The following is a 72,089-nucleotide window of genomic DNA, read 5'->3' as shown; positions in this document are numbered from 1 at the left end:
ATGGGTAAAAAAGATTGGATAATTTTTCTCATTTTAGCTACGTGAAAATTGGTAACAAATCTATTCCAACCATAACTTAATCAACTTGTATTGTATATTATGTAATCTTGAGATACCATAGACACGTATACAATGTTTCGACCTATCATGTCGACACATCTATATATATTTCGGAACAACCATAGACACTCTATATGTGAATGTTGGAGTTAGCTATACAGGGTTGAGGATGATTCCAAAATATATATAGTTTGAGTTGTGATCAATACTGAGATACGTATACACTGGGTCGTGGATTGATTCAAGATAATATTTATCGATTTATTTCTGTACATCTAACTGTGGACAACTAGTTGTAGGTTACTAACGAGGACAGCTGACTTAATAAACTTAAAACATCAAAATATATTAAAAGTGTTGTAAATATATTTTGAACATACTTTGATATATATGTATATATTGTTATAGGTTCGTGAATCAATCAGTGGCCAAGTCTTACTTCCCGACGAAGTAAAAATCTGTGAAAGTGAGTTATAGTCCCACTTTTAAAATCTAATATTTTTGGGATGAGAATACATGCAGGTTTTATAAATGATTTACAAAATAGACACAAGTACCTGAAACTACATTCTATGGTTGAATTATCGAAATCAAATATGCATCTTTTTATTAAGTCTGGTAATCTAAGAATTAGGGAACAGACACCCTAATTGACACGAATCCTAAAGATAGATCTATTGGGCCTAACAAACCCCATCCAAAGTACCGGATGCTTTAGTACTTCGAAATTTATATCATATCCGAAGGGTGTCCCGGAATGATGGGGATATTCTTATATATGCATCTTATTAATGTCGGTTACCAGGTGTTCACCATATGAATGATTTTTATCTCTATGTATGGGATGTGTATTGAAATATGAAATCTTGTGGTCTATTGTTACAATTTGATATATATAGGTTAAACCTATAACTCACCAACATTTTTGTTGATGTTTAAAGCATGTTTATTCTCAGGTGAATACTAAGAGCTTCCGCTGTTGCATACTAAAATAAGGACAAGATTTAGAGTCCATGTTTGTATGATATTGTGTAAAAACTGCATTCAAGAAACTGATTTCGATGTAACATATTTGTATTGTAAACCATTATGTAATGGTCGTGTGTAAACAGGATATTTTAGATTATCATTATTTGATAATCTACGTAAAGCTTTTTAAACCTTTATTTATGAAATAAAGGTTATGTTTTGTTTTAAAAATGAATGCAGTCTTTGAAAAACGTCTCATATAGAGGTCAAAACCTCGCAACAAAATCAATTAATATGGAACGTTTTTAATCAATAAGAACGGGACATTTCAATTTACGCCAGCCCATATTAAATTACGCCAAGCTTTGAATGAGATCGGGAAAAAAGTGCACTTCGTGGAGTAAATATACGCCATCTTTTACGCCAGCAGCGTAAATTACGCCAGGCATATTTCAGCTTTCGGATTTTGTGAGTTTTTGGCTTTAGGAACAAGTTATTCATTCCCTATATAAGGGAAACCCTTAGCCATGAATTGGGAACCTTTTTCCTCAGTTTTTAGAGCCCTAATCACACACAAAAATATCATAAAACATCATAAGTCAAGGATTCAATTCAAGATCAAGGAGGTGTTCTTTATGCAATTTCAAGAAATCATCATGTTCATCATCTTCAACATGAGTTGCTAGTCTCTTTCTCTTAATATCTTCTATGAACAATTAATGCATGTATTTTTCATTCAAGTTTTATGAGGTTTGTAATATTATGAAACTTATGTCTTTTGGATTGTAATGTTATGAACCGATTATCTATTGATTAATGCAAGTCTTATGATTTTGATTATTGCAAGTTGAGTTATAGTGATTTAACATTGTGTTCTTGATCCAACTTAGTGTTAATTAGATTAAGGATAAAGACATAGTGTCTAGGTTGCATAGTTTAATATCAAAATAGTTAGAATTGGTAGACTTAAGAAATCTTGTCTATGAGATTTGATCAATACTTGATGAACACAAGACTTATAAGAATGAATGCATGCTAGATTGGGATTGTGAAGGAATAAAGGCTTTTAATCTTATTGTTTACATTTTAATCTTTTAATTGTGCTCTTAGCTTAAGTATTTAAGTTTCAATTTAGTTGGTTAATCTAAGTTACTCATTAGTTAAACAAACAATCGAATCCTAAAAATTGCTTGCTTTTGACCACAATCTCCCGTGGAACGAATCCTACTTACCTTAGCTAGTCTAGAGTATTTAGTTCACTTTTGGTTAGTACTTCGACACCGATCAAATTTTGTGAGATAAATTAGTGTTAATTTATGTTTTTTTTTTTTTTTGTGAGAATAAAGTTGTATGGAAGGAAACATATGTATGCGTTTAACTTTGGTGGATCGTGTGCACTATTTGGTTACCATGAGAAAGCTAATTTGATCCCCGGGTAATACAGTTTTTTCTCTTCTTCTCTTTGTTTAATTTCCTCACTTTTGCTTAAAAATAATTTTAACATGCATACGAGGGCGTAGCATGACTTAAGTGTGGGGGAGGAAGAAAATTTGCACATTTAGCTTAGCTTGATCGTAACTGAAATTGTTTGTTGCTTAAAATATTTATTTATGCTTAATTGGTATATCTTTAGATCTTTAGAGTAAATGAATTTTAATCGCCTAGGTAGTCAAAATTTTAAATTTTTGAGGCTATAATTGAGATGTTTACAAGAGAGCACCGTAGTAATTAGGAATTAACTTGGAGTTTTTGGACTTGGCCGGTGATTTATGATAGTATTAGGTGATTTATTAGATAATTTTGACCTTATTGACCTTGGCCTATAGATTCAAAGTATATAAATGCTCGAGGAAGATAGATGATGAAAATGGGATCCCATTGTTGTACTTTAGGTAATATGGGTGATAAAGAAACACTTTAGGATTTTTAAACCATTTTTATTTTACATCATTTTTAAGCCAGTCCAACCAAGTTGTTAGTACACAGTTGTGTGCTAGAATCAATTAGTTATCATTAGCAGCCTAAGCCTTTAGAATTAAAACCAAAGAAAAAACCAATTTTCTATTCCTACCCTTATTTTTGGTTATTAATGTCGAATTTAATCTTACTTTATCTTATTTAGATTTAGTAACATTAGGTGAAAACGCAACTCATTTGTGCTGAGACATAATTGGTTTAAATTAGAATTTGCAATCATACATGGCTATCATACCATAGTATGTGTGGCTTTTCGATTAGTTTGACTCGGAGTGCTTTCCTAGGTTCCACATTGGATTCCACGATTTACTTATTAGTATGAAGGTGCATAATAATAATGATTGCCACCAATGCAACACTTGTAGAGTTTACTCTTCCCTAGGCAAAGGTCGAAAGGAGGTCTTTATATCACAAGCTATGACAAAGATATTTATCACACCCAACACCCATCATCTACATCCTATATATCTATATATCATGGTCACCGTGACCACACATTCACCGTTACATCATAAATGTTTCAAATATGTCACACATTTTGCGCTATCATATAAGAAGAGAGGAGGAAGTTGAAGGAGACGAATTCAAGAAAAAAAATTTAAGAACAGAGAGTAGAAGAAGAGTATGCCAAAAATTGTGAAACGAGTGCCTTATAAAGCATGGACCACTGAGGCATAGAATTTGTTCTCATTGAAGTGTAAAGTCAAAAGCAAAGTGAAGACTTCTCATGACCTCACAAATATATCCATACCTTTCATGTGATGCCTTGCATAAATGGTCAATGTAACCAACATCTGTTTCATCCAGCTTGTGGTATAGGGTATTTCTAATTAGACTTAGGGGGTTCATTGGTGTCGTGACTTAAAATATATGCACTCAATACTAATGTAGACAAGGGCATGAGTTTAGCTAGTTGAGAAGTTAAGGACGATAAAAACACAAACATATGTATGATTCTAGTTATGATTGACATTCCAATTTTAAATTTGTAACTATATTATCTTTTATAATATTGTTAATTTATCTCCGTACGAATGAGGGTCACGTTAAAATTTCTAAACCATATAAAGTTTGATTGATTCGACATTCGTAACCATTTTACACAAATTTTTATCCGAGTATTGACCAACCCGATAAACCCAAACGGATGTAATATAAACCATTTTGTGTTTCTTTTGACATGTTACCTAGGTACGTTTGTATTTATTGTTTAATGGTTAAATGTTGATTGTGAAAAAATTTTGTGGAGAATCTTTTCTTAAATCTAGTTTTAAGCGTTGATTCATTTGATGATTGAAAAATGATTCAGGATGATAATTTTATGAATAGTGTTTGGAATTTAAAGTTAAGGAATATGTCTAGGAGGAAAAGCTTTGTACTTTATGTATTGGAAGTAATTGTAATTGCTTGAGGTTTGAGAGATTGACCCGAATTGTCTTTACATCTCAATTGTTTTTTTTTTTTTTTTACAAAACGTTGTTTGAGTTGTTAAAAGAAGATCACTGAGGTGTTGTTATTCTTGTGGTTAAAAATAGATTTGCTTGAGGACAAGCAAAAGCCAAGGGTGGTGGATTTGATCGGTCATTATTTGACACGATCATTTGTGCTTAGAAGCAATAAATTTGTCCTTGTTTAGATGGAAAACAAGTTACTTTGATATAGTTTCGTGTATTTCAGGTTTATGGAGAAAAGAAGATAAAAGATGCTAAAAATGATGAAAAAGTTGTCTCATGCGCGCTGTTACAGTTTGGCCATAACTTGAGCATACGACCTCCGATCGAGGTGATTCGAAATCCCAGAAGTTCGTATTTCAGAGGGCTACAACTTTGATTTTTATGAGTTGGCATAATTTACGCCACCCTTGGCGTAAATTACGCCACAACTTGAACAAGACATGTGAAAAGTGCACTTTGGAGCGTAAAATTACGCCCGAATTTCACATGGTGACGTAATTTATGCTAGATCAGGCATAAATTACGTCAGTGCAATTTTACTGCACCCGGATGTTGAGAGATTTTTGCTTTGGAAACAAGTTTCTCATCCCCTATATAAAAGGAACCTAGAATACGAATGCAACACTTTTTCCATCAGTTTTTGAGCTACAAAACTTAACCCTAACATTAAAATTCATCTCTTTTCTAGAATAAAAGTAGAGTTCTTCATGCTTCATCAACAAATCATCAAGATCATCATCAGCAGCATGTATGGATAAGTCTTTTTACTTTATTCCTTCCATTGAACAATTGTGTATTTATGATTTCATTCAAGTATTATTGTGATTCATAAGTTGTATTGAAAATATCTTTTATTTTATGAATTGTTCAAGTTATCGTTTAATGTAAATTTATTAAATTTCATTATTGTAAGACTTATTATTATGAATTAATAGTTTGTTCTAAACCCATTTAGTGTTAATTTAGTTAAGGATAAAGACAAGCTATATAATTTACATGAATGTACCCAAGATAGTGTTTTTTGATAAATTGAAGAACTTATGTCTATGTAAGTTACATGAAAACTTGATAAAGCTTAATACTTGTTTGAATGAATTGTACCAATTGGGATTTGGAAGGGATATAGCTTTTATTCCATTAATAACAACATTGTGTTTTTGATATCCTGTTCATGCTCTTTGCTTAAACCTCATAAGTTTAAGTCTTTTGCATTTAAAGTCATCTAATTAGTGTTAATTTAGTTCCAATTGCAAAATCAACTCTAAGAATTGCTTGCTTTTGACCACAATCTCCCTTGGAACGAATCTTACTTATCCTGGCTAGTTTAGAATATTTAATTAATTTTTGACTGGTACTTCGACGCCCATCAGTCCCTGTCAGAAAATGAAATAAATTTGGGCTTATTTTCGTGCGGGCCTTTGTTTTCTGACAGGCCTATTTTTGTGCATCAAGCCAGTTTCGTACACAAGCTTGAGTGGCCTATTTTTGGACGTTTAATGGACTTAGTAAAATTCTATTTTTCGATAGCCAATTAAGATTGGGCCAATCCATGATCCGGAAACAATTATTTGATGTCCGATAATGATAATTTGCAAATGTTCCTGTACGTACGAAAATTTAATATGGTAATTGATCTTTATGCAAAAATCATCAACTGCAACTTCATCATCCATGTCCGAAAATCAAAAAAGTTGTTGTCAAAAAATGTTCAATTGAATATGTTATCTTCTCTCCGAAAGTTTCTATATCTGCATATGTTCATCTCTATGAACATCAAAATCATCAACATCCAAAATCAAGACTCAATACTGATTGTATTAGCTTTCTGCATTAGCCGATTACAAGTTTTTGTGAATAATCTGAAGTAGAAACATCTTTAAATTCCAAAAATCAGGGATGAACAGCTATGGTGGTCACAATGAACATAAAAATTAATTTCATGATTTTTTCCATTTTAGGGTATGAATTCTTCATAAAAGTTACTTGAAATCAACTTCCTAATGCTCGACACATGTTTTTAACATATGAAACGCAGAGATTCACTTCAATTGATTTGTTGACCGAAGAGTTTTGAAGTTTGACTTTGAGATCTAAAAATCTATGTTGCTTTTCAATCTGATTTGAAGCATTACATAGCAGAAACAAGCCACAAGGATTCCAAAACTATGCTCAATTCAAACTTTGATGGAGTAGATTGCTCAAAACTACTAAATCTTCATTTTTCGGATAAAACGTAGAACACGAGCTCAAACACTTTGAATTTGTTGCTGTAAATCTGATGTAGAGGATGACGAAGTTTAGATTAGCATATAGAACTTATTTTTGATCTTGATTTCTACCGAATAAATCCAAATGATGATTACGAATTTTGAAGTTTGAATATGATGATGAATAGTATTTTAATTTGATTTTGAACTTTAGATTTCTGAATTTCTGGTCTAGATATTGAAATGATAATAATCAAAAAGTGTTTTTAATTTGTTGTTTTAATATGTGATGTGAAATTTGATGTTTTGGTAATCGTTGTCAGAAAATGCGATTTTTACACGTTTTCGATTTTCGGGCAGATGTGTTTTCGGATAAGTTTTGGTTTACGGGCGAATGAAATTTTTTTAAGTTTCTGGAAATTGTTGGTTGAAGGTATGAAGATCATCATGAAGATATGATGATCTTCATGATGAAGGTTTGAAGATATGAAGGTTTTGGTGTTGAAGGTTTAAAGGTGTATGGTGAACATTCATCGTATTCATATGGACCGCCATATGTTTCGTTGTATGGTCGGCTCTGACATCAATTATTAAGACCCAATACTCGTGAATACGATGAATGTGAACAATAACCACAAGAATACTAGAGAGCATTAGTCAAATAGTCAACTATATTCCACGATTCTCTTGTACACAATGAAGTTTGGTGGCTATTGTTAGTGAGTATCAGAGGCCTAGTGTCCTATATATAGCCCTCGTCTATTGGAAACCTTCCACACAATACTTGATTCATAATTGGCTCATTCTCGACTACCCAACAAAATGAAATTAGGTAGGGTAGATGGCTTTAAACATGTTCAGCAAAAGTGATTGACCAAAATACCATAATGTGCAAGTCACGTGATAGGGGTTAACTATCGGATATAGACGTCTGTTAGGTACAAATACCAAGCGCATAACAAACACAAACATTATAGGCATCCAAGTAAAAAAAATAACCTAAGGCCCATCCATCAAATATGCGCCAAACATGAGACCAACCGCGTAATTTTGTTTAATTAAAGAGATAGAACTTAGAAATCTGGGGGGACCTTAATGGACATATAGCAACGATTTCCGACGAATATACGGGGGACCATGGGGGCTTTGGGTACGGAGTTCAAAATGAAGAAGGACACTCTATTCTCGAATTCGCCGTTGTGCACGATTTGGTTGTTGAAAATTCTTTTTTCAGGACGACGGAAGCCCAACTAGCAACTTTCCACAGCGGGGGCCATAATACCCAGATTGATTATTTTCTGCTTCGCAAAGGGAACCTTAGGGCTTGCAGAGACTGTAGTGTCATGAATACCTGGACATGTTCCATCCAACACAGATAATTGGTCATGGACTTGGTCTTGCAGAGGCGTGTTACTAGGAGCGTGATGTAAATACCCGTCCTAATCCATCTGGACGAAGTCCATATCGATTACAAACGATTCACAATAGTTGATTATATCACAAGGTACTTGACCTCTATATGATACATTTTACAAACATTGCATTCGTTTTTGAAAAGACAATCTTTCATTACATCAAAAGTTGACGGCATGCATACCATTTCATAATATATCCAACTATACTTGACCTAATAATAATCTTGATGAACTCAATGACTCGAATGCAACGTCATTTGAAATATGTCATGAATGACTCCAAGTAATATCTCTAATATGAGCAAATGCACAACGGAAGATTTCTTTCATACCTGAGAATAAACATGCTATAAAGTGTAAACCAAAAGGTTGGTGAGTTCATTAGTTTAACATAAATAATCATTTCCATCATTTTAATAGACCACAAGATTTTCATTTTTCATTTTTCATTTCTCATAAATATACGTCCCATGCATAGAGACAAAAATATAATTCATATGGATTGAACACCTGATAACCGACATTCACAATATGCATATAAGAATATCCCCATCATTTCGGGATCCTCCTTCGGACATGATATAAATTTCGAAGTACTAAAGCATCCGGTACTTTGGATGGGGCTTGTTGGGCCCGATAGATCTATCTTTAGAGTTCGCGTCAATTAGGGTGTTTGTCCCCTAATTCTTAGATTACCAGACTTAATAATAAGGGGCATATTCGATTTCGATCATTCAACCATATAATGTAGTTTCGATTACTTGTGTCTATTTCATAAAACATTTATAAAAGCAGCGCATGTATTCTCAGTCCCAAAAATATATATATTGCAAAAGCATTTAAAAAAGGGAGCAAATGTTGTAGTAAAAATACATATGACTATATTGAACAATGCAGGGTTGGCCTCGAATTCACGAACCTATATCATTTATATACATTAAAACATATAATCTAAATTAATTAAGTTTATGTATATACTTTGTTGTATTAAGATTAATATTTCTATATGTAATTTTATTAATACTTATAACATGTTATAATACTTATTTGATATGTAATTAATGTTATAATAATAATATATTAGTTAATATATTAAAACATAGTAGTTTGTAATATTAGTTATATTTATGTTACATGACATAATTATGTGTTATATAAAGAATATTTATTGTAATAATAATAATAGTACCAGTAGTAATATTAGTAATAAAAATATTGATAATAATAATTTTAATGTTGAAAAATAATAATGCTTATAATAATAATATTAATAATAATAATAATAATAATAATAATAATAATAATAATAATAATAATAATAATAATAATAATAATAATAATAATAATAATAATAATAATAATAATAATAATAATAATAATAATAATAACAATAATACTTTTACTAAATGATATTTATAAAAATGATATTTTTTTAACAATAATGATAACAACAATATTATCAATGATGTTAATAATAATAATAATTGTAATAATAATAATGATATTAGTAGAATTCTACCTTAAAAAGCTCAAAAAAAAAATGTAAACTGCTTTATGCCGGATTCGAACCCAAGACCTCTCGAACAATGACAACCCTCCTAACCATTACTCCAATTGTTCCTTTTTCTGAATTAAATGGTGCATTATTTCATTTAACCAGACATTTCCGGCCCAACAGGAATTTACCATATTGCAAAAACCCAAAAAATCATAACGACCCAACTAGCTAACCCTCAGCCCAAGTTGAAAAGGAGACTCGGCCCAAGTAAGGAAAGAAAATAGAAAAGTGTTGGCCCAATCAATGGCCTGATTTAGAACAGTTTAAATGGTATGGTTTGGTAATATTGTGATGACCCGGGAATTTCCGATCAAATTTAAACTTTAATCTTTATATGATTCTGACATGATAAGCAAAGTCTATAAAGTTGAGTCTCAAAAAGTTGGAACTATTATTCATGAATATGTTTGACCTTGACTATTCCCGATGATTCACGAATAATTGTGTGTAAATAAAAACGTATATATTATGTAAATATATATATATACAACAATTTGAAATTACAAAATATAATTGAAACATTAGAATCAAATACGTAATGTATGATACACAACAATTAAACTGTTATGAAGAATGAATCCATGTATATATATATATATGATGTTTATACATAATTAATATACTATGCATATTGTATTAAAAATTCGAATATGTTATATGAAGGTTATATAATAAATAATATGTAATGTTAATATATAAAATATTATTACAGAATAGTTATTATATTTATGAACATTACTTTCATTATTAATAATGATATCAAAATTTTTAATATTATTAATAATATTAATTTAATACCTAATATATAGATATGAGTTTGGATAAGCATAATTTGTAATATCAATATCATTATTATTATTACTATTAACATCGGTATTATTATTTGTATTATTAATAATATCAATTTCAATATAAATAAAGTAGGATATGTATAAGTTGTTATTAATATCAATAATATTCATATTTTTAAGAAGAGTTATTAATAAAGTTAATAATAGTATTATCATTATCATTATTTCTAATTACTACTAAATTTATTAAAAACCATCATTATTGTGATAATATTATTCCTATTCCTATTCCTATTATTAATAGTATTACTAAATACTATTATTATTAGTATTATTGATTATTATTAATGTAATTATAATTATAAATATTTAATTTATAATATTTATATAAACTCATATATTTATACAGATTAGGATTTGAACATGTTTCATGTATCGTCATACGATAATTAGTTTTATTCTTGTCTTTGAATATATTACTTAAATGAATCCAAACACAGAACTCATCCAAAATCAGTTAAACTTCCTTATCTACTTTTCCATTTTTTAATTTCTTTTCTGTCCTTCCAGCTTGATTTCCTGTCGAGCAATCTTGGCTACAAAACAATTCAATCACTTCTGGACATTGAATTAATCATTCACATACACATATACATTACCAAGGGTTGTTATTGTTGAAAAACAGAAAAATATAAAAAAAAGAACCCGATGCTTCCCTCTGTTCGTTTAGCTTTTTAACCAAGTTTTAAATTCTTATAAAATTTTAAAATCTATAAATGTGGAAGTGTTAGGAACTATCCAAACGAACTTACTGCAAGATTACAGCTTCAAACTCTTCTTATCGATTCCTAATATTCGAGTCAAAGTTCTTGACACAAAAAGTCAAACAGTTGTTCATCAAGGAATTCGATTTCGGTGTGTTGTTTTTGGATCAATTGAGGAGTCACAAAGGTTTTAGAGGTGATTTACAATGTTTTTCATGCCTTAACTATTGTCTAAAAATGTCCCGAATATCAAAATCATTTTTTTTTCTAAACCGTGAAGCATACAGCAGTTATATTTATTTATTTTTTTTTTCTGTTTCGATTTAATTTCTTATCAACCTCTAGTTTTTTTTTTTGTCGATATACAAGTCCTAACACCGTTTGGATGTTTGATTCCTATGTTGATGTGATTCGGGTTTCTGAATTGTGAAAAAGAAGGAGGAGAAGAATAAGAACAGAAAACAATAAAGGGTTAAATAGAATTAGTTTGGGAATAAAACCAGAAAGATGGGCAGTAGCTCGATGGATTAGGGTGTTAGTGTGTATTTGGGAGGTCGCGGGTTCGAGGCTCGTTCAGAGCAAATCTTTTTATGACGACTTTTAAATGGTATGTACTTCTATTTTACTTTCTAAATATTATTATTATTAATTATTATTTATTGGTAATATTAATTATTAGTATTAATTTGATTATTAGTGATATTGTTATTATTATTACAATTACAAGTATTAATTATCATTATTAACATTATTACGATATTAGTTATAAAAAAATTGGATATTATTATTATTAGTGTTATTATAAGTATTATATTTATTATAATTAGTATCATATCAAGCATTATTATTACTATAAACATTATTAATGTTACTATCATCATTAGCTTACCATTTTAACACTACTATTATTACTATGATTATGATTAGGATTAATATTATTGTTATTATAACAATAATACAAGATAATGATATTTTCACTAATATTAGTATTAAAAGCATTTTGGTAATTATTAGTACTAATATTAATATTATTAACATAAGTGTCATTTATTTATTTTTTTTCTTCTTTACAATATCGTTATTAATATTAGTATTATCATTATCAAGAAAGTTATTATTATTAGTAACTCAATATTTTTAAAACTATCATTTTTGTTATGGATAAATATTTTGACCTAACAAATATATTAAAATTGTATTAATAGTTTATATACCTATATATAACACATGTTAACACTATTTACATAAATACTTATATATAACAAATCAATAAATTTTAGATATTATACTAACTGTATATATAAATATATATGAATATATGTATATATATATATATATATATATATATATATATAGATATATTAATATAATTAAATATACATAGATATCAATCATTTTAAAAATATATACATCACAAATATATATATATAATTATATAAGTAACAATCATTTTCAAATGTATACACAAATAAAATAAATATTATATAAAGTTATAATAAATGAAATTGTTCGATTACTATTATATGTGTTAATATATATACTTGATATAGGTTCGTGAATCTGAGGCCAACCCTGCATTGTTCAATATTGTCATATGTATTTTTACTACAAAATACATTAGAGTGAGTTTTCATTACTCCCTTTTTAAATGCTTTCGCAATATATATTTTTGGGACTGAGAATGCATGCGCTGTTTTTTTTTAAATGTTTTACGAAATGGACACAAGTGATCGAAACTACATTCTATGGTTGGATTATCTAATCGAATATGCCCTTTTTATATAGTCTGGTAATCTAAGAATTAGGGACAGAAACCCTAATTGACGCGAACTCTAAAGATAGATCTATCGGGCCCAACAAGCCCCATCCAAAGTACCGGATGCTTTAATACTTCGAAATTTATATCATGTCCGAAGGAGGATCCCGGAATGATGGGGATATTCTTATATGCATATTGTAAATGTCGGTTACCAGGTGTTCAATCCATATGAATGATATTTTTGTCTCTATGTATGGGACGTATGTTTATAAGAAATGGAAATATGAAATCTTGTGGTCTATTAAATGATTATTTATGATAAACTAATGAACTCACCAACCTTTTGGTTGACACTTGAAAGCATGTTTATTCTCAGGTACGAAAGAAATCTTTCGCTGTGCATTTGCTCATTTTAGAGATATTACTTGGAGTCATTCATAACATATTTCAAAAGACGTTGCATTCGAGTCATCGAGTTCATCAAGATTATTATTAAGAAAATTATAATTAGATATATTATGAAATGGTATGCATATCGTCAATTTTCTATGTAAGAAAGTTTGTCTTTTCAAAACGAATGTAATGTTTGTAAAATGTATCATATAGAGATCAAGTACCTCGCGATGTAACCAACTATTGGGAATCGTTTGTAATCGATGTGGACTTTGTCCGGATGGATTAGGACGGGTCCTTTCAGTTGGTATCAGAGCGGTGGTCTTAGAACCATGTCTGCATTAGTGTGTCTAACTGATAAGTCGTTAGGATGCATTAGTGAGTCTGGACTTCGACCGTGTCTGCATGTCAAAAGTTTTGCTTATCATTTGGTGTCAAAAAAAAAAAATTTACCTGCTTATCATTTTTAGAGAATCACTTGTTTATTATTCCTAGTCTAGACACATCTTGCTGCATTGATTGCATGAATAGTGTATAGACAGATTCATATCTTAGCGTATCTGCTAATTCATATCTTAGCATATCTGTTACTGTAGACTTTGCCTGACAACTTCCGTAGATTCCTCTGTAACTTATGGGATTTTAGTATTATATATACATATGTAAATTATGTATTGCAGGGTACTAAACTACATCCTATAATCTATTTCTTATCGAAAATTCTTCATCTGAACGTACGAGATGAATCCCTCAACCAGTTCGAGTCCCTCAGATTCCGATAGCTATTACGATAGTTATTCCGACAGTTATTCAGACATAGATGTTCACCTAAGCTCTGAAAACAGCGTCATCGGCATGAATCAATCAATCAGCCATTATCAATTCATCTGATGGGTTCGTAGTTGACTTAATTAATGGAAACGCGCAGAAGGCAATCCCTTCCACCAACTGAATTCACCTCTTGACAATGAACCTGAAGCGTTTACCGGCGAACCTGTTCGAGACACCATTTTCAGTCCCATTTCCAGGGTAACTCGACAAGATCATATTCTATCCATAATTCTGAACCTTATTCATCCGCTCGTTCCGACCGACAATCATCCTGGAGTAATAAGTCAACGAACTTCGTGCTCGAATAATCAATTCGGAGAATATGGTGCAAAATGTACCAGCTTCAGCAACATCACCGGCACCAACAGTACAATCAATAACAGCACCAGTACCATCAACAATCCATGCTTCAATATCATCATATGTACTTTGAGTATGATCTTCATTCTACGTATCGTTCTACCTCATTTGTCTTCGTTCGACATGACGAATATGTAATCTCCAAAATTTTAGAGATTATTTATTCTAGTTCCAGCCGAAAAGCAAATGAGTTTAATATCATATTAACTCATTAAATCCATGATTACATCTGAAGAAAATATATATGTATATATGTTTTCATAAAGATTGTAATTAAAAATTCTCTTGTACAAACTGTTAATGGTGAAAATATTTTAACGGGTAGGTAATACCCGAGGAATATTTAAAATTTCACATTAATAAGTTACATTGTACGTTCTTCGAATTTGATTCAACAGTCATTTACTATCATATTTACATCCACCAATATACAAATCCGTCACCACAGAATAACCATATTCATCCAATTTCAAATTGGGATTTTGATTTATCAGAATCCCACAAGTGGCATAATGAAGAAATAATGGACACAATAAAAATTGATTAGAAACAGACTAATTAACAATATGAAATTTTGTTAAGAAATCATGTTAACAAGATCCTAGCTAACTGTTCCTAGCTAACTGGTTACATTTTATTTATCGCAATTTAATTATCGCAATTTACATTCTCGCAATTTTATTTATCGTCATTTAATTTCTGTTATTTATTTTACGCACTTTATTTATCGTCATTATGTTATTTACGCATTTCAAATATCGGGACACGTATACAATGTTTTGACATATCATATCGACCCATCTATATATATATATATACTTTGAGTTGTGATCGAGTCTGAGATGAATACGGGTCACGATACGTATTGATTAATTTGAATATTATATATTAAATTATATATAAACTGTTGAATTGCCAACCGCGGACTATCAATCGAGGACTACCAACATTGGACAATTAAAATGAATTAAAATATTAATTATAACATATGAAACTAAACAAATCTTCAAGTTTGCCACTTGATTTCACCCTAAAACCTCATTTGTATCTTGACGATTACAATCTGCGTCCAAACCTTTCACAATTCTTGAAAACACCTCAATCGAGAGGATGAACCAACCGCATTTCATCTACGGAAGGAAAGATTTATGCATATAGTTATGCACCTGAGAAACTCTCGGCAACTAAGTAATCGTTTAACGCATAGCCGTGTTAATTCCTTAGTGTTATTATTACCCAAAATAACTGGGTAATCCCTTTCAAAGTAGCAAATTTTGTCACAGCTCCAGCAAGTCAACTTCGACTTTTCATTCGAAGTAGCCTTACTATAATCAAGATATATACAATTACCCTTTTGATACCGGAGAATTCTTTTATATTTCACCACCTTACCATTATATTCCACCACATTACCATCAAATGCACCAGCAACCTTGTTGCTCCTTAGTTTAAATTCCTTCGACAAATCACTATATTTATCTACTGAAGTCTCGTCATGTACTCATCCGCATCTTGTAACGAGAACTACCATAACAATTACCAGGAATCAGCAATCAGTACTTTGAAAACTCACAGCATATCTACATCAACAGTTATATGTATGACATTTATCTCTTAGAATTTTGATCTTTCATTTTGAGATTCTGAAAGGCACCCAGTTTATGAATCGATACTCTGAATGTTGAAAAAGCTGAATGAAGCAACAGAAACTGTAGGCAACCGTAAACAACCTTAGTCGTCAGAAGTTCGATGATAAAGAATAATATGTTGGAAAAGCTCAGAAACGTTGGAACTGGAAAACGGATAAAGTTAAACATGAAGGAGACCAAGGACAAATACAAGGACCATACTTTATATTCAAAGAATCAAGATAATTCTGGATCCGTTGAAATCTTTAGAGAATATCTTGCTCCGAAGTCATGTTAAAAATCTTGCAAAAAAAAAAAAAAAATTCTTTCTCCATCAACCATCGAACTTAGAAATTCCAAAATATCATCATCAATATCTTCGGTATTTCTGAGGATATTTTCATAAATATTCTCATCCGAAATTATATACCTCTTCGTACTTCCTGTGTATCATTATATTGGAAACATTCAATAGAAAATTTAGTACCGAAAAGCGGATTATGCGAAACTATGAAGGAAGCCGTGGACAAATCACAAAGAATAAGTTTGACTTCAAAGAATCTAAATGATTCTATTTCTGATAAAATCTTTAGCGAATACCTTGCTTCCGAATCTAAACCCTTACGGATAAATCTTCTTCATCATCCATCGATATTAGAAATTCCAAGATATCATCGTGTATCCATTTATAAATATCCTCCATATTTCTGAAGATATTTTCATAACTGTTCATATCTGAAATCATTAATCTCTTCATGCTATCAGTGTTACATCATATAGAAACTGTTAGTTTCTATATTCTGTAAACTTTCGAGCTTAAAATATGAATGTTATTGAAGTAATGTTGGGAAATGATGCATGAGTTAGTATAATATAATGACACTTGATCAACGTGATTATATTACAGTAAGTCATGCTGAGTTTCTAAATGGAACATGATGATTCACAGATTATAACATCATCATGTGCCATGTTACATAACTCTTTCATTCTGCTTAACTTCTGAACATATAAAGAAAATATATTCTTGATAGTTCTATTCTCAGTAATTCAGGTAATTTGACAAAACTAATCGTGCTACTACCTTTCCTTTCTACCTTGTATATTATGATAATTCGAAACTCCATACCTATGAATTCTGGACCGTTACTTGCGAAAAGTAAGCAAAAGCATGAAGCTCCGAAATAGAAAGGGGGTATTAATCGCAGCAAATAAGAGAGCGCGTTAACTGTGGATGACAATAATTATAGGAGACAGAAGCAGGGACATTAAATTATAAGGGGAGGATATAAAACTCAATAACATCACAGATGTTACAAACTATGGATATTAATACGAATAGCAATATAAAGGCACAGTGTAATTAAGAATAGTATCATCCCAAGATAATAGTAGAAGTAAACAGATTCTTCTGGTGGAAGATTAAAAAGAAGGATGACAGAAATGTAATTAGGAAAATATCAAGGATTAGAACTGGTTGAAGCATTTTAAAAATCTTTTAAAAGTAAGAATTAAGAATGAAAGTATAGGAATGATGAAAATATTGGAACGGAAGAAGTTCATTTATAGTAGGAATACCAGGCAGAGCAGTCAAGGCAGATGATTGTATTTAATTAAAGAGATCTTAAATTCCATAAATCCCGAAGAATCAAATCTTATAGATTTTCAAAGATTTTCTTTAAATTCCGGAATTCAGCCTTGTTTGCGTCAAAAGCTAAAGAAAATCTTATTTTCTTCAATTCATTCTTTTGCGATACTTCATTCGTATTCTTAGAATAATCAAATTATTTTATCATTATTATTCAATAATGATAAAACTCTAAATATCAACTCATATTGATCATGAAAACATTTTTATTGTTATCCATGACGACCTCACTCAAATTTCGGGATGAAATTTCTTTAACGGGTAGGTACTGTGATGACCCGGGAATTTCCGATCAAATTTAAACTTTAATCTTTATATGATTCCGACATGATAAGCAAAGTCTATAAAGTTGAGTCTCAAAAAGTTGGAACTATTATTCATGAATGTGTTTGACCTTGACTATTCCCGATGATTCACGAATAATTGTGTGTAAATAAAAACGTATATATTATGTAAATATATATATATATATATATATATATATATATATACAACAATTTGAAATTACAAAATATAATTGAAACATTAGAATCAAATATGTAATGTATGATACACAACAATTAAACTGTTATGAAGAATGAATCCATGTATATATATATATGATGTTTATACACAATTAATATACTATGCATATTGTATTAAAAATTCGAATATGTTATATGAAGGTTATATAATAAATAATATGTAATGTTAATATATAAAATATTATTACAGAATAGTTATTATATTTATGAACATTACTTTCATTATTAATAATGATATCAAAATTTTTAATATTATTAATAATATTAATTTAATACCTAATATATAGATATGAGTTTGAATAAGCATAATTTGTTATATCAATATCATTATTATTATTACTATTAACATTGGTATTATTATTTGTATTATTAATAATATCAATTTCAATATAAATAAAGTAGGATATGTATAAGTTGTTATTAATATCAATAATATTCATATTTTTAAGAAGAGTTATTAATAAAGTTAATAATAGTATTATCATTATCATTATTTCTAATTACTACTAAATTTATTAAAAACCATCATTATTGTGATAATATTATTCCTATTCCTATTCCTATTATTAATAGTATTACTAAATACTATTATTATTAGTATTATTGATTATTATTAATGTAATTATAATTATAAATATTTAATTTATAATATTTATATAAACTCATATATTTATACAAATTAGGATTTGAACATGTTTCATGTATCATCATACGATAATTAGTTTTATTCTTGTCTTTGAATATATTACTTAAATGAATCCAAACACAGAACTCATCCAAAATCAGTTAAACTTCCTTATCTACTTTTCCATTTTTTAATTTCTTTTCTGTCCTTCCAGCTTGATTTCCCGTCAAGCAATCTTGGCTACAAAACAATTCAATCACTTCTGGACAATGAATTAATCATTCACATACACATATACATTACCAAGGGTTGTTATTGTTGAAAAACAGAAAAATATAAAAAAAAAAGAACCCGATGCTTCCCTCTGTTCGTTTAGCTTTTTAACCAAGTTTTAAATTCTTATAAAATTTTAAAATCTATAAATGTGGAAGTGTTAGGAACTATCCAAAAGAACTTACTGCAAGATTACAGCTTCAAACTCTTCTTATTGATTCCTAATATTCGAGTCAAAGTTCTTGACACAAAAAGTCAAACAGTTGTTCATCAAGGAATTCGATTTCGGTGTGTTGTTTTTGGATCAATTGAGGAGTCACAAAGTTTTTAGAGGTGATTTACAATGTTTTTCATGCCTTAACTATTGTCTAAAAATGTCCTGAATATCAAAATCATTTTTTTTTCTAAACCGTGAAGCATACAGCAGTTATATTTATTTATTTATTTTTTTTCTGTTTCGATTTAATTTCTTATCAACCTCTAGTTTTTTTTGTTGTCGATATAGAAGTCCTAACACCGTTTGGATGTTTGATTCCTATGTTGATGTGATTCGGGTTTCTGAACCGTGAAAAAGAAGGAGGAGAAGAATAAGAACAGAAAACAATAAAGGGTTAAATAGAATTAGTTTGGGAATAAAACCAGAAAGATGGGCAGTAGCTCGATGGATTAGGGTGTTAGTGTGTATTTGGGAGGTCGCGGGTTCGAGGCTCGTTCAGAGCAAATCTTTTTATGACGACTTTTAAATGGTATATACTTCTATTTTACTTTCTAAATATTATTATTATTAATTATTATTTATTGGTAATATTAATTATTAGTATTAATTTGATTATTAGTGATATTGTTATTATTATTACAATTACAAGTATTAATTATCATTATTAACATTATTACGATATTAGTTATAAAAAAATTGGATATTATTATTATTAGTGTTATTATAAGCATTATATTTATTAATATTAGTATCATATCAAGCATTATTATTACTATAAACATTATTAATGTTACTATCATCATTAGCTTACCATTTTAACACTACTATTATTACTATGATTATGATTAGGATTAATATTATTGTTATTATAACAATAATACAAGATAATGATATTTTCACTAATATTAGTATTAAAAGCATTTTGGTAATTATTAGTACTAATATTAATATTATTAACATAAGTGTCATTTATTTATTTTTTTTCTTCTTTACAATATCGTTATTAATATTAGTATTATCATTATCAAGAAAGTTATTATTATTAGTAACTCAATATTTTTAAAACTATCATTTTTGTTATGGATAAATATTTTGACCTAACAAATATATTAAAATTGTATTAATAGTTTATATACCTATATATAACACATGTTAACACTATTTACATAAATACTTATATATAACAAATCAATAAATTTTAGATATTATACTAACTGTATATATAAATATATATGAATATATGTATATATATATATAGATATATTAATATAATTAAATATACATAGATATCAATCATTTTAAAAATATATACATCACAAATATATATATAATTATATAAGTAACAATCGTTTTCAAATGTATATACAAATAAAATAAATATTATATAAAGTTATAATAAATGAAATTGTTCGATTACTATTATATGTGTTAATATATATACTTGATATAGGTTCATGAATCTGAGGTCAACCCTGCATTGTTCAATATTGTCATATGTATTTTTACTACAAAATACATTAGAGTGAGTTTTCATTACTCCCTTTTTAAATGCTTTCGCAATATATATTTTTGGGACTGAGAATGCATGCGCTGTTTTTTTTTAAATGTTTTACGAAATGGACACAAGTGATCGAAACTACATTCTATGGTTGGATTATCTAATCGAATATGCCCTTTTTATATAGTCTGGTAATCTAAGAATTAGGGAACAAAAACCCTAATTGACGCGAACTCTAAAGATAGATCTATCGGGCCCAACAAGCCCCATCCAAAGTACCGGATGCTTTAGTACTTCGAAATTTATATCATGTCCGAAGGAGGATCCCGGAATGATGGGGATATTCTTATATGCATATTGTGAATGTCGGTTACCAGGTGTTCAATCCATATGAATGATATTTTTGTCTCTATGTATGGGACGTATGTTTATGAGAAATGGAAATATGAAATCTTGTGGTCTATTAAATGATTATTTATGATAAACTAATGAACTCACCAACCTTTTGGTTGACACTTGAAAGCATGTTTATTCTCAGGTACGAAAGAAATCTTCCGCTGTGCATTTGCTCATTTTAGAGATATTACTTGGAGTCATTCATAACATATTTCAAAAGACGTTGCATTCGAGTCGTCGAGTTCATCAAGATTATTATTAAGAAAATTATAATTAGATATATTATGAAATGGTATGCATATCGTCAATTTTCGATGTAAGGAAGTTTGTCTTTTCAAAACGAATGTAATGTTTGTAAAATGTATCATATAGAGGTCAAGTACCTCGCGATGTAACCAACTATTGGGAATCGTTTGTAATCGATGTGGACTTTGTCCGGATGGATTAGGACGGGTCCTTTCAAATATGGCAGTGGAGTTAGTGACCACATAATACGCTGGTGGTTATCAAACTTTTTAAGATCGTATCAACTCTTCATTGAACAAGAGTATAAGTGAATTGTTGCAGCAAGTTTAGTGGGTCTTCGGGCTGTGGTTTGCGATTGTTTTAAACGAAACAAAAGAAGAAATAGAAACTGCAGCGATTGCAGCTGAAACGAATGAACAAAAAAAAAATAATCAATCAAGTACATCATCTTGTGGTAACGGTTTTAAGTGTAAAAACAGATTCAAGCTTTAGCTGTTGCAGCAAGGATATAGCGGCAGTGTGCAACAGCAATCAACATGGGAGTACACGATTTGTTTCGAGCAGCAGGGTTTGGTGGCGTAAGGTGGTGGTGTTTGTTACGGCTTAGATGATATGGGTGGCGTTTTCGTTTTTATATTGTTAGATAATGGTGACCGATAATAGTGTGAAAGAAGGTGTTGAACTGTGCGGTGGTGGTTTTGTTGGGTTTTAAATCTTCGAACAACAAAACAGCAGGGTTCAACAAGAGTAGGTCTAGCAGTATCATTACTATAGCTTGTCTGTCTTTTCAACGATTAGAAACAGGAAAAAAGACGCTAGTGGTTTTGATGGTGTTTTAAAGGTGATGGTTTAGGATGGTTGTAGACGGATCATGGGTGGAGAATGGTGTTCGATATAGATAGTGAAGATAGGGGTAGGAAGTGTTTGTGTTACGTTGAAAGTAAAGACAAGTGTGATCGATGGTGATTGGTTTCGGGTTGGGTTTGAAAGCTAGTTAGAATAAGTGGGTTCCTGGTTCAAGTAACCCAATTGAAGGTGGGGGTGGATGATGGTTATCGGTTTGGTCTTGCAAACCGAAGAGAAACATAAAAACAAAAAGATGGTGGTTCGATGGTGATATGGGTGGATTTTGGTTTCTTGTTTAACTGTCGAGTACATAGAAGATGAAACAAGTAATAGGATATATGTGTGTGTAATGGCAGTAGTGTTTTTTTTTAAAAAAAATAACAAGTTGTATATCTATATATCGATGTATGATGTATGTAAATATCATGAGAGTGATGGTGTTTGGTTAGAAACAAAAATCAAAAGTGGTTTTATCTTATAAGTCAATAAGAGGGAATAATATATATAGATTAATTGTATGTAGGCATATGACTGTATGTTAGAAAGTTAAAGAACAGAAATAGTAATTATATGATATGCAATCAATTTATATCGTGCATGTATCTAATATTATATTTATATTATATATATATGTATATGTATATATATATATATATATATATATATATATATATATATATATATAATAATAATAATAATAATATAATATATCAAATGGACACAAACGTGTAAAGAAAATCAATTCGGCATCCATCTTTGTCTATTATGCCGACAGTTTAAATTGCGTAGTACGTCGTGTCCATTGCTAAACAGTTACGGAATAAAAAGTGTTCCTAAAAATCCCAAATTTTTAGATTAAATATATTTAATTATTCCATTCATTAACTGTTTGAAACCTGATCAAAAATGTTCGATAAATATTTATTTTCTGTTCCAATTAATATATACGGAGTACAAATATTTAAACTTAAAAGGGTAAAAATATTTTTATCAAACCTAAAATCTTCGTAATCAATTTACAGTTCAATTTTTATTTTCAATATTTTTAAACACGTATTAGAACTATATGAACGCTGGCGAAATGCCAACCGAGTTTTACTGACATTTACTATTTAAGCTCGAAATCGCATTTTCAATATACTATATGTATATGTATATATAAACACATTTTAATAACATGTTTTATTACATAAATAAATATATTGAATATATATATATATATATATATATATATATATATATATATATATATACATATAATAATATTTCTCATTACATCTTATATTATTTTTACATATTTAGTTCTAATAATTAAATCGTATATTATTTCAATTTAAAGTAAATATATATATATATATATATATATATATATATATATATATATATATATATATATATATATATATATATATATATATATATATATATATATATATATATATATATATATATATATATATATATACTTATTTAGTTACAATAACTGTTCGTGAATCGTCGGGAATAGTCAAAGGGTAATTTGATTATATGAATATAGATTTCAAAACTTTCGAGACTCAACATTATAGATTTTGCTTATCGTGTCAGAAACATATAAAGATTAAAGTTTAAATTTGGTCGGAAATTCCCGGGTCATCACAGTACCTACCCGTTAAAGAAATTTCGTCCTGAAATTTGAGTGAGGTAGTCATGGGTAACAAATAAAAATGTTTTCATGACTCATACGAGTTGAAAAATAGAGTTTTATCATTATTGAGTAATATAGATAAAATGATTCGATTAATCGAAGCGTATGAATGAAGCTATCACAAAAGATCGAGATGAAGAAATGGAGATTTTCCATAACTTTTGACGTAGTCGTGATTGAATTCCGGAATTCAAGGAATTTAAAGAAAATCTTCGAAATCTGAAAGATTTGATTCTTTGGCGAGTAAGGAAATTAAGATCTCTATAATTAAATACGATGATCTGCCACGATTACTCTGTCTGATATTTCCATTATAAATTAAACTCTTCCGTCCCATTATTCTCACCAATCCTATACTTTCTTTCTTAGTTCATACATCCAAAAATTTATGAAAATGCTTAATCCAGTTCTGATCCTTGTCCTTATCCTTACTTTTGCAACAATCATTCTCCTTTTCCAACTTCCACCGGAGGAATCTGCTTTCTTCTACTTCGCACTTGGGGTTATAGTGTTTTTAATTCTCCCGTGTCTTTATGTTACGATAAACATTGATATAAACGGTTTGTAGTTTCTACGTTATTGTTGGATTTTATATCTTCCCTTATATTTCAATGTCCCTGCTTTTGTCTCCTATAATTATTGTCATCCACAGTTAATGCGCTCTCTTATTTGCTGTCATTCATACCCCCTTTCTATTTCGGAGCTTCATGCTTTTGTTTACTTTTCGTAAGTAATGGTCCAGAATTCATAGGTATGGAGTTTCGAATTAACATATTATACAAGGTAGAAAGAAAAGGTAGTAGTACGATTTGTTTTGTCACATTACCTGAATCACAGAGAATAGAACTATCAAGAATATATTTTCTTGATATGTTCAGAAGTTAAGTAGAATGAAAGAGCTATGTAACATGGCACATGATGACGTTATGATCTGTAAATCATCATGTCCCATTAGAAATTCAGCATGACTTACTGTAATATAATCACGTTGATCAAGTGTCATTATATTATACTAACTCATGCATCAGTTCCCAACACTACTTCAAAACATTCATATTTTAAATTTGAAAGTTTACAGAATATAGAAACTAACAGTTTCTATATGATGTAACACTGATAGCACGAAGCGATTAATGATTTCAGATAATATTAGTTATGAAAATATATTCAGAAATATCGAGGATATTTATAATGAAAGATACGATAATATCTCGGAATATCTAAGATCAGAGGATGATAGAAACTATTGTCCGCAAGGGTTTAGAGTAAGGAGCAAGATATTCGCTAAAGACTTTAGCAGGCATTGAATCATTTGGATTCTTTGAAGTCAAACTTATTCTTTGTGATTTTTCCACGGCTTCCTTCATAGTTTCGCATAATCCGCTTTTCGGTACTAAATTTTCTATTGAATGTTTCCAATACTCCATTCTTTATCATAAAACTTTCGACGATTAAGGTCGTGTACAATTTTTGCCGCTGTATTCAGCTTTTTCAGAATTTGTGGTATTGATTTATAGACTGGGTGCTTTTTAGAATTTCAGAATGGAAGACCATAATTCTAAGAGATAAATGTTATACATATGACTGTTGATGTAGATATGCTGTGAGTTTTTAAAGTCCTGATTACTGATTCCCGGTAATTGGTATGACAGTTCTCGTTACAAGATGCGGATTAGTATATGATAGGGTTTCAATGAAAAAAAATATAATGATTTATCGGAGAGATTTAAACAAAGAAGCAACGAGGTTGCTGGTACGTCTACTAGTAATATGGTAGAATATGAAAGGTTCCTTGGTAACAATAAAAGAGCACGCATATATATCAAGGTTATAATAAGGTTGTTTTGAACAAAAATTCGAAGTTGTCTTGCTGGAGTTGTGACAAAATTCGCTACTTTGAAAAGGGATTGCAAAGTTATTTGCGGTAATAACAACGCCAAAAGAGCTAGCACAGATACGTCTTAAACGTTTACTCTGGTTCCGAGTGTTTTTCAGGTGCATAACTATATGTATCAATCTTTTCTTCCGTAGATGAAGTGTGGTTGGTTCATCCTCTCGATTGATGTGTTTTCAAGAATCATGAAAGGTTTGAACGCGGATTGTAATCGCCAAGATACAAATGAGGTTTAAGATGAAATCAAGTGGCAAACTTGAAGGATTGTTTTAGTTTCATATGTTATAATCAGTATTTTAATTCATTTTAACTGTCCAATGTTGGCAGTTCACAGTCGATAGTCCACAGTTAACAGTCCAATAATTCATACATAGTTTAATATATAATATTCGAATTAATTAATTCATATCGTGACCCGTGTACATGTCTCAGACTCGATTACAACTCAAAGTATATATATTATTTGAGAATCAACCTCAACCCTGTATAGAGAACTCGATCATTACAGCATATAGAGTGTATATGGTGATTCCAAATAATATATATAGATGTGTCGATATGATATGTCAAAACCTTGTATACGTGTCCCGATATTTAAAGTGCCTAAAAATAAATAACAGAAATTAAATGACGATAAATAAAATTGAGAGAATGTAAATTGCGATAATTAAATTGCGATAAATAAAATGTAATCAGTTAGCTAGGAATAATTAGCTAGGAACAGTTAGCGTGGATTCTTAACAAAATTACTCATAGTTAATTTGTTTGTTTCTAACAAATTTTATTTTGTCAAATGTTTTCTTCATTATGCCACTTGTTGGATTCTAATAAATCAAAATCCAAATATGAAATTGGATGAATATGGTTATTCTGTGGTGAACGGATTTGTATATCGGTGGATGTAAGTAGGATAGCATATGACTGTTGAAACAGATTCGAAGAACGTACAATGTAACTTATTAATGTGAAATTTAAATATTCCTCGGGTATTACCTACCCGTTAAAATATTTTCACCAGTAACAGTTTGTACAAGAGAATTTTTAATTACAATCTTTATGAAAACATATATACATATATATTTTCTTCAGATGTATTCATGGATTTAATGAGTTAATATGATATTAAACTCATTTGCTTTTCGGTTGGAACTAGAATAAAAAATCTCTAAAACTTTAGAGATTAAATATTCGCCATGTCGAACGAAGATAATTGAGGTAGAACGATACGTAGAACGAAGATCATACTCAAAGTACAGATGATGATATTGAAGCATGGATTGTTGATGGTACTGGTGCTGTTATTGATGGTACTGTTGGTGCCGATGATATTGCTGAAGCTGGTACATTTTGCACCATATTCTCCGAATTGATTATTCGAGAGCGAAGTTCGTTGACTTATTACTCCAGGATAATTGTCGGTCGGAACGAGCGGATGAATAAGGTTAAGAATTGTGGATAGAATATAATCTTGTCGAGTTACCCTGGAAATGAGACTGAAAATGATGTCCCGAACAGGTTCGCCGGTAAACGCTTCAGGTTCATTGTCAAGAGGTGAATTCGGTTAATGGATGGGATTGCCTTCTGCGCGTTTCCATTAATTAAGTTGACTACGAACCCATCAGATGAATTGATAATGGGTGATTGGTTGATTCATGCCAGTGACACTGCTTTCGGAGCTTGAGTGAAACTCTATGTCGGAATAGCTGTAGGAATAACTATCGGAATAGTTATCGGAATCTAAGGGACTCGAACTGGTTGCAGGATTCATCTCGTACGATCAGATGAAGGATTTTCGATAAGAAATAGATTATAGGATGTAGATTAGTACCCTGCAATACATAATTTACATATGCATACATAATACTATAGTCCCATAAGTTACGGAGGAATCTACGGAAGTTTTCAGGCAAAGTTACAGTAACAGATACGCTAAGATATGAATCAGCAGATACACTAAGATATGAATTTTGTCTATACACTATTCATGCAATCATTGCAGTAAGATGTGTCTAGACTAGGAATGATAAGCAGGTAATTTCCTAAGGATGATAAGCAGGTAATTTTTGACACGAAATGATAAGCAAAACTTTTGACATACAGACACGGTCGAAGTCCAGACTCACTAAAGCATCCTAACGACTTATCAGTTAGACACACTAATGCAGACCTGGTTTGCTAAGACCACCGCTCTGATACCAACTGTAAAGACCCGTCCTAATCCATCTGGACGAAGTCCATATCGATTACAAACGGTTCACAATAGTTGATTACATCGCAAGGTACTTGACCTTTATATGATACATTTTACAAACATTGCATTCGTTTTTGAAAAGACAATCTTTCATTACATCGAAAGTTGATGGCATGCATACCATTTCATAATATATCCAACTATACTTGACCTAATAATAATCTTGATGAACTCAACGACTCGAATGCAACGTCATTTGAAATATGTCATGAATGACTCCAAGTAATATCTCTAATATGAGCAAATGCACAACGGAAGATTTCTTTCATACCTGAGAATAAAAATGCTATAAAGTGTCAACCAAAAGGTTGGTGAGTTCATTAGTTTAACATAAATAATCATTTCCATCATTTTAATAGACCACAAGATTTTCATTTTTCATTTTTCATTTCTCATAAATATACGTCCCATGCATAGAGACAAAAATATAATTCATATGGATTGAACACCTGGTAACCGACATTCACAATATGCATATAAGAATATCCCCATCATTTCGGGATCCTCCTTCGGACATGATATAAATTTCGAAGTACTAAGGCATCCGGTACTTTGGATGGGGCATGTTGGGCCCGATAGATCTATCTTTAGAGTTCGCGTCAATTAGGGTGTCTGTTCCCTAATTCTTAGATTACCAGACTTGATAATAAGGGGCATATTCGATTTCGATCATTCAACCATATAATGTAGTTTCGATTACTTGTGTCTATTTCGTAAAACATTTATAAAAGCAGCGCATGTATTCTCAGTCCCAAAAATATATATATTGCAAAAGCATTTAAAAAAGGGAGCAAATGAAACTCACCTAATGTATTTTGTAGTAAAAATACATATGACTATATTGAACAATGCAGGGTTGGCCTCGAATTCACGAACCTATATCATTTATATACATTAAAACATATAATCTACATTAATTAAGTTTATGTATATACTTTGTTGTATTAAGATTAATATTTCTATATGTAATTTTATTAATACTTATAACATGTTATAATACTTATTTGATATGTAATTAATGTTATAATAATAATATATTAGTTAATATATTAAAACATAGTAGTTTGTAATATTAGTTATATTTATGTTACATGACATAATTATGTGTTATATAAAGAATATTTGTTGTAATAATAATAATAGTACCAGTAGTAATATTAGTAATTACAAATATTGATAATAATAATTTTAATGTTGAAAAATAATAATGCTTATAATAATAATAATAATAATAATAATAATAATAATAATAATAATAATAATAATAATAATAATAATAATACTTTTACAAAATGATATTTATAAAAATGATATTTTTTTTAACAATAATGATAACAACAATATTATCAATGATGTTAATAATAATAATAATTGTAATAATAATAATGATATTAGTAGAATTCTACCTTAAAAAGCTCCAAAAAAAAAATGTAAACTGCTTTATGCCGGGTTCGAAGCCAAGACCTCTCGAACAATGACAACCCTCCTAACCATTACTCCAATTGTTCCTTTTTCTGAATTAAATGGTGCATTATTTCATTTAACCAGACATTTCCTTCGGCCCAACAGGAATTTACCATATTGCAAAAACCCAAAAAATCATAACGACCCAACTAGCTAACCCTCGGCCCAAGTTGAAAAGGAGACTCGGTCCAAGTAAGGAAAGAAAATAGAAAAGTGTTGGCCCAATCAATGGCCTGATTTAGAACAGTTTAAAGGGTATGGTTTGGTAATATGGCAGTGGAGTTAGTGACCACATAATACGCTGGTGGTTATCAAACTTTTTAAGATCGTATCAACTCTTCATTGAACAAGAATATAAGTGAATTGTTGCAGCAAGTTTAGTGGGTCTTCGGGCTGTGGTTTGCGATTGTTTTAAACGAAACAAAAGAAGAAATAGAAACTGCAGCGGTTGCAGCTGAAACGAATGAACAAAAAAAAAATAATCAATCAAGTACATCATCTTGTGGTAACGGTTTTAAGTGTAAAAACAGATTCAAGCTTTAACTGTTGCAGCAAGGATATAGCGGCAGTGTGCAACAGCAATCAACATGGGAGTACACAATTTGTTTCGAGCAGCAGGGTTTGGTGGCGTAAGGTGGTGGTGTTTGTTACGGCTTAGATGATATGGGTGGCGTTTTCGTTTTTATATTGTTAGATAATGGTGACCGATAATAGTGTGAAAGAAGGTGTTGAACTGTGCGGTGGTGGTTTTGTTGAGTTTTAAATCTTCGAACAACAAAACAGCAGGGTTCAACAAGAGTAGGTCTAGCAGTATCATTACTATAGCTTGTCTGTCTTTTCAACGATTAGAAACAGGAAACAAGACGCTAGTGGTTTTGATGGTGTTTTAAAGGTGATGGTTTAGGATGGTTGTAGAAGGATCATGGGTGGAGAATGGTGTTCGATATAGATAGTGAAGATAGGGGTAGGAAGTGTTTGTGTTACGTTGAAAGTAAAGACAAGTGTGATCGATGGTGATTGGTTTCGGGTTGGGTTTGAAAGCTAGTTAGAATAAGTGGGTTCCTGGTTCAAGTAACCCAATTGAAGGTGGGGGTAGATGATGGTTATCGGTTTGGTCTTGCAAACTGAAGAGAAACATAAAAACAAAAAGATGGTGGTTCGATGGTGATATGGGTGGATTTTGGTTTCTTGTTTGACTGTCGAGTACATAGAAGATGAAACAAGTAATAGGATATATGTGTGTGTAATGGCAGTAGTGTTTTTTTTTTAAAAAAAATAACAAGTTGTATATCTATATATCGATGTATGATGTATGTAAATATCATGAGAGTGATGGTGTTTGGTTAGAAACAAAAATCAAAAGTGGTTTTATCTTATAAGTCAATAAGAGGGAATAATATATATAGATTAATTGTATGTAGGCATATGACTGTATGTTAGAAAGTTAAAGAACAAAAATAGTAATTATATGATATGCAATCAATTTATATCGTGCATGTATCTAATATTATATTTATATTATATATATATATATATATATATATAATAATATAATATATCAAATGGACATAAACGTGTAAAGAAAATCAATTCGGCATCCATCTTTGTCTATTATGCCGACAGTTTAAATTGCGTAGTACGTCGTGTTCATTGCTAAACAGTTACGGAATAAAAAGTGTTCCTAAAAATCCCAAATTTTTAGATTAAATATATTTAATTATTCCATTCATTAACTGTTTGAAACCTGATCAAAAATGTTCGATAAATATTTATTTTCTATTCCAATTAATATATACGGAGTACAAATATTTAAACTTAAAAGGGTAAAAATATTTTTATCAAACCTAAAATCTTCGTAATCAATTTACAGTTCAATTTTTATTTTTAATCTTTTTAAACACGTATTAGAACTATATGAACGCTGGCGAAATGCCAACCGAGTTTTACTGACGTTTACTATTTAAGCTCGAAATCGCATTTTCAATATACTATATGTATATGTATATATAAACACATTTTAATAACATGTTTTATTACATAAATAAATATATTGAATATATATATATATATATATATATATATATATATATATATATATATATATATATATATATACATATAATAATATTTCTCATTACATCTTATATTATTTTTACATATTTAGTTCTAATAATTAAATCGTATATTATTTCAATTTAAAGTAAATATATATATATATATATATATATATATATATATATATATATATATATATATATATATATATATATATATATATATATATATATATATTTATATATATATATATATATATATATATATATATATATATACTTATTTAGTTACAATAACTGTTCGTGAATCGTCGGGAATAGTCAAAGGGTAATTTGATTATATGAATATAGATTTCAAAACTTTCGAGACTCAACATTATAGATTTTGCTTATCGTGTCAGAAACATATAAAGATTAAAGTTTAAATTTGGTCGGAAATTCTCGGGTCATCACACGTGAGACCCATGCAACCTAGGATCCTATGGAAGAATCTGAATGAAGTGAAATCCGAAACTTTTAAAGCTTCGGTATTAGAAAGAGTTGAGGCAGGAGTGGATACTGTTACTCATGATGATGCTGACCAGATGTGGAATAGTCCGGCATCTACTATTAGAGATGTAGCCAAGGTAGCCTTAGGTGTGGCAGTAGGGCCATCGAGAGGACATAAGTCTAGTAGAGAATCTTGGTGGATTAATGACGAGGTTCAAACCAAAGTCGCGCTTAAGCAACTGAGGTTTAGGGAGCTCATTACTTTCCGGGAGGGGACACGTGATGATAGAACTAAGGCAGAAGAGAGATATAGAGAAGCCAAAAGGGAAGCTAAGAAGGTTGTTTCACGTGTAAAAGATAAGGCGTACGAAGATTTATATAAGAAACTAGACTCTAAAGAAGGAGCAAATGATATCTACATGATTGCAAAAGCTAGGGAGCGCAAGAGGAGGGATATAGATAACATCAAGTATATCAAAGATGAAGTCGGTCTTACCATAGTGAAGGAAGACAAAATTAGGAAAATATAGGAAGGGTATTTCTCATCTCTTTTCGTTGGTGGAGGACCTGGGCGCCAAGAGGATTCGCGAGATTTAGATATAGGGCAATTCCAGAACAAAAATTTCTGTAGGAGGATCAGTCAGGATGAAGTAAGATCGGCACTATGAAAGATGGGCGGTAACAAAGCTGTTGGACCAGACCAGATTCCAATAGAGGCGTGGCGGTGCCTTGGCGAGGATGGTGTTAGGTGGTTGACGTGTCTTTTCAATAAGAAGCTTAGAAGTTATTAAATGCCTACGGAATGGAGACTCAGCGAGATTATCCCTATCTACAAAAATAAAGAGTTTGCCCAAATATGCGGTAATTATAGAGGCATAAAATTACTTAGCCATACTATGAAGCTTTGGGAGAGAGTGATTGAGACTAGATTTCGACGTGAAACTAGAGTTTTGGAAAACAAATTTGGTTTTATGCCGGGGCGCTCTTCGATGGAGGCAATTCATATTATAAGAAGCGTGATGGAGAAGTATAGAGAAATGCAAAAGAGCCTAGAGATGGTCTTCTTGGACTTAGAAAATGCCTATGATTGTGTACTGCGTAAGTTGATATGGAAGACCCTTAATGTTAGAGGTATCCCAAGTAGATATATTAGAGCTATTATGGATATGTACGAAGGGGCAAAGTCCTGCGTTCGGATGCCGGTAGGAAACAAAGAGTATTTCCCAATAACACGGTGAACATTTGAGAAAGGTGTTAGAAGTATTGAGGAAGGAAGAATTGTACGCTAAGTTTTCAAAGTGTTCATTTTGGTTGGAAGAAGTTCAATTCCTCGGTCACATAGTGAACAAAGAAGGTATTAAGGTGGATCCGGCAAAGATAGAAACTGTTGAAAAGTGGGAAACCCCGAAAACTCCGAAACACATACGCCAGTTTTTAGGACTAGCTGGTTACTACAGAAGGTTCATCCAAGACTTTTCCAGAATAGCAAAACCCTTGACTGCATTAACGCATAAAGGGAAGAAATTTGAATGGAAGGATGAACAAGAGAAAGCGTTTCAGTTATTGAAGAAAAAGCTAACTACGGCACCTATATTGTCATTGCCTGAAGGGAATGATGATTTTGTGATTTATTGTGACGCATCAAAGCAAGGTCTCAGTTGTGTATTAATGCAACGAACGAAGGTGATTGCTTATGCCTCTAGACAATTGAAGATTCACGAGCAAAATTATACGACGCATGATTTGGAATTAGGCGCGGTTGTTTTTGCATTAAAGACTTGGAGGCACTACTTATATGGGGTCAAAAGTATTATATATACCGACCACAAAAGTCTTCAACACATATTTAATCAGAAACAACTGAATATGAGGCAGCGTAGGTGGATTGAATTGTTGAATGATTACGACTTTGAGATTCGTTACCACCCGGGGAAGGCAAATGTGGTAGCCGATGCCTTGAGCAGGAAGGACAGAGAACCCATTCGAGTAAAATCTATGAATATAATGATTCATAATAACCTTACTACTCAAATAAAGGCGGCGCAACAAGGAGTTTTAAAAGAGGGAAATTTAAAGGATGAAATACCCAAAGGATCGGAGAAGCATCTTAATATTCGGGAAGACGGAACCCGGTATAGGGCTGAAAGGGTTTGGGTACCAAAATTTGGAGATATGAGAGAAATGGTACTTAGAGAAGCTCATAAAACCAGATACTCAATACATCCTGGAACGGGGAAGATGTACAAGGATCTCAAGAAACATTTTTGGTGACCGGGTATGAAAGCCGATGTTGCTAAATACGTAAGAGAATGTTTGACTTGTTCTAAGGTCAAAGCTGAGCATCAGAAACCATCAGGTCTACTTCAACAACCCGAAATCCCAGAATGGAAATGGGAAAACATTACCATGGATTTCATCACTAAATTGCCAAGGACTGCAAGTGGTTTTGATACTATTTGGGTAATAGTTGATCGTCTCACCAAATCAGCACACTTACTGCCAATAAGAGAAGATGACAAGATGGAGAAGTTAGCACGACTGTATTTGAAGGAAGTCGTCTCCAGACATGGAATACCAATCTCTATTATCTCTGATAGGGATGGCAGATTTATTTCAAGATTCTGGCAGACATTACAGCAAGCATTAGGAACTCGTCTAGACATGAGTACTGCCTATCATCCACAAACTGATGGGCAGAGCGAAAGGACGATACAAATGCTTGAAGACATGCTACGAGCATGTGTTATTGATTTCGGAAACAGTTGGGATCGACATCTACCGTTAGCAGAATTTTCCTACAACAACAGCTACCATTCAAGCATTGAGATGGCGCCGTTTGAAGCACTTTATGGTAGAAAGTGCAGGTCTCCGATTTGTTGGAGTGAAGTGGGGGATAGACAGATTACGGGTCCGGAGATTATACAAGAAACTACCGAGAAGATCATCCAAATTCAACAACGGTTGAAAACCGCCCAAAGTCGACAAAAGAGCTACGCTGACATTAAAAGAAAAGATATAGAATTTGAAATTGGAGAGATGGTCATGCTTAGAGTTGCACCTTGGAAAGGCGTTGTTCGATTTGGTAAACGAGGGAAATTAAATCCAAGGTATATTGGACCATTCAAGATTATTGATCGTGTCGGACCAGTAGCTTACCGACTTGAGTTACCTCAACAACTCGCGGCTGTACATAACACTTTCCACGTCTCGAATTTGAAGAAATGTTTTGCTAAAGAAGATCTCACTATTCCGTTAGATGAAATCCAAATCAACGAAAAACTTCAATTCATCGAAGAACCCGTCGAAATAATGGATCGTGAGGTTAAAAGACTTAAGCAAAACAAGATACCAATTGTTAAGGTTCGATGGAATGCTCGTAGAGGACCTGAGTTCACCTGGGAGCGTGAAGATCAGATGAAGAAGAAATACCCGCATCTATTTCCAGAAGATTCGTCAACACCTTCAACAGCTTAAAATTTCGGGACGAAATTTATTTAACGGGTAGGTACTGTAGTGACCCGAACTTTTCCATGTTTATATATATTAATTGAGATTGATATTTACATGATTAAATGTTTTTAACATGTTAAGCAATCAAACTTGTTAAGACTTGATTAATTGAAATATGTTTCATATAGACAATTGACCACCCAAGTTGACCGGTGATTCACGAACGTTAAAACTTGTAAAAACTATATGATGACATATATATGGATATATATATATATAGTTAACATGATACTATGATAAGTAAACATATCATTAAGTATATTAACAATGAACTACATATGTAAAAACAAGACTACTAACTTAATGATTTTTAAACGAGACATATATGTAACGATTATCGTTGTAAAGACATTTAATGTATATATATCATATTAAGAGATATTCATACATGATAATATCATGATAATATAATAATTTAAAATCTTATTTGATATTATAAACATTGGGTTAACAACATTTAACAAGATCGTTAACCTAAAGGTTTCAAAACAACACTTACATGTAACGACTAACGATGACTTAACGACTCAGTTAAAATGTATATACATGTAGTGTTTTAATATGTATTTATACACTTTTGAAAGAATTCAATACACTTATCAAAATACTTCTACTTAACAAAAATGCTTACAATTACATCCTCGTTCAGTTTCATCAACAATTCTACTCGTATGCACCCGTATTCGTACTCGTACAATACACAGCTTTTAGATGTATGTACTATTGGTATATACACTCCAATGATCAGCTCTTAGCAGCCCATGTGAGTCACCTAACACATGTGGGAACCATCATTTGGCAACTAGCATGAAATATCTCATAAAATTACAAAAATATGAGTAATCATTCATGACTTATTTACATGAAAACAAAATAACATATCCTTTATATCTAATCCATACACCAACGACCAAAAACACCTACAAACACTTTCATTCTTCAATTTTCTTCATATAATTGATCTCTCTCAAGTTCTATCTTCAAGTTCTAAGTGTTCTTCATAAATTCCAAAAGTTCTAGTTTCATAAAATCAAGAATACTTTCAAGTTTGCTAGCTCACTTCCAATCTTGTAAGGTGATCATCCAACCTCAAGAAATCTTTGTTTCTTACAGTAGGTTATCATTCTAATACAAGGTAATAATCATATTCAAACTTTGGTTCAATTTCTATAACTATAACAATCTTATTTCAAGTGATGATCTTACTTGAACTTGTTTTCGTGTCATGATTCTGCTTCAAGAACTTCGAGCCATCCAAGGATCCATTGAAGCTAGATCCATTTTTCTCTTTTCCAGTAGGTTTATCCAAGGAACTTAAGGTAGTAATTATGTTCATAACATCATTCGATTCATACATATAAAGCTATCTTATTCGAAAGTTTAAACTTGTAATCACTAGAACATAGTTTAGTTAATTCTAAACTTGTTCGCAAACAAAAGTTAATCCTTCTAACTTGACTTTTAAAATCAACTAAACACATGTTCTATATCTATATGATATGCTAACTTAATGATTTAAAACCTGGAAACACGAAAAACACCGTAAAACCGGATTTACGCCGTCGTAGTAACACCGCGGGCTGTTTTGGGTTAGTTAATTAAAAACTATGATAAACTTTGATTTAAAAGTTGTTATTCTGAGAAAATGATTTTTATTATGAACATGAAACTATATCCAAAAATTATGGTTAAACTCAAAGTGGAAGTATGTTTTCTAAAATGGTCATCTAGACGTCGTTCTTTCGACTGAAATGACTACCTTTACAAAAACGAATTGTAACTTATTTTTCTGACTATAAACCTATACTTTTTCTGTTTAGATTCATAAAATAGAGTTCAATATGAAACCATAGCAATTTGATTCACTCAAAACGGATTTAAAATGAAGAAGTTATGGGTAAAACAAGATTGGATAATTTTTCTCATTTTAGCTACGTGAAAATTGGTAACAAATCTATTCCAACCATAACTTAATCAACTTGTATTGTATATTATGTAATCTTGAGATACCATAGACACGTATACAATGTTTCGACCTATCATGTCGACACATCTATATATATTTCGGAACAACCATAGACACTCTATATGTGAATGTTGGAGTTAACTATACAGGGTTGAGGTTGATTCCAAAATATATATAGTTTGAGTTGTGATCAATACTGAGATACGTATACACTGGATCGTGGATTGATTCAAGATAATATTTATCGATTTATTTCTGTACATCTAACTGTGGACAACTAGTTGTAGGTTACTAACGAGGACAGCTGACTTAATAAACTTAAAACATCAAAATATATTAAAAGTGTTGTAAATATATTTTGAACATACTTTGATATATATGTATATATTGTTATAGGTTCGTGAATCAACCAGTGGCCAAGTCTTACTTCCCGACGAAGTAAAAATCTGTGAAAGTGAGTTATAGTCCCACTTTTAAAATCTAATATTTTTGGGATGAAAATACATGCAGGTTTTATAAATGATTTACAAAATAGACACAAGTACGTGAAACTACATTCTATGGTTGAATTATCGAAATCGAATATGCCCCTTTTTTATTAAGTCTGGTAATCTAAGAATTAGGGAACAGACACCCTAATTGACGCGAATCCTAAAGATAGATCTATTAGGCCTAACAAACCCCATCCAAAGTACCGGATGCTTTAGTACTTCGAAATTTATATCATATCCGAAGGGTGTCCCGGAATGATGGGGATATTCTTATATATGCATCTTGTTAATGTCGGTTACCAGGTGTTCACTATATGAATGATTTTTATCTCTATGTATGGGATGTGTATTGAAATATGAAATCTTGTGGTCTATTATTATGATTTGATATATATAGGTTAAACCTATAACTCACCAACATTTTTGTTGACGTTTTAAGCATGTTTATTCTCAGGTGATTATTAAGAGCTTCCGCTGTCACATACTTAAATAAGGACGAGATTTGGAGTCCATGCTTGTATGATATTGTGTAAAAACTGCATTCAAGAAACTTATTTTGTTGTAACATATTTGTATTGTAAACCATTATGTAATGGTCGTGTGTAAACAGGATATTTTAGATTATCATTATTTGATAATCTACGTAAAGCTTTTTAAACCTTTATTGATGAAATAAAGGTTATGGTTTGTTTTAAAATGAATGCAGTCTTTGAAAAACGTCTCATATAGAGGTCAAAACCTCGCAACAAAATCAATTAATATGGAACGTTTTTAATCAATAAGAACGGGACATTTCAGTTGGTATCCGAGCGTTGGTCTTAGAGAACTAGAATTTTGTATTAGTGTGTCTTATCGAGTTTGTTAGGATGCAATAGTGAGTCTGGAATTCGACCGTGTTTACTTGAAAAATGATTGCTTAACAAATTTTGTTGGAAACTATATATTTTTAACATGTGAATATTAAGTGATATATTAATCTCTTAACGCGTTTGATATTATGTGATAGATGTCTACCTCTAGAACAAGTCCCATTGACTCACCTAATAATAATGAAGAGTCAAATGTAAATTGGAATGATTCGTGGACTGATTCACAAATTCCCGAAGAGGAACCGGAAGAAGAGTCGGAACCGGAAGAAGAATCGGAACCGGAAGAAGAATCGGAACCGGATGAAGAAGTAGAACCGGTGGGGGAAATAATAAAACGGTTAAGTAAAAGAAAATCCTCAACCAACCGACCAAGGTTAATTATGGTTAATGGTGTTTCCGCCAAGGAAGCAAAATATTGGGAGGATTACCAATTCTTCGATGAATCGGATTCCGACGAGAATTCCGATGATGTTATAGAAATTACCCCAACTGAATTTAAAAAGGCAAAAGAAAATAATAAGGGAAAGGGCATAAAAATAGAGAAATCTAATTCCAACCCCGATGAACTTTATATGTATCGTCAACCCCCGAAGTCCTTAAGTTGTAACAATGACCCGGGAACCTCTAAACCACCAGGTTTTTCTAAACCGTTGTGGAAAACGACAGTTAGTATTAGGGGAACATCATATATCCCTAGAAACTTGGCAAAACGAACCAAAACCGAAGAAGAAGAAACGAGCGAGTCGGAATAAGATAGTTGTATTCGTGTGGTGTAATATATGTAATATAGTGTGCTTATGCTTTATGATATATGTAAAAATTGCTTGTATTAATAAGTATTTTTTTTATGAATCTAACTCTTGTCTATTTTACAGTTTAAAAACACAAAATGGATAGACAACCCAATATTTTAAGAGACCTACCCGGAGACATGATTGATGAAATCTTATCTAGAGTCGGCCAGAATTCCTCGGCACAACTATTTAAGGCGAGATCAGTTTGTAAGACATTCGAAGAACGTTCCAAGAATGTCTTGGTTTATAAGAGACTTTCGTTTGAAAGATGGGGGATATCACATTGGGAAACCCATAAGTTACGATGTGTTTACTTTGACGCATATATTGCGGGGAACCCAAATGCTATTACACGCAACGGGTTAAGAAATTATTTTGACTCAATATATCCGAATATTGGACTTCGTGATTTAGAAAAAGCGGCTAACATGCAACATAAAGAAGCATGTTATGCTTACGGATTAGTAATGTTCGCTTCTCACCAAAGTGAGAACAAGAACATCGGGCTACAACTATTAAACAAAACGTTTCCACAAGTGACGGAGTCGGTAATTGGGGTAAGAAATGAGATTTTTAGATTGTTACGGGACTGTTGGACATTACGTAACCCTCGTCCCTTTGACGACGTTACAACACGCTGTCTTATCAACGGCCATAACGGTTATGTTCCACAAGACCAAGGATGGGAAGTAGTCCTAGTAAAACCAGAATGCATGACTTGTTTCTGGACGTATGAATTACGTGTCTTTATTGCCTTTGTTGAACGACTTGTGTACTAGCTAGAATTATCTTCACAACTATCTTGTATCAAAGTTATTGTGTGCTATATTTCATGCTTTATGTAAAATAAGCGGTATTGTAAGTTTGTAAAATATTGTATAAAAGTTTGAACACGAAATATTATTATAATCAGTTTTTCATATAGAATTGTAGTAGTTGAATTGTATATTAGCTACTAAGTATGAACTTAACGGGTAGGTACTACCTGAATTTAAACTTATAAAACGCTAATATGAAGAAAAAGCTTTTATAAATGAGTTCATATTATGCTACGAAATACTATTAACTACTCTTAATATTCTGTATGATTAACTTGTTCCATTTGACTATTTTGAAGGAAATGGCACCGACTACTCGACACACCGTGAATATGAATGAAGAGGAATTCCGTACTTTTCTAGCTTCAAACATAGCCGCAGTACAGACTGCGCTACATACCAACAATAACCTTGGATCTAGCAGTACAGGAAATCGTGTAGGATGCACCTACAAAGAATTCACTGCCTGCAAACCTTTGGAATTTGATGGAACCGAAGGACCGATCGGATTGAAATGGTGGACCGAGAAGGTCGAATCGGTGTTTGCCATAAGTAAGTGTACTGAAGAGGACAAAGTGAAGTACGCTACGCATACCTTCACAGGTTCTGCGTTAACATGGTGGAATACCTATCTAGAGCAAGTGGGACAAGACGATGCGTACGCACTACCGTGGTCAGCATTCAAGCACTTGATGAATGAGAAGTACCGTCCCAGAACCGAGGTCAATAAGCTCAAGACAGAACTTAGAGGGTTACGAACCCAAGGATTTGATATTACCACGTACGAAAGACGATTCACAGAATTGTGCCTATTGTGTCCGGGAGCATTCGAAGATGAGGAAGAGAAGATCGACGCGTTTGTGAAAGGATTACCGGAAAGAATCCAAGAAGATATAAGTTCACACGAGCCCGCCTCTATACAACAGGCATGTAGAATGGCTCACAAACTAGTGAACCAGATTGAAGAAAGAATTAAAGAACAGACTGCTGAAGAGGCCAATGTGAAGCAAGTCAAAAGAAAGTGGGAGGAAAACGGTGATAAGAATCACCAATACAACAACAACAGCAATTACAACAATAATCGCAACAATTATCCCAACAATCGCAACATCAATCGCAACTACAACAAACGGCCCAACAACAACAACAACAACAACAATAACAACAACAATAACAGCAACTACAACAATCATCCCAACAACAATAATAACCGCAACAACAACAACAATCAGAAGCAGCTATGCCAAAGGTGTGAAAAGTATCACTCGGGGTTCTGCACCAAATTTTGCAACAAGTGTAAAAGAAATGGTCATAGCGCGGCGAAGTGTGAGGTCTACGGACCAGGGGTTAATAGAACAAAAGGAACAAATGGTGTCGGAACGAGTAATGGCGGAGCAAGTAGTGTCGGAGCAAGTTATGCCAATGTAGTTTGTTATAAATGTGGAAAACCGGGCCACATTATTAGAAATTGCCCGAACCAGGAGAACACGAATGGACAAGGCCGCGGAAGAGTTTTCAATATTAATGCGGCAGAGGCACAGGAAGACCCGGAGCTTGTTACGGGTACGTTTCTTATTGACAATAAATCTGCTTACGTTTTATTTGATTCGGGTGCGGATAGAAGCTATATGAGTAGAGATTTTTGTGCTAAATTAAGTTATCCATTGACGCCTTTGGATAGTAAATTTTTACTCGAATTAGCAAATGGTAAATTAATTTCAGCAGATAATATATGTCGGAATCGAGAAATTAAACTGGTTAGCGAAACATTTAAGATTGATTTGATACCAGTAGAGTTAGGGAGTTTTAATGTGATAATCGGTATGGACTGGTTGAAAGAAGTGAAAACAGAGATCGTCTGTTACAAAAATGCAATTCGCATTATACGAGAAAAAGGAAAACCCTTAATGGTGTACGGAGAAAAGGGCAACACGAAGCTACATCTTATTAGTAATTTGAAGGCACAAAAACTAATAAGAAAAGGTTGCTATGCTGTTCTAGCACACGTCGAGAAAGTACAAATTGAAGAAAAGAGCATCAATGATGTTCCCATTGCAAAAGAATTTCCCGATGTATTTCCTAAAGAATTACCGGGATTACCCCCACATCGATCCGTTGAATTACAAATAGATCTTGTACCAGGAGCTGCACCAATAGCTCGTGCTCCTTACAGACTCGCACCCAGTGAGATGAAAGAACTGCAAAGCCAATTACAAGAACTTTTAGAGCGTGGTTTCATTCGACCAAGCACATCACCGTGGGGAGCTCCTGTTTTGTTTGTCAAGAAGAAAGATGGTACATTCAGGTTGTGTATCGACTACCGAGAGTTGAACAAACTTACCATCAAGAACCGCTACCCACTACCGAGAATCGACGACTTATTTGATCAACTACAAGGCTCGTCTGTTTATTCAAAGATTGACTTACGTTCCGGGTATCATCAAATGCGGGTGAAAGAAGATGATATTACAAAGACTGCTTTCAGAACACGTTACGGTCATTACGAGTTTATGGTCATGCCGTTTGGTTTAACTAATGCACCAGCTGTGTTCATGGACCTTATGAACCGAGTGTGTGGACCATACCTTGACAAGTTTGTCATTGTTTTCGTTGATGACATACTTATTTACTCAAAGAATGACCAAGAACACGGTGAACATTTGAGAAAGGTGTTAGAAGTATTGAGGAAAGAAGAATTGTACGCTAAGTTTTCAAAGTGTTCATTTTGGTTGGAAGAAGTTCAATTCCTCGGTCACATAGTGAACAAAGAAGGTATTAAGGTGGATCCGGCAAAGATAGAAACTGTTGAAAAGTGGGAAACCCCGAAAACTCCGAAACACATACGCCAGTTTTTAGGACTAGCTGGTTACTACAGAAGGTTCATCCAAGACTTTTCCAGAATAGCAAAACCCTTGACTGCATTAACGCATAAAGGGAAGAAATTTGAATGGAAGGATGAACAAGAGAAAGCGTTTCAGTTATTGAAGAAAAAGCTAACTACGGCACCTATATTGTCATTGTCTGAAGGGAATGATGATTTTGTGATTTATTGTGACGCATCAAAGCAAGGTCTCAGTTGTGTATTAATGCAACGAACGAAGGTGATTGCTTATGCCTCTAGACAATTGAAGATTCACGAGCAAAATTATACGACGCATGATTTGGAATTAGGCGCGGTTGTTTTTGCATTAAAGACTTGGAGGCACTACTTATATGGGGTCAAAAGTATTATATATACCGACCACAAAAGTCTTCAACACATATTTAATCAGAAACAACTGAATATGAGGCAGCGTAGGTGGATTGAATTGTTGAATGATTACGACTTTGAGATTCGTTACCACCCGGGGAAGGCAAATGTGGTAGCCGATGCCTTGAGCAGGAAGGACAGAGAACCCATTCGAGTAAAATCTATGAATATAATGATTCATAATAACCTTACTACTCAAATAAAGGAAGCGCAACAAGGAGTTTTAAAAGAGGGAAATTTAAAGGATGAAATACCCAAAGGATCGGAGAAGCATCTTAATATTCGGGAAGACGGAACCCGGTATAGGGCTGAAAGGGTTTGGGTACCAAAATTTGGAGATATGAGAGAAATGGTACTTAGAGAAGCTCATAAAACCAGATACTCAATACATCCTGGAACGAGGAAGATGTACAAGGATCTCAAGAAACATTTTTGGTGGCCGGGTATGAAAGCCGATGTTGCTAAATACGTAAGAGAATGTTTGACGTGTTCTAAGGTCAAAGCTGAGCATCAGAAACCATCAGGTCTACTTCAACAACCCGAAATTCCAGAATGGAAATGGGAAAACATTACCATGGATTTCATCACTAAATTGCCAAGGACTGCAAGTGGTTTTGATACTATTTGGGTAATAGTTGATCGTCTCACCAAATCAGCACACTTCCTGCCAATAAGAGAAGATGACAAGATGGAGAAGTTAGCACGACTGTATTTGAAGGAAGTCGTCTCCAGACATGGAATACCAATCTCTATTATCTCTGATAGGGATGGCAGATTTATTTCAAGATTCTGGCAGACATTACAGCAAGCATTAGGAACTCGTCTAGACATGAGTACTGCCTATCATCCACAAACTGATGGGCAGAGCGAAAGGACGATACAAACGCTTGAAGACATGCTACGAGCATGTGTTATTGATTTCAGAAACAGTTGGGATCGACATCTACCGTTAGCAGAATTTTCCTACAACAACAGCTACCATTCAAGCATTGAGATGGCGCCGTTTGAAGCACTTTATGGTAGAAAGTGCAGGTCTCCGATTTGTTGGAGTGAAGTGGGGGATAGACAGATTACGGGTCCGGAGATTATACAAGAAACTACCGAGAAGATCATCCAAATTCAACAACGGTTGAATACCGCCCAAAGTCGACAAAAGAGCTACGCTAACATTAAAAGAAAAGATATAGAATTTGAAATTGGAGAGATGGTCATGCTTAGAGTTGCACCTTGGAAAGGTGTTGTTCGATTTGGTAAACGAGGGAAATTAAATCCAAGGTATATTGGACCATTCAAGATTATTGATCGTGTCGGACCAGTAGCTTACCGACTTGAGTTACCTCAACAACTCGCGACTGTACATAACACTTTCCACGTCTCGAATTTGAAGAAATGTTTTGCTAAAGAAGATCTCACTATTCCGTTAGATGAAATCCAAATCAACGAAAAACTTCAATTCATCGAAGAACCCGTCGAAATAATGGATCGTGAGGTTAAAAGACTTAAGCAAAACAAGATACCAATTGTTAAGGTTCGATGGAATGCTCGTAGAGGACTTGAGTTCACCTGGGAGCGTGAAGATCAGATGAAGAAGAAATACCCGCATCTATTTCCAGAAGATTCGTCAACACCTTCAACAGCTTAAAATTTCGGGACGAAATTTATTTAACGGGTAGGTACTGTAGTGACCCGAACTTTTCCATGTTTATATATATTAATTGAGATTGATATTTACATGATTAAATGTTTCTAACATGTTAAGCAATCAAACTTTTTAAGACTTGATTAATTGAAATATGTTTCATATAGACAATTGACCACCCAAGTTGACCGGTGATTCACGAACGTTAAAACTTGTAAAAACTATATGATGACATATATATGGATATATATATAGTTAACATGATACTATGATAAGTAAACATATCATTAAGTATATTAACAATGAACTACATATGTAAAAACAAGACTACTAACTTAATGATTTTTAAACGAGACATATATGTAACGATTATCGTTGTAAAGACATTTAATGTATATATATCATATTAAGAGATATTCATACATGATAATATCATGATAATATAATTATTTAAAATCTCATTTGATATTATAAACATTAGGTTAACAACATTTAACAAGATCGTTAACCTAAAGGTTTCAAAACAACACTTACATGTAACGACTAACGATGACTTAACGACTCAGTTAAAATGTATATACATGTAGTGTTTTAATATGTATTTATACACTTTTGAAAGACTTCAATACACTTATCAAAATACTTCTACTTAACAAAAATGCTTACAATTACATCCTCGTTCAGTTTCATCAACAATTCTACTCGTATGCACCCGTATTCGTACTCGTACAATACACAGCTTTTAGATGTATGTAATATTGGTATATACACTCCAATGATCAGCTCTTAGCAGCCCATGTGAGTCACCTAATACATGTGGGAACCATCATTTGGCAACTAGCATGAAATATCTCATAAAATTACAAAAATATGAGTAATCATTCATGACTTATTTACATGAAAACAAAATAACATATCCTTTATATCTAATCCATACACCAACGACCAAAAACACCTACAAACACTTTCATTCTTCAATTTTCTTCATCTAATTGATCTCTCTCAAGTTCTATCTTCAAGTTCTAAGTGTTCTTCATAAATTCCAAAAGTTCTAGTTTCATAAAATCAAGAATACTTTCAAGTTTGCTAGCTCACTTCCAATCTTGTAAGGTGATCATCCAACCTCAAGAAATCTTTGTTTCTTACAGTAGGTTATCATTCTAATACAAGGTAATAATCATATTCAAACTTTGGTTCAATTTCTATAACTATAACAATCTTATTTCAAGTGATGATCTTACTTGAACTTGTTTTCGTGTCATGATTCTGCTTCAAGAACTTCGAGCCATCCAAGGATCCATTGAAGCTAGATCCATTTTTCTCTTTTCCAGTAGGTTTATCCAAGGAACTTAAGGTAGTAATGATGTTCATAACATCATTCGATTCATACATATAACGCTATCTTATTCGAAAGTTTAAACTTGTAATCACTAGAACATAGTTTAGTTAATTCTAAACTTGTTCGCAAACAAAAGTTAATCCTTCTAACTTGACTTTTAAAATCAACTAAACACATGTTCTATATCTATATGATATGCTAACTTAATGATTTAAAACCTGGAAACACGAAAAACACCGTAAAACCGGATTTACGCCGTCGTAGTAACACCGCGGGCTGTTTTGGGTTAGTTAATTAAAAACTATGATAAACTTTGATTTAAAAGTTGTTATTCTGAGAAAATGATTTTTATTATGAACATGAAACTATATCCAAAAATTATGGTTAAACTCAAAGTGGAAGTATGTTTTCTAAAATGGTCATCTAGACGTCGTTCTTTCGACTGAAATGACTACCTTTACAAAAACGAATTGTAACTTATTTTTCTGACTATAAACCTATACTTTTTATGTTTAGATTCATAAAATAGAGTTCAATATGAAACCATAGCAATTTGATTCACTCAAAACGGATTTAAAATGAAGAAGTTATGGGTAAAACAAGATTGGATAATTTTTCTCATTTTAGCTACGTGAAAATTGGTAACAAATCTATTCCAACCATAACTTAATCAACTTGTATTGTATATTATGTAATCTTGAGATACCATAGACACGTATACAATGTTTCGACCTATCATGTCGACACATCTATATATATTTCGGAACAACCATAGACACTCTATATGTGAATGTTGTAGTTAACTATACAGGGTTGAGGTTGATTCCAAAATATATATAGTTTGAGTTGTGATCAATACTGAGATACGTATACACTGGGTCGTGGATTGATTCAAGATAATATTTATCGATTTATTTCTGTACATCTAACTGTGGACAACTAGTTGTAGGTTACTAACGAGGACAGCTGACTTAATAAACTTAAAACATCAAAATATATTAAAAGTGTTGTAAATATATTTTGAACATACTTTGATATATATGTATATATTGTTATAGGTTCGTGAATCAACCAGTGGCCAAGTCTTACTTCCCGACGAAGTAAAAATCTGTGAAAGTGAGTTATAGTCCCACTTTTAAAATCTAATATTTTTGGGATGAGAATACATGCAGGTTTTATAAATGATTTACAAAATAGACACAAGTACGTGAAACTACATTCTATGGTTGAATTATCGAAATCGAATATGCCCCTTTTTTATTAAGTCTGGTAATCTAAGAATTAGGGAACAGACACCCTAATTGACGCGAATCCTAAAGATAGATCTATTGGGCCTAACAAACCCCATCCAAAGTACCGGATGCTTTAGTACTTCGAAATTTATATCATATCCGAAGGGTGTCCCGGAATGATGGGGATATTCTTATATATGCATCTTGTTAATGTCGGTTACCAGGTGTTCACTATATGAATGATTTTTATCTCTATGTATGGGATGTGTATTGAAATATGAAATCTTGTGGTCTATTATTATGATTTGATATATATAGGTTAAACCTATAACTCACCAACATTTTTGTTGACGTTTTAAGCATGTTTATTCTCAGGTGATTATTAAGAGCTTCCGCTGTCGCATACTTAACTAAGGACGAGATTTGGAGTCCATGCTTGTATGATATTGTGTAAAAACTGCATTCAAGAAACTTATTTTGTTGTAACATATTTGTATTGTAAACCATTATGTAATGGTCGTGTGTAAACAGGATATTTTAGATTATCATTATTTGATAATCTACGTAAAGCTTTTTAAACCTTTATTGATGAAATAAAGGTTATGGTTTGTTTTAAAATGAATGCAGTCTTTGAAAAACGTCTCATATAGAGGTCAAAACCTCGCAACGAAATCAATTAATATGGAACGTTTTTAATCAATAAGAACGGGACATTTCACCTTTATCCCTTCACAATTCCAATCTAACATGCATTCATTCAAACAAGTATTATGCTTATCAAGTATTGATCAAATCTCATAGACAAGATTTCTTAGGCTTATCAATTCTAACTATCTTGAGATTGAATTATGCAACCTAGACACTATGTCTTTATCCTTAATCTAATTAACACTAAGTTGGATCGAGAACACAATGTTAAATCACTATAATTCAACTTGCAATAATCACAATCAATAATACTTGCATTGATCAATAAACATTTGGTTTAATAATATCACAATTCAAAAGACATAAGTATAATAACATTACAAACCACATAAACTTGAATGAAAAGAACACATGTATCAATTGTTCATGGAAGGAATAAAGATAAGAAAACTAGCCAAGCATGTTGGTGATGATGATCATGGTTGCTTCTTGAAGTTGCATGATGAACACTCCTTGAAATCTAGCTTGAATCTTGATTTGATGATGATTGATGATGTGTTTTTGTGTGTTTGATGCTCTAAAAACTGATGGAAAAGCATATAAATTCGTAGCCTAGGGTTTTCATTATATAGGGGTGAAGTAGGGTAACCCCCAAGCATTAAATCCCTCAAATTCGGCCTCAAATTTTATCCAAAAATAGCTCCAGTCGCAAATTATGCTCACCGGGCGCAAATTACGCCCGGGCGCCAAATCCAGGCGCCTCCTTTTGCCCATTTTCCACCTGAGAAGAATTATGACCCATGCCAGGCGCCTACATGCGCCCACCAGCTGCCTCCTTGCGGCTGGGTTCTAGTTTTCGCATTTTTTTCTTGTTTTAACCCCCGTTTTCGCGTTTTCGTCCCAAATCGTTACTCGTTATAAAAACCTCATGAAATAGCTTTTTAAGCCTCAAATATACACATAAAATTCACCTCTTAACATCAATCATGATCGGCGTTTAAGACCCGATCAATAGGTGTATGTACGACTTGGTAGGCACTCACGTTTATGGATGTATGTATGTATGTATGTATGTATGTGTGCATGTGTGTATGTGCGTATGTGCGTATGTGCGTATATATGTATGTATGTATGTATGTATGTATGTATGTATGTATGTTTTTGCATGTATGTATGTATGTATGTATGTGTGTATGTATGTATGTATGTATGTATGTATGTATGTATGTATGTATGTATGTATGTATGTATGTATGTATGTAACTCTGATTTTAAGTGATTTGGCTAAATCCGCTCTTAGTAACTCTGGTTATACCTTTTTTAAAATTAAAAGAAAAATAATAAAGACAAAAATAGTAAATATCACTTCAAACTCACACGAAAGAAAATTACAATGTAAATGGGGTAGCTAGTACATATTGCTCTTGCTCGTGCTCTTATTCATGCTAGATAAAGAATTCGTTTGGAGTCAAGCTCACACACTAATTATAAAGGCTCGCGTCGGACAACCTTTGAGACGGAATAGCCAAGAGTGGTTTTCTTTTCCTTAGTGTAAAGCCCATCTTTTCTGAAAGGTCGGGTTCTTTGATACCCTTTGGCAAGCTCCAATCAAACGAGTGCAAGAGCGAAGCCAAGATGAGCGTTGTCATTTTTTCGGCTAATGGAATACCTGCACAGATTCTTCTTCCCGATCCAAATGGAAAAAACTTCAAATTATTTCCCTTGTAATCATATTTGTTTGTCAAGAACCTCTCGGGATTGAATTCCAAGGGATTGTCCCAGTATCGAGGATCTCGATGGATTGAATAAACATTCAAAAATACGCAACAACCCTTTGGGACGGTGTATCCACCTACTTCGCAATCCTTGCTTGGGGTTCGTGGCACTAGGAAAGGGACCATAGGGTGCAACCTATGCGTTTCTTTAATAGTTGCATCTAGGTATTCTAGTTTAGAGATATGGGATTCTTCTACTATGTTGTTTGCTCCTACAACTTGTGTTAATTCCTCTTGTACTAGTTTCATCACATTATGATTTTTTATTATTTCTGCCATTGCCCATTCTATAAGCGTCGCCGTTGTTTCTGTCCCTGCAAGCATAGTGTCCTGGAATCACAAAAGTCATTAGTATGATTTGGTTATTTCAAGGTTTTGGGTATGAATTGGTGAAAAATAAGTTAGAACAATAGTATTTCATATGTATTGCCATTGATAGAAGTTTTAGGTATATAAAAACATAAATTGTAAGATAGTTGTTTTGGTACGAAGATTGTATAATCTTACCAAAAGAAGTGCCTTTAAGTTGGTGATGCTAAGTGATACTTTTTCATTTTGGTCCATGAGATCTAATAATATTTGTAAGAAATCTTTCTTCCCTTCATGCCCATCTCCATCTTGTGATTTTTTTGAGTTATATTTGACCCGATCTTCAATAATGTTTGTTAAAATCTCATCCATTTTATCGTGCATCTTCTTCATTTTGCGCTCGATACCTTGAAGATCAAACCGCGCAAGACTTGGAAAGATATCAGACAAATTTGGTAGTCCGATAGTATCAGTGATGTTTGAAGACACCATTTGTAAATCTTTTAAAAGATGAATACCTTTTGCACCTTTAAGTGATGTATTTTCCCAAACCATGCTAGTCAAGACATTCATTTCGGTCAAGAAACTTATATCACTAATGTTTACTTCTTTACCAATGTTACCATAAACATTTTTGATAGTTTTTCTAATTTCATCCGCTCTGAAAGAACAGGACTCTTCGAGACTTTTGTTGCTTAAAAGCTCATGAACAAAAATCTTACGAAGGTTTCGCCAATTAGAGTTATAACTACAAAATGCTAAATCTTGACATCCATAAGATACAACAGTTCCAGCTATCGTAACATCTCGGTTTGAAAAGACCTTGTCTTGATCACGAACCACAACCTTTGCTAATTCCGGTGCGTTTATCACCACGTAAAGCTTGGATCCCAAATGGAATTTGAAGATGGGACTGTAAGTGTAAGCCATGTCGACGATCTGTTTCTGAAAGTCGCCAGTTAGAAATGGAAGGTAGCCAATAATTGGCAACGAACGTGGACCTGGTGGCAATGACGATTTGGAGCTCGAAAGCGTCAACTTGTACAACCATAAAATAGTCAAAGTGACTATTAAAATGGTGGCAACTGCCATAGTGTTAAGCTCATTGCTGTTTAGTTGTACCATATTTGTAAATGATAGGATTAGAGTACAAACCAATGGCTTCATTTTACTTATATATAGTGATCCAGATGAAGCATGCATTCTAATACATTATTGTTAAGAAATATTATGAGTTTTAGAATAATCCAATGCGCCTGTCTTCCTAATAAAACAAAAGTATGTCAACCAATAAATCTATATACCAAACTAGCTATGGTTTTGGAAAAAGTCTCCGTCCGAATGAAAAATAGATTTGAACACTGGAACAAAAAAAAAAAAAAAAAAATACTAGAATAAACATGCGCCAGCACTGGCGGATCATAAGGGGGCATGGGTGGGCCATGGTCCCCCAAACAATCCATATATATTTCATAAATCTTGTACCTTGGTGGGTTGGTTTTTAGTGTAACCTTTATGTTATAAGGAGCTCAAGTTCGATTCCTTTTCTCATCATTTCTTTTGTTTTTCAACTGTTTTCATACATTTATATTACCACTTTTTTTTTAACCTAGGTATCCAAACGGTCAACTTGACTAATCCCAGGGCGACTACTCGCTACGCGAGCAGCCCGGAGTCATTGCAGGCGAACTTCCGTGGCCATGAGTGGATAATTGTGGGTGCCTGGAATCGAACTCATGACCTTCACTATGGAAGGCTAGGGTCATAACCATTCAACCACCACACTCATGGTTTTATATTACCACTTATCATGCATCATTTTATACTACTAATTATCATGCGTCATGTATAATGTATGTGAAAAACAAAATATTTCCGTAGTAATATAGAATCAAATTTAATTTGATTATTAATCTTTGATCTCCAACGTAATATATATATATTTTTAGTTTATATACGCTATGTAGAAAGAGTGAAAGACCTTACAATGATCTCTCTCTTGCTCAATATTATATGTTTATCGCTTTATTGCGAGTCTTTATCCAAAATTAAACAATATTAATAACATTTTCAACAATATATTATTGGCCTCTCCAATAATTGTTTTCAAGATCCGCCACTGTACATACCAAAGTAATGTAATGGAATAACGGGATATCTCAACTTGTTACAAGTTCTCTTACTTAAACTCGTGACGTTCTTGTTTAGGAAAAAGCTAAAGCAATAGACTAACTAAATATCTCCATGTTTCTACTAAATGTTGGGTACCCATATTGGGTAATCTTGTCCCAAACGTTTCTACTAAACATTTGATAATCTCCATTTATCACTTATATTTTTTGGTAAGCGAGGAAACCCTTCTATGAACAAGTACATTGGCTCCCTCACAGAAGGTAAAACCTCGGGTAATCAAGCCCCCCGAACGCGAGACCTGGTACCAGGTGAATTGCGCATTATGCGCACTCTCTAGTCACACTCTGAAACAACCCAACCCGTAATCAACACGACAATTTTTTTTTATATTTAAAAACCATTAACGCCCAATTAAATGGTTACATAACGTAAACCGTTCCATACAATCCGTTTAAACCAATACAACAAGTTTTGTGATGACCCGTCCAAATCCATTTGGACGAATACATCATTCATTGATTTCATAGTGAGGTTATGACCTCTATATGATACGTTTTGTAAACATTGCATTCTTTTGAAAAGGCACACCATAAATGAATATCTAATTCCAAGGTCTTTGACATCTGATGATTTCTACATATAGACAATCACCGTAAATAATAGTTTACAATACTACATATGTTGACAATGCAGTCAAAATAAGATACATGGTGATGATTTTGTGAATGCAAAGTTTTCTCGAATAAAGCATGTATGACTCCATGCACATAGCTTGTATAACGTATAAGCAAACAGCGGAAGACTTCTAGGAACCTGAGAATAAACATGCTTAAAAGTGTCAACACAAAGGTTGGTGAGTTCATAGTTTTAATGTTGCGCATAATCTATATATAAAGGTGGATCACAAGATTTCAGTTGTTTCATCCGAAACGTTTATCAAATTATTCTACAAGATTGAGCACCCTGGTAACTAAGCTTTAACGTTATAATAAGTACCCCCTGTTTTAACATACATGCAACCAACATGTACAATACACGCAATCCAACGTGTACTAAACTCAAATAGCATACGTCTGTTTTATAGTTCAGGCTAGGGTTTCTATATACCTGGAACAGACGGGGATGTCAAGCCCTATGGATCCATATACAACTACTCGCGCCCACCAGTTCTTATAACCGGCAGTTACTAGTTACCAAAGCTAAGGGATTTTCGTTTCAAACTCGGTGTAGAATTTAGTATATACTTGTGTCCATTGCATTTAAAATAAAGTGCATGTATTCTCAGCCCAAAAATATAGATTGCAAAAGCAATTTAAAAAGGGAGCAAATGAAACTCACCTTAGTAGCACATAAGGTCATTCACCGAAATGTGACCGAAACTCGGAATGCAAAATAACTGTAGATCTCAACCTAGAGAATATATGTTGGTCAATAAATGTTTAACAAGCTAGGTCGGGTCATAGTGTATCACAATCCTAATGCTCGAGAGCGACATGAAAAAGTTAACAAAAGTCATCTCAAAAGTCAACCTGACCCAATATGATCTTTAAATCTATACATGTTTATTATCATAGTATAAGTCTTGATAATTGAACGAATTTATAGTTTATCAAACTCAAAATATTATTTATTTCAGGAGCTATATTATATTTGAATTATCATGGCAATCGAAAATATTTTATTATTTCACATAGCTTTCCAATACTTGTAAAATCAGATTATAGTGTTTATAAAGCTTTAAAACATGATAAGACAGTCAACTTTGACAATTGTTCAATAAGACGAGACGTGCTTTATATAGAAATTCATTTACACGATTAGTAATATTTAAAAATCCAATTTATTAATCTCATAGACAAGTTGTTTAAATATTAATTTACAATTTCAAACACAATTTCAATTAATGTCAAACATAATTCAGTTGTCCATATCTTTTAATCCGTTCATCGAATTCACGCGATTTCTGAATGAAAAGTTAATAATTTTTCGCCAGCTTTCCAAAAACATGCATATCATATACTTTATATCAGTAGCATATGTATCAAATTCGTGATTCATCATAAACTATCTAACTACAAAATTAAAGCATACAAGCATGCATAAACATATATACTCGAGCACTAGACATGGATACACTATTAATATATAAAAGATAAGATATGAATGCTCACATATCAATATTGTGATTCAATATTGTAGGAAAATACGTAGACGCATCGGAGATGATAAACACTAGTTTGACTCACGATCATAACACCCAAGCAATACCCATAACCTCCATAGCTATAACCCATAATTTCCTTAGTTCTGTCCCGCTCGAAAACCCATTTTGAAATCACTCAAACATCACTCCGTCGTAGTATTTTATGTATAATACTAATAATACTAATAATACTACTACTAATAATAAGATTAATAATAATATTAATCTTTAATAATAATAATAATAATAATAATAATAATAATAATAATAATAATAATAATAATAATAATATATGTATATATGTTTATGCGAAAGAAGGAGTGAATGAATTCAGAAAACAGCTCGAATTCAATTTATAAGCAATTCAGCCCACCTACCCCCCCTCATGTGATCGCATGAGGATTGTGTGGAGATCTCATGCGATCGCATGAGACACAAATCCAGCTCACATTTGCAAAGTCTATGGCTATCGACATATTACATATATATTATTTAATATATATTATATTTAATCTTTAGAATTAATTAGATATTATATTATATTCTCGTGCATAGTTGATTTGTAATTTTTTCACCGATGAATTGTACGTTGACGCTCGACTTACGTACCAGTTCCGGTTTTTCGAACGTCCTTTCGTACACTTAGAAAACTTATACTTTACGTTTCGTGACACGTACCTTTATCAATAATTAGACTTATTTCACCAATAATTATACTAATTAAAATGTAACTTATACTTTTGAGTGTTATGGTCATTTGCTTCCTAAATATCATCGTCCTAATATATATAAATGCTCGAGGAAGATAGATGATGAAAATGGGATCCCATTGTTGTACTTTAGGTAATATGGGTGATAAAGAAACACTTTAGGATTTTTAAACCATTTTTATTTTACATCATTATTAAGCCAGTCCAACCAAGTTGTTAGTACACAGTTGTGTGCTAGAATCAATTAATTATCATTAGCAGCCTAAGCCTTTAGAATTAAAACCAAAGAAAAAACCAATTTTCTATTCCTACCCTTATTTTTGGTTATTAATGTCAAATTTAATCTTACTTTATCTTATTTAGATTTAGTAACATTAGGTGAAAACGCAACTCATTTGTGCTGAGACATAATTGGTTTAAATTAGAATTTGCAATCATACATGGCTATCATACCATAGTATGTGTGGCTTTTCGATTAGTTTGACTCGGAGTGCTTTCCTAGGTTCCACATTGGATTTCACGATTTACTTATTAGTATGAAGGTGCATAATAATAATGATTGCCACCAATGCAACACTTGTAGAGTTTACTCTTCCCTAGGCAAAGGTCAAAAGGAGGTCTTTATATCACAAGCTATGACAATGATATTTATCACACCCAACACCCATCATCTACATCCTATATATCTATATATCATTGTCACCGTCACCACACATTCACCGTTACATCATAAATGTTTCAAATATGTCACACATTTTGCGCTATCATATAAGAAGAGAGGAGGAAGTTGAAGGAGACGAATTCAAGAAAAAAAATTTAAGAACAGAGAGTAGAAGAAGAGTATGCCAAAAATTGTGAAACGAGTGCCTTATAAAGCATGGACCACTGAGGCATAGAATTTGTTCTCATTGAAGTGTAAAGTCAAAAGCAAAGTGAAGACTTCTCATGACCTCACAAATATATCCATACCTTTCATGTGATGCCTTGCATAAATGGTCAATGTAACCAACATCTGTTTCATCCAGCTTGTGGTATAGGGTATTTCTAATTAGACTTAGGGGGTTCATTGGTGTTGTGACTTAAAATCTATGCACTCAATACTAATGTAGACAAGGGCATGAGTTTGGCTAGTTGAGAAGTTAAGGACGATAAAAACACAAACATATGTATGATTCTAGTTATGATTGACATTCCAATTTTAAATTTGTAACTATATTATCTTTGATAATATTGTTAATTTATCTTCGTACGAATGAGGGTCACGTTAAAATTTCTAAACCATATAAAGTTTGATTGATTCGACATTCGTAACCATTTTACACAAATTTTTATCCGAGTATTGACCAACCCGATAAACCCAAACGGATGTAATATAAACCATTTTGTGTTTCTTTTGACATGTTACCTAGGTACGTTTGTATTTATTGTTTAATGGTTAAATGTTGATTGTGAAAAAATTTTGTGGAGAATCTTTTCTTAAATCTAGTTTTAAGCGTTGATTCATTTGATGATTGAAAAATGATTGAGGATGATAATTTTATGAATAGTGTTTGGAATTTAAAGTTAAGGAATATGTCTAGGAGGAAAAGCTTTGTACTTTATGTATTGGAAGTAATTGTAATTGCTTGAGGTTTGAGAGATTGACCCGAATTGTCTTTACATCTCAATTGTTTTTTTTTTTTTTTTTTTTTTTTTTTTTGCAAAAAGTTGTTTGAGTTGTTAAAAGAAGATCACTGAGGTGTTGTTATTCTTGTGGTTAAAAATAGATTTGCTTGAGGACAAGCAAAAGCCAAGGGTGGTGGATTTGATCGGTCATTATTTGACACGATCATTTGTGCTTAGAAGCAATAAATTTGTCCTTGTTTAGATGGAAAACAAGTTACTTTGATATAGTTTCGTGTATTTCAGGTTTATGGAGAAAAGAAAATAAAAGATGCTAAAAATGATGAAAAAGTTGTCTCATGCGCGCTGTTACAGTTTGGCCATAACTTGAGCATACGACCTCCGATCGAGGTGATTCAAAATCCCAGACGTCCGTATTTCAGAGGGCTACAACTTTGATTTTTATGAGTTGGCGTAATTTACGCCACCCTTGTCATAAATTACGCCACAACTTGAACAAGACATGTGAAAAGTGCACTTTGCAGCGTAAAATTACGCCCGGATTTCACATGGTGACGTAATTTATGCTAGATCAGGCGTAAATTACGTCAGTGCAATTTTACTGCACCCGGATGTTGAGAGATTTTTGCTTTGGAAACAAGTTTCTCATCCCCTATATAAAAGGAACCTAGAATACTAATGAAACACTTTTTCCATCAGTTTTTGAGCTACAAAACTTAACCCTAACATTAAAATTCATCTCTTTTCTAGAATAAAAGTAGAGTTCTTCATGCTTCATCAACAAATCATCAAGATCATCATCAGCAGCATGTATGGATAAGTCTTTTTACTTTATTCCTTCCATTGAACAATTGTGTATTTATGATTTCATTCAAGTATTATTGTGATTCATAAGTTGTATTGAAAATATCTTTTATTTTATGAATTGTTCAAGTTATCGTTTAATGTAAATTTATTAAATTTCATTATTGTAAGACTTATTATTATGAATTAATAGTTTGTTCTAAACCCATTTAGTGTTAATTTAGTTAAGGATAAAGACAAGCTATATAATTTACATGAATGTGCCCAAGATAGTGTTTTTTGATAAATTGAAGAACTTATGTCTATGTAAGTTACATGAAAACTTGATAAAGCTTAATACTTGTTTGAATGAATTGTACCAATTGGGATTTGGAAGGGATATAGCTTTTATTCCATTAATAACAACATTGTGTTTTTGATATCCTGTTCATGCTCTTTGCTTAAACCTCATAAGTTTAAGTCTTTTTCATTTAAAGTCATCTAATTAGTGTTAATTTAGTTCCAATTGCAAAATAAACTCTAAGAATTGCTTGCTTTTGACCACAATCTCCCTTGGAACGAATCTTACTTATCCTGGCTAGTTTAGAATATTTAATTAATTTTTGACTGGTACTTCGACGCCCATCAGTCCCTGTCAGAAAATGAAATAAATTTGGGCTTATTTTCGTGCGGGCCTTTGTTTTCTGACAGGCCTATTTTTGTACATCAGGCCATTTTCGTACACAAGCTTGAGTGGCCTATTTTTGGACGTTTAATGGACTTAGTAAAATTCCATTTTTCGATAGCCAATTAAGATTGGGCCAATCCATGATCCGGAAACAATTATTTGATGTCCGATAATGATAATTTTCAAATGTTCCTGTACGTACGAAAATTTAATCTGGTAATTGATCTTTATGCAAAAATCATCAACTGCAACTTCATCATCCATGTCCGAAAATCAAAAAAGTTGTTGTCAAAAAATGTTCAATTGAATATGTTATCTTCTCTCCGAAAGTTTCTATATCTGCATATGTTCATCTCTATGAACATCAAAATCATCAACATCCAAAATCAAGACTCAATACTGATTGTATTAGCTTTCTGCATTAGCCGATTACAAGTTTTTGTGAAGAATCTGAAGTAGAAACATCTTTAAATTCCAAAAATCAGGGATGAACAGCTATGGTGGTCACAATGAACATAAAAATTAATTTCATGATTTTTTCCATTTTAGGGTATGAATTCTTCATAAAAGTTACTTGAAATCAACTTCCTGATGCTCGACACATGTTTTTAACATATGAAACGCAGAGATTCACTTCAATTGATTTGTTGACCGAAGAGTTTTGAAGTTTGACTTTGAGATCTAAAAATCTATGTTGCTTTTCAATCTGATTTGAAGCATTACATAGCAGAAACAAGCCACAAGGATTCCAAAACTATGCTCAATTCAAACTTTGATGGAGTAGGTTGCTCAAAACTACTAAATCTTCATTTTTCGGATAAAACGTAGAACACGAGCTCAAACACTTTGAATTTGTTGCTGTAAATCTGATGTAGAGGATGACGAAGTTTAGATTAGCATATAGAACTTATTTTTGATCTTGATTTCTACCGAATAAATCCAAATGATGATTACGAATTTTGAAGTTTGAATATGATGATGAATAGTATTTTAATTTGATTTTGAACTTTAGATTTCTGAATTTCTGGTCTAGATATTGAAATGATAATAATCAAAAAGTGTTTTTAATTTGTTGTTTTAATATGTGATGTGAAATTTGATGTTTTGGTAATCGTTGTCAGAAAATGCGATTTTCACACGTTTTCGATTTTCGGGCAGATGTGTTTTCGGATAAGTTTTGGTTTACGGGCGAATGAAATTTTTTTAAGTTTCTGGAAATTGTTGGTTGAAGGTATGAAGATCATCATGAAGATATGATGATCTTCATGATGAAGGTTTGAAGATATGAAGGTTTTGGTGTTGAAGGTTTAAAGGTGTATGGTGAACATTCATCGTATTCATATGGACCGCCATATGTTTCGTTGTATGGTCAGCTCTGACATCAATTATTAAGACCCAATACTCGTGAATACGATGAATGTGAACAATAACCACAAGAATACTAGAGAGCATTAGTCAAATAGTCAACTATATTCCACGATTCTCTTGTACACAATGAAGTTTGGTGGCTATTGTTAGTGAGTATCAGAGGCCTAGTGTCCTATATATAGCCCTCGTCTATTGGAAACCTTCCACACAATACTTGATTCACAATCGGCTCATTCTCGAGTACCCAACAAAATGAAATTAGGTAGGGTAGATGGCTTTAAACATGTTCAGCAAAAGTGATTGACCAAAATACCATAATGTGCAAGTCACGTGATAGGGGTTAACTATCGGATATAGACGTCCGTTAGGTACAGATACCAAGCGCATAACAAGAACAAACATTATAGGCATCCAAGTAAAAAAAATAACCTAAGGCCCATCCATCAAATATGCGCCAAACATGAGACCAACCGCGTAATTTTGTTTAATTAAAGAGATAGAACTTAGAAATCTGGGGGGACCTTAATGGACATATAGCAATGATTTCAGACGAATATACGGGGGACCATGGGGGCTTTGGGTAGGGAGTTCAAAATGAAGAAGGACACTCTATTCTCAAATTCGCCGTTGTGCACGATTTGGTTGTTGAAAATTCTTTTTTCAGGACGACGGAAGCCCAACTAGCAACTTTCCACAGCGGGGGCCATAATACCCAGATTGATTATTTTCTGCTTCGCAAAGGGAACCTTAGGGCTTGCGGAGACTGTAGTGTCATGAATACCTGGACATGTTCCATCCAACACAGATAATTGGTAATGGACTTGGTCTTGCAGAGGCGTGTTACTAGGAGCGTGAGACCCATGCAACCTAGGATCCTATGGAAGAATCTGAATGAAGTGAAATTCGAAACTTTTAAAGCTTCGGTATTAGAAAGAGTTGAGGCAGGAGTGGATACTGTTACTCATGATGACGCTGACCAGATGTGGAATAGTCCGGCATCTACTATTAGAGATGTAGCCAAGGTAGCCTTAGGTGTGGCAGTGGGGCCATCGAGAGGACATAAGTCTAGTAGAGAATCTTGGTGGATTAATGACGAGGTTCAAACCAAAGTCGCGCTTAAGCAACTGAGGTTTAGGGAGCTCATTACTTTCCGGGAGGGGACACGTGATGATAGAACTAAGGCAGAAGAGAGATATAGAGAAGCCAAAAGGGAAGCTAAGAAGGTTGTTTCACGTGTAAAAGATAAGGCGTACGAAGATTTATATAAGAAACTAGACTCTAAAGAAGGAGCAAATGATATCTACATGATTGCAAAAGCTAGGGAGCGCAAGAGGAGGGATATAGATAACATCAAGTATATCAAAGATGAAGTTGGTCTTACCATAGTGAAGGAAGACAAAATTAGGAAAATATAGGAAGGGTATTTCTCATCTCTTTTCGTTGGTGGAGGACCTGGGTGCCAAGAGGATTCGCGGGATTTAGATATAGGGCAATTCCAGAACAAAAATTTCTGTAGGAGGATCAGTCAGGATGAAGTAAGATCAGCACTATGAAAGATGGGCGGTAACAAAGCTGTTGGACCAGACCAGATTCCAATAGAGGCGTGGCGGTGCCTTGGCGAGGATGGTGTTAGGTGGTTGACGTGTCTTTTCAATAAGAAGCTTAGAAGTTATTAAATGCCTACGGAATGGAGACTCAGCGAGATTATCCCTATCTACAAAAATAAAGAGGTTGTCCAAATATGCGGTAATTATAGAGGCATAAAATTACTTAGCCATACTATGAAGCTTTGGGAGAGAGTGATTGAGACTAGATTTCGACGTGAAACTAGAGTTTTGGAAAACAAATTTGGTTTTATGCCGGGGCGCTCTTCGATGGAGGCAATTCATATTATAAGAAGCGTGATGGAGAAGTATAGAGAAATGCAAAAGAGCCTAGAGATGGTCTTCTTGGACTTAGAAAATGCCTATGATTGTGTACTGCGTAAGTTGATATGGAAGACCCTTAATGTTAGAGGTATCCCAAGTAGATATATTAGAGCTATTATGGATATGTACGAAGGGGAAAAGTCCTGCGTTCGGATGCCGGTGGGAAACAAAGAGTATTTCCCAATAGAAGTAGGCCTACCCTAGATAAACTTATCTACTCTCTCATACCCAAATACGCCGACAGCATCATCAATATTACGAATTCGTCCACCTAACACCACCAATCATCCACCACCGGCGACTGCTGCTTACCGCGCCTCATCATCTCTTTTTTCGGTAAACGACCACGCTTCTTTTACATCTCTGATAGATCTGCCTTTTTGAATTCTTTTATCTTCGAATCGCTAATACATGCTCCGAAATGTTGTAAGCATAATTAGATCATTATTGTGTTAATTGTGATTAAATTGGTCGAAGATCTACGTGGGTGGTGACTGTGGTTATATCTTGGTGATGGTCAACCACCATCGGAGGTTGTTTGTGGTTGTGGTCGACGGTCGTCGGAGGTTGTTTAACTCCGGCCGTTGAAAGTGTTCAATATTGCCGCTATGTTAACTCGTAGTGACGATAGTGAGGTAGATTTCGGTGGTAAAAGATGGCTAGTACAGGGTGTTGGTGATCTGGAAGAAAATAAATGTAGAAAAAATTTGCAGTGGTGCGTGGTGGTGGTGGCATGTAGCCAATACGGTGGTTAAGTTTTTTTCGATGGCTGACGGTGGCGGTAGCAGGTGGCTGAAGATGGTAGAGAGGTAGCGGTGGTTGGAGTTATGGTGGTGGTTGTGGCAGGTGGTATATGAGTGGTGGTAGTAGGTTGTGTAATGCTGGTGGCGAAAAAGTAATTATTAAATAGATGTTGTGAAAGGACAAAAGTACCCTTGTGAGCAAAGGTAAAAGTGGAACTGTTTACAGGGGTAATATGGAAAGTAAAAAGTTATGCTGTAGTGAAATTACATTACTGACCTCGTGAACAGTGATCTGCCCTCATCACAATTAGTATTATAGATACATATTATTATTATCATTATTATTATTATTATTATTATTATTATTATTATTATTATTATTATTATTATTATTATTATTATTATTACTACTACTACTACTACTACTACTACTACTACTACTACTACTACTACTATTGTACTCATTATTATTATTACTTGTTAATGTTATGACTATTACTATTACCATTTATTATTATTATTATTATTATTATTATTATTATTATTATTATTATTATTATTATTATTATTATTATTATTATTATTATTAAATACTAATATTATTATTTACTACTTCTATTATTGACATTACTAGTATTATCATTACTATTATTTTTATGTACTATTATTATTACTGGTAGACGAGTAAGTTTTTTTATGTTTGTGTATGTATGCATGCATGTATGTTTGTTTGTACGTACGTATGAAATCGTATGTGTGTGCAAGTATGAGTGCTTTGTTATGTATGTACGGATGTTTATGTATGCTAGTTTGTATTTTATGTATGTATTTGTTTATTTGTAGGGGTGTATAATGTATGCATGTGTGTATGTTTTTTGGGCATAGGTGATCGGTGTCGAAGGGCCGGTCAAAAATAGCCTAATTACTCTACTTTAGATAGGGTAAGCAGGATTCGTTCCACGGGAAATAGTGGTTAATAGCAAGCAATTTCAGGATTAGTTTGTTTGTTTAACTAAAAACTATTCAAATTAATCAACTAGAATAAAGGTAAAAGACTTAAACTAAAACGCAATTGAGAAGATTGAAATGTAAACAATGAGATTAAAAGCCTTTATCCCTTCACAATTCCAATCTAACATGCATTCATTCAAACAAGTATTATGCTTATCAAGTATTGATCAAATCTCATAGACAAGATTTCTTAGGCTTATCAATTCTAACTATCTTGAGATTGAATTATGCAACCTAGACACTATGTCTTTATCCTTAATCTAATTAACACTAAGTTGGATCGAGAACACAATGTTAAATCACTATAATTCAACTTGCAATAATCACAATCAATAATACTTGCATTGATCAATAAACATTTGGTTTAATAATATCACAATTCAAAAGACATAAGTATTATAACATTACAAACCACATAAACTTGAATGAAAAGAACACATGTATCAATTGTTCATGGAAGGAATAAAGATAAGAAAACTAGCCAAGCATGTTGGTGATGATGACCATGGTTGCTTCATGAAGTTGCATGATGAACACTCCTTGAAATCTAGCTTGAATCTTGATTTGATGATGATTGATGATGTGTTTTTGTGTGTTTGATGCTCTAAAAACTGATGGAAAAGCATATAAATTCGTAGCCTAGGGTTTTCATTATATAGGGGTGAAGTAGGGTAACCCCCAAGCATTAAATCCCTCAAATTCGGCCTCAAATTTTATCCAAAAATAGCTCCAGTCGCAAATTATGCTCACTGGTCGCAAATTACGCCCGGGCGCCAAATCCAGGCGCCTCCTTTTGCCCATTTTCCACCTGAGAAGAATTATGACCCATGCCAGGCGCCTACATGCGCCCACCAGCTGCCTCCTTGCGGCTGGGTTCTAGTTTTCGCATTTTTTTCTTGTTTTAACCCCCGTTTTCGCGTTTTCGTCCCAAATCGTTACTCGTTATAAAAACCTCATGAAATAGCTTTTTAAGCCTCAAATATACACATAAAATTCACCTCTTAACATCAATCATGATCGGCGTTTAAGACCCGATCAATAGGTGTATGTACGACTTGGTAGGCACTCACGTTTATGGATGTATGTATGTATGTATGTATGTATGTATGTATGTATGTATGTATGTATGTATGTGTGTGTGTGTGTATGTGTGTGTGTATGTGTGTATGTGTGTATGTGCGTATGTGTGTATGTGCGTATGTATGTATGTATGTATGTATGTATGTATGTATGTATGTATGTATGTATGTATGTATGTATGTATGTATGTTTTTGCATGTATGTATGTATGTATGTATGTATGTATGTATGTATGTATGTATGTATGTATGTATGTATGTATGTAACTCTGATTTTAAGTGATTTGGCTAAATCCGCTCTTAGTAACTCTGGTTATACCTTTTTTAAAATTAAAAGAAAAATAATAAAGACAAAAATAGTAAATATCACTTCAAACTCACACGAAAGAAAATTACAATGTAAATGGGGTAGCTAGTACATATTGCTCTTGCTCGTGCTCTTATTCATGCTAGATAAAGAATTCGTTTGGAGTCAAGCTCACACACTAATTATAAAGGCTCGCGTCGGACAACCTTTGAGACGGAATAGCCAAGAGTGGTTTGCTTTTCCTTAGTGTAAAGCCCATCTTTTCTGAAAGGTCGGGTTCTTTGATACCCTTTGGCAAGCTCCAATCAAACGAGTGCAAGAGCGAAGCCAAGATGAGCGTTGTCATTTTTTCGGCTAATGGAATACCTGCACAGATTCTTCTTCCCGATCCAAATGGAAAAAACTTCAAATTATTTCCCTTGTAATCATATTTGTTTGTCAAGAACCTCTCGGGATTGAATTCCAAGGGATTGTCCCAGTATCGAGGATCTCGATGGATTGAATAAACATTCAAAAATACGCAACAACCCTTTGGGACGGTGTATCCACCTACTTCGCAATCCTTGCTTGGGGTTCGTGGCACTAGGAAAGGGACCATAGGGTGCAACCTATGCGTTTCTTTAATAGTTGCATCTAGGTATTCTAGTTTAGAGATATGGGATTCTTCTACTATGTTGTTTGCTCCTACAACTTGTGTTAATTCCTCTTGTACTAGTTTCATCACATTATGATTTTTTATTATTTCTGCCATTGCCCATTCTATAAGCGTCGCCGTTGTTTCTGTCCCTGCAAGCATAGTGTCCTGGAATCACAAAAGTCATTAGTATGATTTGGTTATTTCAAGGTTTTGGGTATGAATTGGTGAAAAATAAGTTAGAACAATAGTATTTCATATGTATTGCCATTGATAGAAGTTTTAGGTATATAAAAACATAAATTGTAAGATAGTTGTTTTGGTACGAAGATTGTATAATCTTACCAAAAGAAGTGCCTTTAAGTTGGTGATGCTAAGTGATACTTTTTCATTTTGGTCCATGAGATCTAATAATATTTGTAAGAAATCTTTCTTCCCTTCATGCCCATCTCCATCTTGTGATTTTTTTGAGTTATATTTGACCCGATCTTCAATAATGTTTGTTAAAATCTCATCCATTTTATCGTGCATCTTCTTCATTTTGCGCTCGATACCTTGAAGATCAAACCGCGCAAGACTTGGAAAGATATCAGACAAATTTGGTAGTCCGATAGTATCAGTGATGTTTGAAGACACCATTTGTAAATCTTTTAAAAGATGAATACCTTTTGCACCTTTAAGTGATGTATTTTCCCAAACCATGCTAGTCAAGACATTCATTTCGGTCAAGAAACTTATATCACTAATGTTTACTTCTTTACCAATGTTACCATAAACATTTTTGATAGTTTTTCTAATTTCATCCGCTCTGAAAGAACAGGACGCTTCGAGACTTTTGTTGCTTAAAAGCTCATGAACAAAAATCTTACGAAGGTTTCGCCAATTAGAGTTATAACTACAAAATGCTAAATCTTGACATCCATAAGATACAACAGTTCCAGCTATCGTAACATCTCGGTTTGAAAAGACCTTGTCTTGATCACGAACCACAACCTTTGCTAATTCCGGTGCGTTTATCACCACGTAAAGCTTGGATCCCAAATGGAATTTGAAGATGGGACTGTAAGTGTAAGCCATGTCGACGATCTGTTTCTGAAAGTCGCCAGTTAGAAATGGAAGGTAGCCAATAATTGGCAACGAACGTGGACCTGGTGGCAATGACGATTTGGAGCTCGAAAGCGTCAACTTGTACAACCATAAAATAGTCAAAGTGACTATTAAAATGGTGGCAACTGCCATAGTGTTAAGCTCATTGCTGTTTAGTTGTACCATATTTGTAAATGATAGGATTAGAGTACAAACCAATGGCTTCATTTTACTTATATATAGTGATCCAGATGAAGCATGCATTCTAATACATTATTGTTAAGAAATATTATGAGTTTTAGAATAATCCAATGCGCCTGTCTTCCTAATAAAACAAAAGTATGTCAACCAATAAATCTATATACCAAACTAGCTATGGTTTTGGAAAAAGTCTCCGTCCGAATGAAAAATAGATTTGAACACTGGAACCAAAAACAAAAAAAAAGTACTAGAATAAACATGCGCCAGCACTGGCGGATCATAAGGGGGGCATGGGTGGGCCATGGTCCCCCAAACAATCCATATATATTTCATAAATCTTGTACCTTGGTGGGTTGGTTTTTTGTGTAACCTTTATGTTATAAGGAGCTCAAGTTCGATTCCTTTTCTCATCATTTCTTTTGTTTTTCAACCGTTTTCATACATTTATATTACCACTTTTTTTTTAACCTAGGTATCCAAACGGTCAACTTGACTAATCCCAGGGCGACTACTCGCTACGCGAGCAGCCCGGAGTCATTGCAGGCGAACTTCCGTGGCCATGAGTGGATAATTGTGGGTGCCTGGAATCGAACTCATGACCTTCACTATGGAAGGCTAGGGTCATAACCATTCAACCACCACACTCATGGTTTTATATTACCACTTATCATGCATCATTTTATACTACTAATTATCATGCGTCATGTATAATGTATGTGAAAAACAAAATATTTTCGTAGTAATATAGAATCAAATTTAATTTGATCATTAATCTTTGATCTCCAACGTAATATATATATATTTTTAGTTTATATACGCTATCTATGTAGAAAGAGTGAAAGACCTTACAATGATCTCTCTCTTGCTCAATATTATATGTTTATCGCTTTATTGCGAGTCTTTATCCATAATTAAACAATATTAATAACATTTTCAACAATATATTATTGGCCTCTCCAATAATTGTTTTCAAGATCCGCCACTGTACATACCAAAGTAATGTAATGGAATAACGGGATATCTCAACTTGTTACAAGTTCTCTTACTTAAACTGGTGACGTTCTCGTTTAGGAAAAAGCTAAAGCAATAGACTAACTAAATATCTCCATGTTTCTACTAAATGTTGGGTACCCACATTGGGTAATCTTGTCCCAAACGTTTCTACTAAACATTTGATAATCTCCATTTATCACTAATATTTTTTGGTAAGCGAGGAAACCCTTCTATGAACAAGTACATTGGCTCCCTCACAGAAGGTAAAACCTCGGGTAATCAAGCCCCCCGAACGCGAGACCTGGTACCAGGTGAATTGCGCATTATGCGCACTCTCTAGTCACACTCTGAAACAACCCAACCCGTAATCAACACGACAATTTTTTTTTATATTTAAAAACCATTAACGCCCAATTAAATGGTTACATAACGTAAACCGTTCCATACAATCCGTTTAAACCAATACAACAAGTTTTGTGATGACCAGTCCAAATCCATTTGGACGAATACATCATTCATTGATTTCAAAGTGAGGTTATGACCTCTATATGATACGTTTTGTAAACATCGCATTCTTTTGAAAAGGCACACCATAAATGAATATCTAATTCCAAGGTCTTTGACATCTGATGATTTCTACATATAGACAATCACCGTAAATAATAGTTTACAATACTACATCTGTTGACAATGCAGTCAAAATAAGATACATGGTGATGATTTTGTGAATGCAAAGTTTTCTCGAATAAAGCATGTATGACTCCATGCACATAGCTTGTATAACGTATAAGCAAACAGCGGAAGACTTCTAGGAACCTGAGAATAAACATGCTTAAAAGTGTCAACACAAAGGTTGGTGAGTTCATAGTTTTAATGTTGCGCATAATCTATATATAAAGGTGGATCACAAGATTTCAGTTGTTTCATCTGAAACGTTTATCAAATTATTCTACAAGATTGAGCACCCTGGTAACTAAGCTTTAACGTTATAATAAGTACCCCCTGTTTTAACATACATGCAACCAACATGTACAATACACGCAATCCAACGTGTACTAAACTCAAATAGCATACGTCTGTTTTATAGTTCAGGCTAGGGTTTCTATATACCTGGAACAGACGGGGATGTCAAGCCCTATGGATCCATATACAACTACTCGCGCCCACCAGTTCTTATAACCGGCAGTTACTAGTTACCAAAGCTAAGGGATTTTCGTTTCAAACTCGGTGTAGAATTTAGTATATACTTGTGTCCATTGCATTTAAAATAAAGTGCATGTATTCTCAGCCCAAAAATATAGATTGCAAAAGCAATTTAAAAAGGGAGAAAATGAAACTCACCTTAGTAGCACATAAGGTCATTTACCGAAATGTGACCGAAACTCGGAATGCAAAATAACTGTAGATCTCAACCTAGAGAATATATGTTGGTCAATAAATGTTTAACAAGCTAGGTCGGGTCATAGTGTATCACAATCCTAATGCTCGAGAGCGACATGAAAAAGTTAACAAAAGTCATCTCAAAAGTCAACATGACCCAATATGATCTTTAAATCTATACATGTTTATTATCATAGTATAAGTCTTGATAATTGAACGAATGTATAGTTTATCAAACTCAAAATATTATTTATTTCAGGAGCTATATTATATTTGAATTATCATGGCAATCGAAAATATTTTATTATTTTACATAGCTTTCCAATACTTGTAAAATCAGATTATAGTGTTTATAAAGCTTTAAAACATGATAAGACAGTCAACTTTGACAATTGTTCAATAAGACGAGACGTGCTTTATATAGAAATTCATTTACACGATTAGTAATATTTGAAAATCCAATTTATTAATCTCATAGACAAGTTGTTTAAATATTAATTTACAATTTCAAACACAATTTCAATTAATGTCAAACATAATTCAGTTGTCCATATCTTTTAATCCGTTCATCGAATTCACGCGATTTCTAAATGAAAAGTTAATAATTTTTCGCCAGCTTTCTAAAAACATGCATATCATATACTTTATATCAGTAGCATATGTATCAAATTTGTGATTCATCATAAACTATCTAACTACAAAATTAAAGCATACAAGCATGCATAAACATATATACTCGAGCACTAGACATGGATACACTATTAATATATAAAAGATAAGATATGAATGCTCATGTATCAATATTGTGATTCAATATTGTAGGAAAATACGTAGACGTATCGGAGATGATAAACACTAGTTTGACTCACGATCATAACCCCCAAGCAATACCCATAACCTCCATAGCTATAACCCATAATTTCCTTAGCTCTGTCCCGCTCGAAAACCCATTTTGAAATCACTCAAACATCACTCCGTCGTAGTATTTTATGTATAATACTAATAATACTAATAATACTACTACTAATAATAAGATTAATAATAATATTAATCTTTAATAATAATAATAATAATAATAATAATAATAATAATAATAATAATAATAATAATAATAATAATAATAATAATAATAATAATATATGTATATATGTTTATGCGAAAGAAGGAGTGAATGAATTCAGAAAACAGCTCGAATTCAATTTATAAGCAATTCAGCCCACCTACCCCCCTCATGTGATCGCATGAGGATTGTGTGGAGATCTCATGCGATCGCATGAGACACAAATCCAGCTCACATTTGCAAAGTCTATGGCTATCGACATATTACATATATATTATTTAATATATATTATATTTAATCTTTAGAATTAATTAGATATTATATTATATTCTCGTGCATAGTTGATTTGTAATTTTTTCACCGATGAATTGTACGTTGACGCTCGACTTACGTACCGGTTCCGGTTTTTCGAACGTCCTTTCGTACACTTAGAAAACTTATACTTTACGTTTCGTGACACGTACCTTTATCAATAATTAGACTTATTTCACCAATAATTATACTAATTAAAATGTAACTTATACTTTTGAGTGTTATGGTCATTTGCTTCCTAAAAATCATCGTCCTAATATATATAAATGCTCGAGGAAGATAGATGATGAAAATGGGATCCCATTGTTGTACTTTAGGTAATATGGGTGATAAAGAAACACTTTAGGATTTTTAAACCATTTTTATTTTACATCATTATTAAGCCAGTCCAACCAAGTTGTTAGTACACAGTTGTGTGCTAGAATCAATTAATTATCATTAGCAGCCTAAGCCTTTAGAATTAAAACCAAAGAAAAAACCAATTTTCTATTCCTACCCTTATTTTTGGTTATTAATGTCGAATTTAATCTTACTTTATCTTATTTAGATTTAGTAACATTAGGTGAAAACGCAACTCATTTGTGCTGAGACATAATTGGTTTAAATTAGAATTTGCAATCATACATGGCTATCATACCATAGTATGTATGGCTTTTCGATTAGTTTGACTCGGAGTGCTTTCCTAGGTTCCACATTGGATTCCACGATTTACTTATTAGTATGAAGGTGCATAATAATAATGATTGCCACCAATGCAACACTTGTAGAGTTTACTCTTCCCTAGGCAAAGGTCGAAATGAGGTCTTTATATCACAAGCTATGACAATGATATTTATCACACCCAACACCCATCATCTACATCCTATATATCTATATATCATTGTCACCGTCACCACACATTCACCGTTACATCATAAATGTTTCAAATA

The 72,089-nt window shown here is 32.8% G+C and overlaps 4 protein-coding genes across 4 annotated transcripts; 2 read left to right on the top strand and 2 right to left on the bottom strand.

Annotated features, from left to right (window-relative positions):
- Positions 1-32,253: 32,253 nt before the first annotated feature.
- LOC139902237 (uncharacterized) lies at positions 32,254-32,808 on the top strand. The gene has a single exon (XM_071884882.1). The coding sequence runs from the start codon at positions 32,254-32,256 to the stop codon at positions 32,806-32,808; it is 555 nt and encodes a 184-aa protein (XP_071740983.1).
- A 17,507-nt stretch (positions 32,809-50,315) lies between these two features.
- LOC139902236 (cytochrome P450 76C1-like) lies at positions 50,316-52,043 on the bottom strand. The gene is made up of 2 exons (XM_071884881.1): positions 51,117-52,043; positions 50,316-50,939 (listed from the first exon to the last, which is right to left on the bottom strand). The coding sequence occupies exons 1-2, from the start codon at positions 52,041-52,043 to the stop codon at positions 50,316-50,318; spliced, it is 1,551 nt and encodes a 516-aa protein (XP_071740982.1).
- Positions 52,044-61,241: 9,198 nt separating this feature from the next.
- On the top strand, positions 61,242-61,841 carry LOC139902235 (uncharacterized). The gene has a single exon (XM_071884880.1). It carries the CDS (start codon positions 61,242-61,244, stop codon positions 61,839-61,841), a length of 600 nt encoding a protein of 199 aa, XP_071740981.1.
- A 3,831-nt stretch (positions 61,842-65,672) lies between these two features.
- LOC139902234 (cytochrome P450 76C1-like) lies at positions 65,673-67,400 on the bottom strand. Its single transcript, XM_071884879.1, has 2 exons — positions 66,474-67,400; positions 65,673-66,296 (listed from the first exon to the last, which is right to left on the bottom strand). The coding sequence occupies exons 1-2, from the start codon at positions 67,398-67,400 to the stop codon at positions 65,673-65,675; spliced, it is 1,551 nt and encodes a 516-aa protein (XP_071740980.1).
- Positions 67,401-72,089: the final 4,689 nt, after the last annotated feature.

Source organism: Rutidosis leptorrhynchoides, chromosome 3, assembly GCF_046630445.1.
Source record: "Rutidosis leptorrhynchoides isolate AG116_Rl617_1_P2 chromosome 3, CSIRO_AGI_Rlap_v1, whole genome shotgun sequence".
Lineage (NCBI taxonomy): Eukaryota > Viridiplantae > Streptophyta > Magnoliopsida > Asterales > Asteraceae > Rutidosis > Rutidosis leptorrhynchoides.
Note: the sequence above shows the minus strand (reverse complement) of the source record. Positions and strands in the feature narration are given on the sequence as shown.

Coding starts and splice junctions, on each gene's coding strand:
- LOC139902237 (XM_071884882.1), top strand. CDS start 32,254: ATGCAACCTAGGATCCTATGGAAGAATCTGAATGAAGTGAAATCCGAA.
- LOC139902236 (XM_071884881.1), bottom strand. CDS start 52,043: ATGGTACAACTAAACAGCAATGAGCTTAACACTATGGCAGTTGCCACC. Junction 50,940..51,116: donor ACTTAAAGGCACTTCTTTTG/GTAAGATTATAC, acceptor TTGTGATTCCAG/GACACTATGCTTGCAGGGAC.
- LOC139902235 (XM_071884880.1), top strand. CDS start 61,242: ATGGACTTGGTCTTGCAGAGGCGTGTTACTAGGAGCGTGAGACCCATG.
- LOC139902234 (XM_071884879.1), bottom strand. CDS start 67,400: ATGGTACAACTAAACAGCAATGAGCTTAACACTATGGCAGTTGCCACC. Junction 66,297..66,473: donor ACTTAAAGGCACTTCTTTTG/GTAAGATTATAC, acceptor TTGTGATTCCAG/GACACTATGCTTGCAGGGAC.